Raw genomic sequence first — 72,089 nt, forward strand, 5'->3', positions numbered from 1 at the left:
TTTGCAGAAGTTATGGCAGTTTTGGTTTCCCGTGAAGTATACTTGTTTTCGTGGTAGTGGCTTTAGGATGGCGCCAGCGGTAGTACCGCGGTACCCAGCGGTAGTACCGCTTAGGAGTCACAGGCGGCAGTACCGCTCCACAGCGGTAGTACCGCCGGTGGGTCCTCAGCAGTAGTACCGCTGCGGTACCAGGCCCCTACCGCGTCGACTCGAGGGGTCATTTTTCGTGCCGGATTGTGCGGTACTCCGCAGCGACAGTAGAGCGGCAGTGTCGCTCATGAGCGGTAGTATCGCCCTACCATCGCGGCAGTACCGCTCGAGTCCGTATCTCTCCCGCCCTCCTAACTCCACGGTAGTACCGCTGCCTTATGCGGTAGTACCGCCCTCTGCGGGGCTGTTTTGAGGGTAACGGTTGGATTGTTCCCCCACTATAAAAGGGGGTCTTCTTCCCCAATGAACCTTATCCTTTGAGCTCGTGTTCTTCCCCCATTGTTGACCTTCTTCGAGCTTGCTAACTCTCAATCCCTCCATGGATTCTTGCTAGTTTTTGAGGGAAAAGAGAGAGGAGATCTAGATCCACATTTCCACCAATCACTTTCTCCTCTTTGTGAGGGGAACCCCTTGGATCTAGATCTTGGAGTTCTTGGTGTTCTCCTTCTTGTTCTTCCTCTCTTTTTCCTCCCTAGCATTAGTTGCTTCGGTGGGATTTGAGAGAGAAGGACTTGGGCACTCCGTGTGCCCTTGCCATTGCATTTGGTGCATCGGTTTGAGTTCTCCACGGTGATACGTGGAAGTTACAAGTTGAGAAGCTTATTACTCTTGGGTGCTTGGTGCCCTTGAGCTTGTTCCTCTTGGGTGCTTGGGCGCCCTAGACGGTTGGTGGTGTTCGGAGCTCAATCATTGTGGTGTAAAGCTCCGGGCAAGCGTCGGGGTCTCCAATTAGGTTGTGGAGATCGCCCCGAGCAATTTGACGGGTACCGGTGACCACCCCCAAGGGTTGCCAAAGTGTATGGGTTCGGTGACCGCCCCCAAGGGTTGCCATTTGTACGGGTTCGGTGACCACCCTCAAGGGTCCCTTAGTGGAATCACGGCATCTTGCATTGTGCGAGGGCGTGAGGAGATTACGGTGGCCCTAGTGGCTTCTTGGGGAGCATTGTGCCTCCACACTGCTCCAAACGGAGATTAGCATCCGCAAGGGTGTGAACTTCGGGATACATCGTCGTCTCCGCGTGCCTCGGTTATCTCTTACCCGAGCCCTTTACTTATGCACTTTACTTTGTGATAGCCATATTGTTTCTTGTCATATCTTGCTATCACCTAAGTAGGTTTTCTTGCTTAGCATAAGTTGTTGGTGCACATAGGTGAGCCTAGTTGTTGTAGGTTTTGTGCTTGACAAATTAACCGCTAGGTTTATTCCGCATTTGTTCAAGCCTAAACCGTAATTATTTTAAAGCGCCTATTCACCCCCCTCTAGGCGACATCCACGATCTTTTAGTGTGTTTGTTTACTTGTGTGTGTGTGTGTGCAAAGGGCGCCGGCGAGCGGCAGGGGGCTACCGGGGCGGTCGATCTTACAGCGGGGCGACGGCCGGCGATGCGACGACGGGGCGCGCGCGACGGGAGCGGCGCGCGCAGGGATGGGCGCGATGAAGCAGATGAACTAACTGAAATTTTCGTAAGTGTTGTTTATATAGGAGAGGCCTTTAGTACCGGTTGGAGCCACCAACCGGTACTAAAGGTCAAATTTGGCAGCCTAAGCGGCGGTAAGCGACCCCTCTTTAGTACCAGGTCGTGGCTCCACCCGGTACTAAAGACCCGCCTTTTAGTACCGGTTAGAGCCACGAACCGGTACTAAAGAGGGTGCGCTCCCATTCCGCGGTGCACAAAGTTTAGTCCCACCTAGTCGAGCGAAGGGCAGCCGCACTGGTTTATAAACCCAGCCGTGGCTGCTCCTCCGAGCACCTCTCTAAAGCAGGCTTCTGGGCCTAACTTTGCCGCGCTGCCCTATGAGCCTGCTTGGCCTTATGGGCCTGCATTACCACGCCCAGGGCCGAGTAGACCCACTGGGCAGCGCGCAAATATTTTTTTATATAATTTTTTTCTTTTCTGCTTCATATATTTTCTTCTATTTATTTCTGATTAGTTTATTGATAATGTGGCCTTGAATGGTGCATAATGAACGCACAAAAAGTCTAGAGTTGTAATAAGTTTAGAAAAATGAAATGCCTTTGTAACAGATGAGTTTTCGTCCGAAACACTGATACTTCGAAAGAGATTGTCCAGTTTGTACACGAAGTGCACCAGTTTTGCCGTAACCCTATCTACTTTTTTGCACATGCTATGAAGGTGAAATGATGGTACCATGCCAAGTTTCAGCCTTTTAAGAATTCGTTTGTTGAGCTTTTCAATTTCAGGGTCATTTAGCTCAAAACAAATCAGTAAATGCATGAAAAATAGAAAATGAAGGCAGAAAGGGTTGAAAATTGATGACGTGGTCTTGAATGGTGCATAATGAACGCACAAAAAGTCTAGAGTTGTAATAAGTTTAGAAAAATGAAATGCCATTGTAACAGATGAGTTTTCGTCCGGAACCCTGATACTTCAAAAGAGATTGTCCAGTTTGTACACGAAGTGCATCTAGTTTTTGCCGTAACCCTCTCTACTTTTTTGCACATGCTATGTGGGTGAAATGATGGTACCATGCCAAGTTTCAGCCTTTTTAAGATTTCATTTGTAGAGCTTTTCAATTTCAGGGTCATTTAGCTTAAAACAAATCAGTAAATGCATGAAAAATAGAAAATGAAGGCAGAAAGGGTTGGAAGTTGATGACGTGGCCTTGAATGGTGCATAATGAGCGCACAAAAAGTCTAGAGTTGTAATAAGTTTAGAAAAATGAAATGCCTTTATAACAGATGAGTTCTCGTCCGAAACTCTGATACTTCGAAAGAGATTGTCCAGTTTGTACATGAAGTGCATCTAGTTTTTGTCGTAACCCTCTCTATTTTTTTTGCACATGCTATGTGGGTGAAATGATGGTACCATGCCAAGTTTCAGCCTTTTAAGAGTTCATTTGTTGTGCTTTTCAATTTCATGGTCATTTAGCTCAAAACAAATCAGTAAATGCATGAAAAATAGAAAATGAAGGCAGAAAGGGTTGAAAATTGATGACGTGGTCTTGAATGGTGCATAATGAACGCACAAAAAGTCTAGACTTGTAATAAGTTTAGAAAAATGAAATGCCTTTGTAACAGATGAGTTTTCGTCCGAAACCCTGATACTTCAAAAGAGATTGTCCAGTTTGTACACGAAGTGCATCCAGTTTTTGCCGTAACCCCCTCTACTTTTTTGCACATGCTATGTGGGTGAAATGATGGTACCATACCAAGTTTCAGCCTTTTAAGAGTTCATTTGTAGTGCTTTTCAATTTCAGGGTCATTTAGTTCAAAACAAATCAATAAATGCATGAAAATAGAAAATGAAGGCAGAAAGGGTTGAAAGACGTGGCCTTGAATGGTGCATAATGAACGCACACAAAGTCTAGAGTTGTAATAAGTTTAGAAAAATGAAATGCCTTTGTAACAGATGAGTTTTTGTCCGAAACCCTGATACTCAAAAAAAAGATTGTCCAGTTTGTACACGAAGTGCATCCAATTTTTTTCTGAGACATAGCTCCATGCAGTCTACACCATTTCCTAAAGGCCTGAGAGGAGAGAGTGAGAGGGGCGGCCGGTGGGGGAGGACCGGCGCGGGGGGATTGAGAGGGGAGACCGAGTGAGTGTGAGTGGAGAGAGGAGAGAGTGAGGGGCGGCCGGTTGGGGAAGATAGAATGGCTTAGGAGTAGCGCTACTGCTATGTGTAAACATGTAAAAATATACATCAAAAATACATTGATCACCAATGATCTTTTTGCTTACAATCTGAATTGTCAATATGAGTCCTCACCAGTTTAGGAACTGGTGAAGACTCATATTGCGGCCACAAATTTTACACATAGAGTTCAAATGAAGACCAAGTGCTTGTGATAGTCTGAGAAGTAACATATTTAAGGTGGTAAAAACCTTATTAGCGGAGCGAGGTGGGACTAAAAAACTGCTGAAAACAGCCTACCGCAACCTCTTTAGTACCGGTTTGCGGCAAGAACCGGTACTAAAAGGGGTTGGTGGGGCCCCAGCCCGCCAACAGCCTGCCACATCCTCTTTAGTACCGGTTCGTGGCACGAACCGGTACTAAAGGTTCGCCATGAACCGGTACTAATGGGTTCCACCCGCCTAGCCGTTTGAACCGGCACTAATGATCACATTAATGCCGGTTCAGTTACAAACCGGGACTAATGTGCTTCACATTAGGCCCTTTTTCTACTAGTGTCAATTTACACAAAGGATACAATTCCACTTTGAAGCTATATGAAAGGAAACTTAAAGAAAACGTAACAATTTAAGCTTAAAATTACTTCTCAAATGCATAGGCATAACAGATGGATACATAGGGAAAATATATTCTTTATAGGAAATTGGTGACAATAGGACCTGAGATTAATACTTGATGAATTATATTGACAAATCTCTTAAGGATAATGACAAAACGTAGATGTGCACACCCTGCACACATTTAGTGTTTTCAAGAGTTACATACAATAGCATGCATTTTCGGAGGATAATATAATGTAGCTACAGCAGAGAGGAACCACTTCTTGGTTGGAGCTTAGAATACTACCAAGTACCAAATCAGCGTGAGATTTCTCATATGCATTCACATGAATCATAGGTAAACTATGAAAACTTGCCCAATTGCGTCACCAACATGAATTGCCATATTCCTGAGGAAAAGTAAAAGAATAACTTTGTAAGATGTAAAACACAACCAACAAAATCTTTGTGTAGTTTATATATAAGTTAAGTTCTGAAGGTTGTGAGGTTGATACTTGACCTGTTAATGGAGGACTGTAAACAGAGATTAAGGGCAAATGTGTACAATCAGCAAATTGAAATATTGAATAACTCAAGAAAAATCAATGGTCGCCAATCCAAGTAGTCAATTCAACTCGAAGTACATACCCCAATTTTTGCAAAATGGAACCAACAAAATGTCTCAGTAAGAGAGAGGGCGAGTGAGATAGGGAGGGAGGGAGGGAGAGAGAGCGCATAAGTATGATAATTCATCTTGATGAAGAAATAGAAAAATTGAGAGAGCACACCTTCGCGGGGGAAATCAACCTGGACGCACACACGTAGATTCAAAAGAACTAATAATGCAATACCCATACAGCATTAGTAGAAGGACCACGGCTGTCACCACTGCGAAAATATTAGATGTGGTACTAAATCCTATCTAACCAAATTTGTAGTGATGATACACACACACATAGATTCAAAAGAACTAATAATAATACAATACCCATACATCATGAGTAAAAGGACCACGACCGTCAGCATTGCCAAAAATTAGATACGGTACTATATCCCATCTAACCAAATTATTGGAGATGATTCTCTACTTAGAAAGAGCACCTTACCTACTCCAGGTCTGCTAAGTTAGATGAAATCTGCAATATAGGGAAAGTCTAGCGAACTTGAGATCAAGATCAGAGAGAACTGCGGATCTACAAAAAGAAACAACAACAAAATCGTAATGGTTTAATGCATGCATCATTCAACTGATCATATACAGCTGGGATGCTGCATAATTTGCATGCATAAGATGTTTTGTACTCACTTGATATTGAGATTATGTAGAACAAAGGATGTATGGTGGATCTAACGACTCTGACAGGACGTGGGTCAGCCCGTTCATGCGGAGCAACTAGCAACGGCTGACCGACAGTCGTTCCCGAAGGTTCCTGCAAGGAGCTACACATCATCATACAGTAGGCATCGAGTGTCCGGCTGATGGTGAATGGCTTGTTGAGGGTAGGAGGTGAAATTGGGACCTAGACCATTGTAGTTATACTCGTGTACGGGGAGGGGAATAGATGCCAAAACTTCTGGACTTCTGGACACATCTGTTGCGCTCCAAATTAATCTAGGATATAGAACGACAATGGGGCATTGTGGAAGGGGTAACGGCGGTAATAATAGAAACATCAAGAAGATGGACGAATAAACTGGAGTAAATGGACATCTGTCGTCCAGTGGAAGTGGAATCGTTCTGGCGATGGAAAGCCCAGCAACAGAGGTTGGCGCATGCGAGGACGATGATGCGAGGAGGGCCTGTGCAGCGGAACGTCGAGAGGCAGGGAGGTCGCCGGAAAACCAGCGGGTAGTTGGGCCAGCGGCCCTGCTGGAGGGGTGGCCCACCGCACGCAGAGTGGAGCTGGACCGACCGTCCACCGCGCCGAACGCAGAGGCTGCGGCTGCCTAGGGGCGTGAGAGGCGATCCTAGCCGCCATGCCGCACGGAAGGGGAGCTGGCCGGCGATCCTGGCGGAGGAGCGCCACGGCGCACCGCGCACGCAGAGGGGAGCTGGTCGGCGGCCCTTGCGGAGGAGGGCCGCGGCGCACGCAGCGGCTCATGCGATGGCCGCCGTCGCGCTTGATGCGATGGGGAAAGGGGCGACGTGTTGGGTCTGGGTCAGGAAGGAGATGTTCGTGGTCAACTTGTCGTGGTCCTACTGCTGGTAACTGAAGCAAACGTGGCTGTTCTCTACTATGCTGGGTCCGCATGTAAGCCTCTAACTAAACGCTAATGTGGCAGTATTGCTGATGTGGATAGGCTGCATGTCAAGAGAAATAACATAGTGGGGATGAACTATTTAGGTATTATAGATATGGGGCAACTGAAAATCGTTTATATAAATGCTTCCTACTCAATTTAATATGTGTAGGTACTATTATTGCAATCCATGTTCATCATTTTTTTTTGAAGGGTCAATCCATGTTCATCTTATGCCATGTACACCCCATATGTTAACCACACTAAATGTAACGTTAAGTTTAATCAACATTAGACCACCGTCCTTAATTGTTGCATTAATTTAACATGCCTTAACTATTGCATGTTGAATCCAATTTAACCTTACTCTATGTTGCATATCATCCATGCCATTTTGTGCATTTCATTCATGCTAATTTCTTCTAGAGTAGGCATTTTTCTTTTAAAAAATGGTCATTGTTCGACCTCAATCAAACAAATGTGAGGGCACTCGCTGGGAGTTCACTAAAATTCGGTGGTCCTATTTTATAAAAACAGGCCACACCAAATGACTAGAGGCAGGGGTGTATGTGCACTAAAATTCAGTGGTGCTTGTATTTTAATTAATGTTTTAGGGTTCAGGTTTTGTAAGCCCATATTCTGAGCCGTAGATTGTCCATTTTTTTTATTTTGTTTTCTATCAAATATATAATATATATAACAACCTAAAACAACATAGCTCAATTTCAACCGTATGAAGTTGCTTCCATTTAACTCTCTCCTGAAGACTAAAGTAACTAAATTCAGAAAAGAACAAAATAAAAACCAACGACAACTACCAAGTGAACCTGCAACGATCTACAATACTTGTATTTAATTAATCTTTTTAGGGTTTGGGTTTTGTAAGCCCATATTCTAAGTTGTAGATTGTCCTTTTTTGGATTTTGTTTTCTAACAAATATATAATATATAACGACCTAAAGCATCATAGCTCAATTTCAACTGTATGAAGTTGCTTCCATTTAACTCTTTCCTAAAGACTAAAGTAACTAAATTCAAAAAAGAACAAAATAAAAACCAACGACAACTACCAAGCGTACCTGCAACGATGCAACAAAGAGCTGGTAGTGCATGTATTTTAATTAATCTTCTTAGGGTTTGGGTTTTGTAAGCCCATATTCTGAGCTGTAGATTGTCTATTTCTCTTGGATTTTGTTTTCTATCAAATATATAATATATAACAACCTAAAAGCATCATAGCTCAATTTCAACTGTATGAAGTTGCTTCATTTAACTCTCCCCTAATAAAGGATTAAAGTAACTAAATTCAACGAAGGACAAAATAAAAACCAATGACAACTACCAAGCGAACCTGCAACGATGCAACAAAGAGCCGGCGACCGGATAAGAGCTATACGACCATTAATATACCATAGATGCGAATCGATCAATATTTTCCATGCACTTTTTGTCTGCATAAAAGAGATTATAATTCCCGGACTCCATTACCGAAAGGGTACACATATAAGTTCGTCACTACCTGCTTATGTTCATATAGTACTAAAGCCAAAAAGCACCTACCAACTGCTTGTGTTTCTAATCATTCAGCTTGTAGTACATGCCTCCGTTCTGACCAGTTCGCTTACTCCTGAAGGCATCCAAAAGGAACGAGACTGAAGCTCGCTTATACTCCCGAAGGCACCGAGAAATGGCCTTACTCGCGGGCATCTGTACGCATACTAGATGAGATGGATGATCAATGAACAGATTAATACATTTCACGCATAGTCTTTGGTTTGATAAATAGAAACGGACAACAACAATCACAAAATTTCATAAAGGAAAAAAATCAGTTCATTACTACTACCCGCCTTGTGCTCTTACTACTAGTGCCAAAGAAGAGGACATATATAGGGTGAAAGCATAATAACAATCCAGATTGCAAGCAATGTCCGGAGTTCACAATTGCTTCGCGAGAGAAAACGAAAAGATCCCGATGGATTACCACGCCGAGTGGATCCATCAATCATCGCGTCACCAGGCCTGGCACTATTTATATTCATAAAAATGTGAGGATATGGCGGAATTCATCTCTGTCAAGGTGTTGTTTTGCAATCACCCTCGTCTCATCGATGTAGTAATTGTCCCATTCATCAACACTAACAGGCTCGCTGAATGAATGGATATCATCGGTAAGTCTATTGGGATGTGCCACTGGATTTATTACCATACGTTCAAGCACAGTAGCATTCCCAAGGATGTAGAGTGCCAGCTCAATTAGCCCCAACACGTGACAAATTCCCGACATGTGGACACTTCTGAGGTGACGATGTAGAGGCCCCTGCACAGCTGTCACCATCTTCGGTTCAGGAAGCCAACATCTAGGACCATTCTTAATAATCTGCGTCCATATATCCATTCATTTCAATATACATATGTGTTCTAGTGGCAAGATCAAACATAATAGCAGAAAATGTTACTCCCTACTAAAGCTGCGAAAATTAATATGGATCGGAGGGAGCACCATAATGTTTGGCTCACTTACATGCAGTTCCATTTCTGCTAAGAGAGGTGTTAATTCCAAGAGATCAACCAGTCCCAAAACCCAACTAGTATCCTCTGGATCAAAATAGTGATCAAGAAGGTTCATGTTCAGATTCCTCAAGTTGCTGAACCTACTCTGGGCTTCAGTGAATCTTGGCACCTGGAACAGAAATAATGCACGGCCTCAACAATATAAATTAATTTGATGCCAATGCACGTGGCAAATCACCATGAGCCTGAATGTAATTATGGTGATGGCAAAATCAAAGGAAATACTATGAGATACTCCCTCCGTTCCTAAATATAAGTCTTTGGAGAGATTTCACTATGGACTACATACGGAGCAAAATGAGTGAATCATACTCTAAAATGCATCTATATACATCTGCATATGGTCTATAGTGAAATCTCTACAAAGACTTATATTTAGGAACGGATGGAGTACTTCTTTTCAGGAGCAAACCTGATCAACATTCAAAAGTAGGAATAGTCACATGAGGAAGGGCAGTTGGAAGGTCGGTGAAGGTGAACCTGAAACCATAGTCGTCAAATGAGTGCTCTCTCATGTTTGACACGAATGTTGCCTCTGACAACTTCAAACATTGAATGAGCACAATTTCCGTCAGAACCTCGTCAAGCTCAAATTTGGTAAGATTCGGAGCACACAACTCTATAATTTTCAGTTTGCAATGGCGCACACGCAGGTACTGCAACCGGCACAGCTCCTGTCGTATGCGTGAGGGGCAGTTTTAAACATACGTAGCCCAGATTAAGAGACTTGACACAAGAGCCGTTTTGACCACTGAATTTGCACAGAGGGAAAATATACATGTTCTTGCAACACGAAGAGTCGAAGTAAGTGAATTCTGTGAAATCTAGAGCAATGTGCTTAGCCCTTGACGCGGTGCCGAAGTTAACCCATCTATCAATATGATACTTGTCATTTCTGCGAAGACAAAATTCGATGACAAACTTATCCAGCGTAGTGGTACCTGTAGTAGAAGTAGACCACAGTGGGCGCAATAGATTGTTCACATTGGTGATGAATTCAGTAGTCTCAATTTTCTGGTTAGTAACAACTACAACCAAAACCTGGGTCCTGGCTAAGAAGGTGTCTAGGGTGAGCACCAGGTCTGGGTGGCATATCCTTAGCTGTCTCCATTCACGAGAGAGTATGCTCATCCTCACGACATCTCTGATAGATAACCGCGACAGTATATCATGCAGCACATCCTACAATAAGCGCGAGCAGCAACTTAAAAGTAGTCATGAATCAGTATTCATACTCCTTGTTGAAGTCAAGATTTAGCAGTGTGTGAAAACAGCGATCCTTACATGGGGCAGAAGGTGAAGCTCCACCGCCACCAATGATCTTGCCATCCTCTTGGAAGAACCGCATTTCCTTTTTACAGAGAATTCTTGACTGCTAGTAGATCCACTACTGCTTCGTTGGTCCATCAGGGTATCTGCATGTCAGGAGAGAGTACAGACTTGTAATGTTGGAAGAATCCATGTCCGCCGTACTTCTCATTTCATACTATTATTTTGCTGCGACGACAATGTTGTTTCAGCCTATCATGAAGCAATTCTGAATTGCCTAAATGTAGGACATATCAGTTCAGTACTCTACCTGCATCTGTTCATCACACCAAAGCTAAAAGAAAAGGCCACAGATTGCATGCGATGTGCGCGCACAAGTGAATTTTCGGTGCACTTACTACTAGTTAATCATTTGCCATGTACAGTTTGAGATCAATCGATGCAAATATCGTGAACACAGGCATCTTAATAATAATTTACTAGGCTGGATGAGAAAACCATAAGGCATAACCTACAAGTACAAGGATGTCGGCAACGAAATATACAATCTGGAAAGAAAGAAGGGCACGAGTCCATCAAATTTTGTTCCAACAGGGATTAGGAATGCCCCAACCTTGCCTTGCAATAAACCAATTCATCAAGTAGCAGATCGCAAGGTACCTTCGGATCTCGGGAGGACGGAGTGGCCTCCGGAGAGGAGCGTTGGGGCTGAACAGGATTGCCGGACGGAGAGTGCAGATTAGGAAGGACGAGACGCGCCGTAATCCTGGGTCGCCGCCGCGGAAATCATCGCCTTGGAACGGAGCTCGCCGCCGCCGTAACCACTGGTGGCTCCACGGACTAGCATCGGTTGCTCGGGGAGAAACACAAGGAGAGCAGGGATTGCTATCTGGACCGCAATTTCAAATCCAACGGACAGGTTTCTGTGGGTATTTTCTAGAAGTACATACGCATTAACTAGTATTTCGCTATTTTTTTCTCATGATGACAGGTGGGCCCCACAAACATGTGCTGCATAATTCACTCATCCTGGCCTTTTCTGTTTGGATACGGTCTCAAGGTAAAAAAGATCGGGATTGAAGAAGTCAGGGTATCAATTTCAGGGATTCGGATGTCAAGGTTCGTTCACGACATGCTCTACAGACACAGGGTTTAAAATAGACTTTACTCCGCTCAAACCGGCGACACGGCGAGCACAACGACCTGCCTATATCATCCGACCTAGGACGGACGTTACAGAAGGCGCCGCGCTGGGCCTCGCTCACGACTGCGCCCGACACCCCACAATAACGGTGGCCCCGTGCAGGCAAGTTGTCCACCCGTCTATGGCCCACCTAGCCGGGTCGCATGGCGTCGGGACATATCAGACAGCTCGCATCACCCAACATGGCTCCACCGGACCAGACCGCCTCGGCCCAAAGGCACCACCAGGCAGGTCCGCTGGATAGTCACGTGTGGGGCAACACGCTAAACGGCTCTAGCAGGCGTCGGAAGCCGCCCAATGACGGTGGCCTCGGGCGGGCACGCGGGCCACCTACCATGGACCACCCAGACGTGGCGCCACAGTCTGAGCTATCCATAGAACCCCGTTCCCCCATCGTCTCCATCATTGGTAGGTGCCTGCCGCACAAAAATACATCAACGGCTGAAGCAAAAAACGTTAGCGGTTGCAACAAAAAAAGCCACTGACCATAAATGATCCAGCAAAAAACATTCACCAGTCCCCGCACAAATCATCGTTGGTTCCAGTAAAAATCACCCCTTATAGCATTGGTCCCGTCCCTGGACGCGAAAAAAGAAGCGGCGACGCCTCCTCCACCGCAGCCAACGACCACCAACACACCCACTCGCAGCTGGTTCCAGCTTCTCCATAGCCAGTTGCCACTCCGTATGCTGACGGTTATAGCGAAAACAACTATTAGTTTTCAGCTTCACTATCAGTTGCAGCAAAACGAGATGCTGGTTCGAGGTCCTGCTTCACCAGGTGCAACAAAACCGGCTGGTGGTTCCAGCATCGTCGTTCGCTCACCAGGCTGCAGCCGCCATCATGGTCACCCTCCATCCCGTCCTTTGTAGCATGCATGCGCACCCGACACGGCCTCAGCACCTCTGTCGCGGGTGCAGACCTAGGGCACTCTTCTCACAACGCAAGCGGTGGCTGCACCTTGGTGGGGAGCTGTAGCAGCACGAGCGGGTGGATTGATGGGAGACGGGAGTCGACTTGTTGCCGTGGGAAGGGAAAGAGGCCGAGGAAAAAGGGGATCGGGAGGTGGGAGATGATGGTCCGGGTTGTTTTCGAGTAGAGATAAGGGTAGATGAGATAAAGCAGTGGTGGGGCCGACGTGTGTGTGTGAGGCAGCCGGCCCAAATCTTAGCCAGCCTGCCGGCACCAAACATATACCTCTGTCGAAACAATATCCTGTATGAGAAACTCGAAAACGCATTAACATATGGGTTTGCTACACGCCGCCCGACGATCCGCCGCCTCGCAAGCCATCAGTTCTGACACCTCTACTTGCAAAGGTCTTGTTGCGAAAAGAATTGCAACATAGGATCATGTTGTGTTTTTTTTGGCAACATTGGTTGTGTTGCGGTTTCTTTTATGAAACATAGGTTGTCTTGAAGATTTATTTTTAGATCAACAAGGGACTAGTTGTAGAAACCCTTTCAAAAACAATGGACCACTTGCAGAATGTGAGATTACCTCCGGGCCGTTTCACTAGCCCATCCGACGGACATGGAGGCCGCTGACGCTCGCACAAGATCAATCGGTTAATGTATACTCCCTCTGTCCCAAAATAAGTGCCTTAAGTTTAGTACAACTTTGTGCTAAAGTTAATATAAAGTTGAGACACTTATTTTGGGATGGAAGGAGTAGCAAACAATATTAGAATTGTTTAGCAAGGACAGATATTAGACCAATTGGCGGAACAACATTTCTTCTTCTTTACGCCCATAACATCAAGATTAGTTGTTAATCGGCTTGCATCAACATATATAGCAAATTAACACAAGCCAAAACATATTTAGTCTTAAGCATCAGGAGCGTGGATGTATTGCTGGATTGATATGTATCCTAGCCTACGTAACGTGAGTACTAGTGATCAAGATTGCAGCTACTCCCAGCACCACGAGTTCTCCCTACGGACCTCCTCCTCCTCGTCGGCGGTGTAGTCATTGTGGATGTAGAAGTGCGTGCGGATCTCGTCGGTGGTCTTGCCCAGCATCTGGTCCGCCACCGTCCGGCATGTGAGGTCCAGGAGCCCCTGCATCTCCAGATAGTTGGCCGCCGCCATGAGGTCGAAGAGCGTGTCCTGGTCCACCTGCACAAACTGGTCGTCGAAGCGCCGCAGGGGGTCGTCGGCGGTGGGGGCGTCGCGGTACAGGGCGCCGTCCTCGTCGGAGTGCCGGTTGACGTACTCGAGCACGCGCGAGAGGATGGGGCCGGTGACGGGCAGCGGGATCACCTTGTTGGTGGCCACCATCGAGTCCTCCTCCTCCTCCAGCATGCCCTTGATGATCGCCGACGCGCCGCCGATGGCCTCCTCCGCCACCTCGAACTCCTCGCCGTCCGACGAGTGGAGGCGGACCATCTTCCTGTTCTTATTAGTGGACGACGACATCGTAATTGTTGGATGGATCTCTCCTCTTCCGATCTTCGAGGTTGGGGTGGGTTTTGCGACGGATCGCTGCGTGTTTGTAGGACTTGATTAATCGGAGTCGGTTCAGAACGGACCGCGGCCGACTCCAATTGTTTGTACTTTGTACTCTTCATCACCGACATTAAAACAAACTTTTTATATATTGGAAAAACTGTTGTCACGTACGTAGAGCGTTTTATGTACACATCTGCGACACAACTACGTGCAAACCAAACCTATGGCTAGATGGTTAGAGGGACAGTGGTATCCTATGGTTAGAGGGACAATGGTATCCCAGCCTACCAGGGTTCAAGTCCTGGTGTTCCGCATTATTCCTGGATTTACTTTAGGATTTCCGGCGATACGCTTTCAGTGGGAGGAGACGACGAGGCGCCTACGGTGACTTCGTAAATTTCAAGATGACATGCCGGCTCAATCTCTCGAAGGTGCTCATAGGGGTAGGGTGTACGTGTGTGCGTTTATAGGTGTGAGTGTATGCACGTATGTATGAGCGCTTGCGTCTGTACTGATGTTCAAAAAAACTGAACAATACGTTTTTCATTTGATGGTATACTATGATAGTAATACGTGCCGGCATCAATCCAACCAACAAAACAAAAAATCAATAGATTCTGGCCAACATGGAACCAAAATTGTATTTTCGCAAAAGAAAAAGGAATGAAAATTCCCTCCATGGGCGGAACTAAGCATATTTTAGATGATTATATAGGTTTCTTGTGGTGCAAGAAACCACAACACTAGTAGAAAAAGAGGCTTCCATACGCCCCATTAGTCCCCAAAATAATCGAACCGCGACCAAAGGGGTCTTTAGTCGCGGTTCGGGAGGAGACCCGCGACCAACTATCTGGGCCCAGCGCGCTCGGTCGACAGCTGGCGGACGGGAGGGGCTTTAGTCCCGGTTGGCCTGGCCAACCGGGACTAAAGGTCCTCAGGCTGGCCCGAAGGCCTTTAGTCGCGGTTGGCCAGACCAACCGGGACTGAAGGTTAGTCCTTTAGTCGCGGTTGGCCAGACCAACCGGTACTAAAGGGCCCATCAAACTCTACCCCACCCCCCTGACCGCCTTTTCAGTTTTAGAAAAACCAAAAGAAAATCATGAAAATGTCAAAAAAATAAAATAAAATAAGTTTCTCATGTGATATGTGGTCTAGTTGTTGGGAAAATTAACAAATATGAATTTTGACTTTATTTGCAAAATCTCTCTGCAATTTCTTAAAATGGGCATAACTTTTGCATACGAACTCGGATGAAAAAGTTTTTTATATGAAAAATCATCTACTCGAAAAGTTACATCCGAATTTAACCGGGGGAACCCCGTTAAACATTTTCAAAATCCTCAAAAACCTAACAGAAAAAAAGATACGGAGCTTTTAAGATCTGGAGAGGCAAAAAAATTCAAAAAATTTCAAATTGTGGTCAAACTGTGGTCAAACAATGGTCAAACTAATTATTCTAGAATATTAGTGTTATTAAATAATTATTTCAGTTTTTTTTTAAATTTTGGTCAAATCTGGTCAAACTGTGGTCAAACAGTGGTCAAACAATGGTCAAACTAATTATTCCAGAAATATTAGTGTTACTAAATAATTATTGTTTTTTAAAACAATAGTTTCAAACTCAAACAGTGAAATGTGTCACTTCATGCTCAAGCTAAATTCCTGAGGGTTAATAGAATTGACATCCTACTATTGTCAGGAAAACAACAAGTGCAGACTTGGAAACGAGGGAGAATAAAACCCGGAAGTTAAGCGTGCTCAGGCTGGAGTAGTGAGAGGATGGGTGACCGTCCGGGAAGTTAGACGATTTGGAATGATGAGGGGTGATTAGAGAATAAATTGAGCAGTGATGAGGGGTGGTGATTAGAGATTAGAGGTTAAAATAATTCAGAAATTTGAAAATAAAAAAAATAAAAAAAATTCGCAAAAAAACCCTAAACCTACGGAGGAGGCCTTTAGTCCCGGTTAGCCACGAGAACCGGGACTAAAGGTCCTCCGCCCCGACGGCCCCCTGGCGCCCACATGGACAGGCCTTTAGTCGCGGTTCGTAAGAGGCGCGACTAAAGGGGGGCCTTTAGTCGCGCATATTTAGTCCCGGTTGCACAGCCGGGACTAAAGGCCTTTGCGAACCGGGACTAAAGGCCCATTTTCTACCAGTGCAAGTCCTAAACTTGCCCCGGGTGTGAATATTTTCTGCATTTATTTTAGTGTTTCCGACGCTATTTTTCCAGTGGAACTGTTGCTGCCATTCTCATGACAGCTTCCACTTATCTTGTGAATTTACGAAGATTAACATTGAGCATTGCTATGGAGAGGCAAACGTGTAGCAGCACACGAATTAACCAGTATGGCTATAAGGACTATATGCAGTGCATGGATGGAAGAAGCACATGCGCGCGGAGCTTCTCGCCCTTTTGATTAATGATGTAACCATTATCCCAAGTTAATAAAAGCGGGTTTTCTTGGAGTTGCTCACGTTGACCTCTCGGAGCAGGACCACATGTTTACAGAGGAGGTTTGGGCAGTCATCAAGGACTTACCCTCGGACAAGGCACCGGGACCGGACGGGTTCATTGGTTTGTTATTTCAAAAAGCTTGGGAGGTTATCAAGGCAGATCTCATTGCTGCAATTCATAAGCTTTTCCTTAGGAATGGTAGGGGTTTTGGGCGGCTAAACCAAGCTTTGATCACTCTCCTGCCGAAGTCTCCAGATGCGTGTTCGGTCTTTGATTTCCGGCCGATTAGCCTTGTGCACAGCATGCCCAAGATTGCATCTAAGCTTCTTACAATGAGACTTAGATCGCGCATGGGGGAACTTGTCCAGGTGAACCAGTCAGCATTCATCAAGGGGAGATGCTTGCATGATAATTTCCTTCTAGTGAGGCAAATGGCACGTTCGATGCATAGAAGGAAAGCAAAAGGAGTGTTGCTCAAGCTCGACATCACTAAAGCTTTTGACTCCTTGGCGTGGCCGTTCTTGTTTGAAGTGTTAAGAGCCAAAGGTTTTTCGGAGCGGTGGATTTCTTGGGTCGCAACTCTTCTTACTATAGCTAGCTCCAGAGTGATCGTTAATGATTGTGCAGGCGACAAGTTTATGCATGCTAAAGGACTGAGGCAAGGGGACTCGATCTCACCTTTATTCTTCGTTATTGCCATGGATGTCCTTACGCATATCATTATCAAGGCACGGCACATGAGGCTGGAGTGATGAGTACCATCAATGGATGTAGCCCAGTGCAGCGACTGTCCCTGTATGCTGACGATGTGGTTCTTTTCATCAAACCCACACGGCCGGATCTCCTGTTTGTCAAAGAAACACTTACCATCTTTGGAGTAGCATCTGGGCTTAAAGTGAATTTTGCCAAATCTGCGGCTATCATGATTCAGGCGGAGCCTGAGGACGAGGAGATTGTGAAGTCGGCGTTGCCCTGGAAAATTGCCACCTTCCCATGCAAATATCTAGGATTGCAGCTAAGCATTTGGCAGCTGAAAAGATCGGAGTGGCAGCCGATGGTGGATGCTGCCCTTCACATCTTGCCGGGATGGCAAATGGGTTTGGTGACTAGACCCGGCAGGCTGGTTCTTGTCAACCAAGTCATGAGAGCGCGGGCTACTCACCACCTCATGATTGCGGAGGCGCCAAAATGGGCTCTTGAAAGAGTGGACAAAGGCTGTCGGGCTTTCTTTTGGGGCGGGACTGAGGAAGCTAAGGGAGGCAAATGTGTAGTATCTTGGGCGAGAGTGTGTAGGCCAAAGCACATGGGAGGACTTGACGTCATTGATCTACACAAGCATGTCATTGCCCTAAGATTGAGATGGGAATGGCTTAGACGCACGGATGCCTCCAGGCCGTGGCAAGGGCTCAGCTTGACCGCGGACAAACCGGTTGTTCAAGCTTTTGGAAGCTTGGTAAAATGGAAGGTTGGAGCGGGAGATAAAATTTTGTTTTGGAAAGATAGGTGGCTTCATGGCACAACCATCGCGGAAATTGCCCCTCTGGTCACGATGTCAGTTCATACGCAAGTTGCTAACAGGAGGCTTGTCCGCGATGCTTTGTGTATGCACTCTTGGATGAATGATGTGGTGGGTAACTTGTGCACGGAAGGCTTAACCCAGTTTATAGGCCTTTGGGAGATCTTAGAGGAGGTGCAACTGGATGCTCGGACCGAGGACAGCCCCATTTGGGCTTGGAATGCGTCAGGAACGTACTCTGCATCTTCTGCCTATAAGATGCTTTGTGAGGGAGGAGTTAGATTCCACTCCTTTGGAGCCATTTGGAAGTGCTGGGCACCTCTGGCGTGCAAAATTTTCATGTGGCTGGCTGTGCAATATCGTTTATGGACATCGGACAGAAGGACTAGACACGGTCTGCAAGATCAAACATCAAAATGCTTCCTATGTGACCAAGTGGAGGACACGGTAGATCACATTCTGCAGCAATGTGTTCTCTCGAGGCAAGTGTGGTTTAGTTGCATTGCTAGGATGGGGTTGACGATGGAGATTTGCCCAACCAATGACTCAAGGTTGGTGCAATGGTGGTCGGATGCCAGAAAGCGAATTCATAAGCAATCTCGGAAAGGTTTTGACACTTTCGTAATGCTTATCTGCTGGGCGTTATGGAAGTAGAGGAACACGAGGGTGTTTGGATCGGGCCAGATCAAGAACGAGCATGACATGGTGGATATGATCTTCGACGATATGAGGACTTGGGCCACGGTAGGAGCGTTTGGAGATCAACGTATGTCAGAGTAGTAGAGTAGCGTGTGAGTGGAGTGGAGGCTCGGTAAGGTCGGTTGTGGCCTAACCGGCAAATTTGTAATCTCTTGTACATATTTTCTCCCTTCTATAAAGCTAAGGTACGCCTTTGGCGTACCCTCAAAATAAAATAAAACAAAAGCGGGTTTTATGTTAAAAATAATAATAAGAAGAACGACACACTTCGTGGCGTGCACAAGTCAGTTTTTTTGCAACCAACATGAGAGCTGCCTTTTCATTTAGAAGACCCTACGCACACACACAAAAAAATATCTAAAATGCGTACCAATGACTCCTGAATATGTGGTACTCTTGCTCGAAAGGCCATGGCCCTTTGCGAGATACTATGGAAGGTGAGGTGTGCCACCTTTGACGTCAGTCATTCTCATACCGTTGAAGATGTGTGTGTGTGTGTGTGTGTGTGTGAGAGAGAGAGAGAGAGAGAGAGAGAGAGAGAGGGAGCGAGGGAGAGAGAGAGGGAGGGAGAGAGGAGAGAGGAGGGAGAGAGGGAGAGACTCATGCTGGTATGGGGAACTGGTCTTCTACCTAGGAAAGAGGTGCATATGAATCGCACTAGTGAAGGGGCAATCCTTGCAAAGATGAGAGGCAGTCTTGGGGGCTCTTAAGCATAGTTGGCAGGACCGGGTCGTGCAGCTATCCCTGCAGTTCCAGCCAGCCAGTCGTAAGGCTTATATTGTCGAGGACGATAGTCAAATTTGTGATTAATTCCAGCAAATAATTTATGACTAGAACAGTAATCAACATGCATAGCTCTAGCATACTAGCTGAACAAAACATCAACATCGCACATGCAACAACAACCATAATTAGAGACATGATCCGACCATGACAAACATATTGTTCATTTGTAGCCGTGGCTGTTGCAGAAGCGATGTTTCTGGTGAAGATGTTGGTGAAGACAGGTAGAAGCGGGCGATGTTGCAGACATTGGTATGCAACGTCGCCTGACTTGGATGGGAGACGACCCCCCCCCCCCCCCAAACCTAATTCGTCCTCTCATGTTGCAGGATCACAAATTCGAGAGATTCCGGAGACCTTCTGTCCCACTCGCCGGCATTCAGGATGGATTATACTACGATGGCGGCGTAATAGGGATGGAGAATACTATGGTGGAAGTGCAAGTAGCGAGAGGAGGCAAAACCCTAACTCGTTTCGGTGTGCCTGTGGTCGTGGTCGGTAAGTTCTATATATAGGAGATCCACACGGTATCAGGTCGCAACCACCAAGTGACTTTGTTTCCAAGTCGTAAACTTACCTGACAAGAAAACAATCAACTTATCCGCCAAGAAACCAAATTAACCAAACCACGAAAGAAAGTTGTGCTCCTGCAAGGCCATGTAACGGTGTCCCAGATTGGGGGTCACTCATCACGTCGTCACCCGACCAATGGGCCGGGCCGAGGACCCTGCCGGTGCGAAATACCGCCTGATCCCTCGATAGGGGTCCAAGCGCAGCTGAAAGTCTTAGATCGAAGATCACACGAAGGTTTTACCCAGGTTCGGGCCTCCGGAGAGTGATACCCTACATCATGTTTGTTTTGGTTATTAATGGTGGAGGAATACCTCGTGTGAGGGGTTACAATGGTGTATGATATTGCTACTTAGAGTTTCTATCTAGGAATAGATGCTCATGGAGGTTATGCCGGTTCTTCGCTGTTTTGATGCTACTCGTCGTCTTGTATCCAACAAGCTTGAGTTTGCTCAATTCGGAGCTCATTTGCAGAAGTTATGGCAGTTTTGGTTTCCCGTGAAGTATACTTGTTTTCGTGGTAGTGGCTTTAGGATGGCGCCAGCGGTAGTACCGCGGTACCCAGCGGTAGTACCGCTTAGGAGTCACAGGCGGCAGTACCGCTCCACAGCGGTAGTACCGCCGGTGGGTCCTCAGCAGTAGTACCGCTGCGGTACCAGGCCCCTACCGCGTCGACTCGAGGGGTCATTTTTCGTGCCGGATTGTGCGGTACTCCGCAGCGACAGTAGAGCGGCAGTGTCGCTCATGAGCGGTAGTATCGCCCTACCATCGCGGCAGTACCGCTCGAGTCCGTATCTCTCCCGCCCTCCTAACTCCACGGTAGTACCGCTGCCTTATGCGGTAGTACCGCCCTCTGCGGGGCTGTTTTGAGGGTAACGGTTGGATTGTTCCCCCACTATAAAAGGGGGTCTTCTTCCCCAATGAACCTTATCCTTTGAGCTCGTGTTCTTCCCCCATTGTTGACCTTCTTCGAGCTTGCTAACTCTCAATCCCTCCATGGATTCTTGCTAGTTTTTGAGGGAAAAGAGAGAGGAGATCTAGATCCACATTTCCACCAATCACTTTCTCCTCTTTGTGAGGGGAACCCCTTGGATCTAGATCTTGGAGTTCTTGGTGTTCTCCTTCTTGTTCTTCCTCTCTTTTTCCTCCCTAGCATTAGTTGCTTCGGTGGGATTTGAGAGAGAAGGACTTGGGCACTCCGTGTGCCCTTGCCATTGCATTTGGTGCATCGGTTTGAGTTCTCCACGGTGATACGTGGAAGTTACAAGTTGAGAAGCTTATTACTCTTGGGTGCTTGGTGCCCTTGAGCTTGTTCCTCTTGGGTGCTTGGGCGCCCTAGACGGTTGGTGGTGTTCGGAGCTCAATCATTGTGGTGTAAAGCTCCGGGCAAGCGTCGGGGTCTCCAATTAGGTTGTGGAGATCGCCCCGAGCAATTTGACGGGTACCGGTGACCACCCCCAAGGGTTGCCAAAGTGTATGGGTTCGGTGACCGCCCCCAAGGGTTGCCATTTGTACGGGTTCGGTGACCACCCTCAAGGGTCCCTTAGTGGAATCACGGCATCTTGCATTGTGCGAGGGCGTGAGGAGATTACGGTGGCCCTAGTGGCTTCTTGGGGAGCATTGTGCCTCCACACTGCTCCAAACGGAGATTAGCATCCGCAAGGGTGTGAACTTCGGGATACATCGTCGTCTCCGCGTGCCTCGGTTATCTCTTACCCGAGCCCTTTACTTATGCACTTTACTTTGTGATAGCCATATTGTTTCTTGTCATATCTTGCTATCACCTAAGTAGGTTTTCTTGCTTAGCATAAGTTGTTGGTGCACATAGGTGAGCCTAGTTGTTGTAGGTTTTGTGCTTGACAAATTAACCGCTAGGTTTATTCCGCATTTGTTCAAGCCTAAACCGTAATTATTTTAAAGCGCCTATTCACCCCCCTCTAGGCGACATCCACGATCTTTTAGTGTGTTTGTTTACTTGTGTGTGTGTGTGTGCAAAGGGCGCCGGCGAGCGGCAGGGGGCTACCGGGGCGGTCGATCTTACAGCGGGGCGACGGCCGGCGATGCGACGACGGGGCGCGCGCGACGGGAGCGGCGCGCGCAGGGATGGGCGCGATGAAGCAGATGAACTAACTGAAATTTTCGTAAGTGTTGTTTATATAGGAGAGGCCTTTAGTACCGGTTGGAGCCACCAACCGGTACTAAAGGTCAAATTTGGCAGCCTAAGCGGCGGTAAGCGACCCCTCTTTAGTACCAGGTCGTGGCTCCACCCGGTACTAAAGACCCGCCTTTTAGTACCGGTTAGAGCCACGAACCGGTACTAAAGAGGGTGCGCTCCCATTCCGCGGTGCACAAAGTTTAGTCCCACCTAGTCGAGCGAAGGGCAGCCGCACTGGTTTATAAACCCAGCCGTGGCTGCTCCTCCGAGCACCTCTCTAAAGCAGGCTTCTGGGCCTAACTTTGCCGCGCTGCCCTATGAGCCTGCTTGGCCTTATGGGCCTGCATTACCACGCCCAGGGCCGAGTAGACCCACTGGGCAGCGCGCAAATATTTTTTTATATAATTTTTTTCTTTTCTGCTTCATATATTTTCTTCTATTTATTTCTGATTAGTTTATTGATAATGTGGCCTTGAATGGTGCATAATGAACGCACAAAAAGTCTAGAGTTGTAATAAGTTTAGAAAAATGAAATGCCTTTGTAACAGATGAGTTTTCGTCCGAAACACTGATACTTCGAAAGAGATTGTCCAGTTTGTACACGAAGTGCACCAGTTTTGCCGTAACCCTATCTACTTTTTTGCACATGCTATGAAGGTGAAATGATGGTACCATGCCAAGTTTCAGCCTTTTAAGAATTCGTTTGTTGAGCTTTTCAATTTCAGGGTCATTTAGCTCAAAACAAATCAGTAAATGCATGAAAAATAGAAAATGAAGGCAGAAAGGGTTGAAAATTGATGACGTGGTCTTGAATGGTGCATAATGAACGCACAAAAAGTCTAGAGTTGTAATAAGTTTAGAAAAATGAAATGCCATTGTAACAGATGAGTTTTCGTCCGGAACCCTGATACTTCAAAAGAGATTGTCCAGTTTGTACACGAAGTGCATCTAGTTTTTGCCGTAACCCTCTCTACTTTTTTGCACATGCTATGTGGGTGAAATGATGGTACCATGCCAAGTTTCAGCCTTTTTAAGATTTCATTTGTAGAGCTTTTCAATTTCAGGGTCATTTAGCTTAAAACAAATCAGTAAATGCATGAAAAATAGAAAATGAAGGCAGAAAGGGTTGGAAGTTGATGACGTGGCCTTGAATGGTGCATAATGAGCGCACAAAAAGTCTAGAGTTGTAATAAGTTTAGAAAAATGAAATGCCTTTATAACAGATGAGTTCTCGTCCGAAACTCTGATACTTCGAAAGAGATTGTCCAGTTTGTACATGAAGTGCATCTAGTTTTTGTCGTAACCCTCTCTATTTTTTTTGCACATGCTATGTGGGTGAAATGATGGTACCATGCCAAGTTTCAGCCTTTTAAGAGTTCATTTGTTGTGCTTTTCAATTTCATGGTCATTTAGCTCAAAACAAATCAGTAAATGCATGAAAAATAGAAAATGAAGGCAGAAAGGGTTGAAAATTGATGACGTGGTCTTGAATGGTGCATAATGAACGCACAAAAAGTCTAGACTTGTAATAAGTTTAGAAAAATGAAATGCCTTTGTAACAGATGAGTTTTCGTCCGAAACCCTGATACTTCAAAAGAGATTGTCCAGTTTGTACACGAAGTGCATCCAGTTTTTGCCGTAACCCCCTCTACTTTTTTGCACATGCTATGTGGGTGAAATGATGGTACCATGCCAAGTTTCAGCCTTTTAAGAGTTCATTTGTAGTGCTTTTCAATTTCAGGGTCATTTAGTTCAAAACAAATCAATAAATGCATGAAAATAGAAAATGAAGGCAGAAAGGGTTGAAAGACGTGGCCTTGAATGGTGCATAATGAACGCACACAAAGTCTAGAGTTGTAATAAGTTTAGAAAAATGAAATGCCTTTGTAACAGATGAGTTTTTGTCCGAAACCCTGATACTCAAAAAAAAGATTGTCCAGTTTGTACACGAAGTGCATCCAATTTTTTTCTGAGACATAGCTCCATGCAGTCTACACCATTTCCTAAAGGCCTGAGAGGAGAGAGTGAGAGGGGCGGCCGGTGGGGGAGGACCGGCGCGGGGGGATTGAGAGGGGAGACCGAGTGAGTGTGAGTGGAGAGAGGAGAGAGTGAGGGGCGGCCGGTTGGGGAAGATAGAATGGCTTAGGAGTAGCGCTACTGCTATGTGTAAACATGTAAAAATATACATCAAAAATACATTGATCACCAATGATCTTTTTGCTTACAATCTGAATTGTCAATATGAGTCCTCACCAGTTTAGGAACTGGTGAAGACTCATATTGCGGCCACAAATTTTACACATAGAGTTCAAATGAAGACCAAGTGCTTGTGATAGTCTGAGAAGTAACATATTTAAGGTGGTAAAAACCTTATTAGCGGAGCGAGGTGGGACTAAAAAACTGCTGAAAACAGCCTACCGCAACCTCTTTAGTACCGGTTTGCGGCAAGAACCGGTACTAAAAGGGGTTGGTGGGGCCCCAGCCCGCCAACAGCCTGCCACATCCTCTTTAGTACCGGTTCGTGGCACGAACCGGTACTAAAGGTTCGCCATGAACCGGTACTAATGGGTTCCACCCGCCTAGCCGTTTGAACCGGCACTAATGATCACATTAATGCCGGTTCAGTTACAAACCGGGACTAATGTGCTTCACATTAGGCCCTTTTTCTACTAGTGTCAATTTACACAAAGGATACAATTCCACTTTGAAGCTATATGAAAGGAAACTTAAAGAAAACGTAACAATTTAAGCTTAAAATTACTTCTCAAATGCATAGGCATAACAGATGGATACATAGGGAAAATATATTCTTTATAGGAAATTGGTGACAATAGGACCTGAGATTAATACTTGATGAATTATATTGACAAATCTCTTAAGGATAATGACAAAACGTAGATGTGCACACCCTGCACACATTTAGTGTTTTCAAGAGTTACATACAATAGCATGCATTTTCGGAGGATAATATAATGTAGCTACAGCAGAGAGGAACCACTTCTTGGTTGGAGCTTAGAATACTACCAAGTACCAAATCAGCGTGAGATTTCTCATATGCATTCACATGAATCATAGGTAAACTATGAAAACTTGCCCAATTGCGTCACCAACATGAATTGCCATATTCCTGAGGAAAAGTAAAAGAATAACTTTGTAAGATGTAAAACACAACCAACAAAATCTTTGTGTAGTTTATATATAAGTTAAGTTCTGAAGGTTGTGAGGTTGATACTTGACCTGTTAATGGAGGACTGTAAACAGAGATTAAGGGCAAATGTGTACAATCAGCAAATTGAAATATTGAATAACTCAAGAAAAATCAATGGTCGCCAATCCAAGTAGTCAATTCAACTCGAAGTACATACCCCAATTTTTGCAAAATGGAACCAACAAAATGTCTCAGTAAGAGAGAGGGCGAGTGAGATAGGGAGGGAGGGAGGGAGAGAGAGCGCATAAGTATGATAATTCATCTTGATGAAGAAATAGAAAAATTGAGAGAGCACACCTTCGCGGGGGAAATCAACCTGGACGCACACACGTAGATTCAAAAGAACTAATAATGCAATACCCATACAGCATTAGTAGAAGGACCACGGCTGTCACCACTGCGAAAATATTAGATGTGGTACTAAATCCTATCTAACCAAATTTGTAGTGATGATACACACACACATAGATTCAAAAGAACTAATAATAATACAATACCCATACATCATGAGTAAAAGGACCACGACCGTCAGCATTGCCAAAAATTAGATACGGTACTATATCCCATCTAACCAAATTATTGGAGATGATTCTCTACTTAGAAAGAGCACCTTACCTACTCCAGGTCTGCTAAGTTAGATGAAATCTGCAATATAGGGAAAGTCTAGCGAACTTGAGATCAAGATCAGAGAGAACTGCGGATCTACAAAAAGAAACAACAACAAAATCGTAATGGTTTAATGCATGCATCATTCAACTGATCATATACAGCTGGGATGCTGCATAATTTGCATGCATAAGATGTTTTGTACTCACTTGATATTGAGATTATGTAGAACAAAGGATGTATGGTGGATCTAACGACTCTGACAGGACGTGGGTCAGCCCGTTCATGCGGAGCAACTAGCAACGGCTGACCGACAGTCGTTCCCGAAGGTTCCTGCAAGGAGCTACACATCATCATACAGTAGGCATCGAGTGTCCGGCTGATGGTGAATGGCTTGTTGAGGGTAGGAGGTGAAATTGGGACCTAGACCATTGTAGTTATACTCGTGTACGGGGAGGGGAATAGATGCCAAAACTTCTGGACTTCTGGACACATCTGTTGCGCTCCAAATTAATCTAGGATATAGAACGACAATGGGGCATTGTGGAAGGGGTAACGGCGGTAATAATAGAAACATCAAGAAGATGGACGAATAAACTGGAGTAAATGGACATCTGTCGTCCAGTGGAAGTGGAATCGTTCTGGCGATGGAAAGCCCAGCAACAGAGGTTGGCGCATGCGAGGACGATGATGCGAGGAGGGCCTGTGCAGCGGAACGTCGAGAGGCAGGGAGGTCGCCGGAAAACCAGCGGGTAGTTGGGCCAGCGGCCCTGCTGGAGGGGTGGCCCACCGCACGCAGAGTGGAGCTGGACCGACCGTCCACCGCGCCGAACGCAGAGGCTGCGGCTGCCTAGGGGCGTGAGAGGCGATCCTAGCCGCCATGCCGCACGGAAGGGGAGCTGGCCGGCGATCCTGGCGGAGGAGCGCCACGGCGCACCGCGCACGCAGAGGGGAGCTGGTCGGCGGCCCTTGCGGAGGAGGGCCGCGGCGCACGCAGCGGCTCATGCGATGGCCGCCGTCGCGCTTGATGCGATGGGGAAAGGGGCGACGTGTTGGGTCTGGGTCAGGAAGGAGATGTTCGTGGTCAACTTGTCGTGGTCCTACTGCTGGTAACTGAAGCAAACGTGGCTGTTCTCTACTATGCTGGGTCCGCATGTAAGCCTCTAACTAAACGCTAATGTGGCAGTATTGCTGATGTGGATAGGCTGCATGTCAAGAGAAATAACATAGTGGGGATGAACTATTTAGGTATTATAGATATGGGGCAACTGAAAATCGTTTATATAAATGCTTCCTACTCAATTTAATATGTGTAGGTACTATTATTGCAATCCATGTTCATCATTTTTTTTTGAAGGGTCAATCCATGTTCATCTTATGCCATGTACACCCCATATGTTAACCACACTAAATGTAACGTTAAGTTTAATCAACATTAGACCACCGTCCTTAATTGTTGCATTAATTTAACATGCCTTAACTATTGCATGTTGAATCCAATTTAACCTTACTCTATGTTGCATATCATCCATGCCATTTTGTGCATTTCATTCATGCTAATTTCTTCTAGAGTAGGCATTTTTCTTTTAAAAAATGGTCATTGTTCGACCTCAATCAAACAAATGTGAGGGCACTCGCTGGGAGTTCACTAAAATTCGGTGGTCCTATTTTATAAAAACAGGCCACACCAAATGACTAGAGGCAGGGGTGTATGTGCACTAAAATTCAGTGGTGCTTGTATTTTAATTAATGTTTTAGGGTTCAGGTTTTGTAAGCCCATATTCTGAGCCGTAGATTGTCCATTTTTTTTATTTTGTTTTCTATCAAATATATAATATATATAACAACCTAAAACAACATAGCTCAATTTCAACCGTATGAAGTTGCTTCCATTTAACTCTCTCCTGAAGACTAAAGTAACTAAATTCAGAAAAGAACAAAATAAAAACCAACGACAACTACCAAGTGAACCTGCAACGATCTACAATACTTGTATTTAATTAATCTTTTTAGGGTTTGGGTTTTGTAAGCCCATATTCTAAGTTGTAGATTGTCCTTTTTTGGATTTTGTTTTCTAACAAATATATAATATATAACGACCTAAAGCATCATAGCTCAATTTCAACTGTATGAAGTTGCTTCCATTTAACTCTTTCCTAAAGACTAAAGTAACTAAATTCAAAAAAGAACAAAATAAAAACCAACGACAACTACCAAGCGTACCTGCAACGATGCAACAAAGAGCTGGTAGTGCATGTATTTTAATTAATCTTCTTAGGGTTTGGGTTTTGTAAGCCCATATTCTGAGCTGTAGATTGTCTATTTCTCTTGGATTTTGTTTTCTATCAAATATATAATATATAACAACCTAAAAGCATCATAGCTCAATTTCAACTGTATGAAGTTGCTTCATTTAACTCTCCCCTAATAAAGGATTAAAGTAACTAAATTCAACGAAGGACAAAATAAAAACCAATGACAACTACCAAGCGAACCTGCAACGATGCAACAAAGAGCCGGCGACCGGATAAGAGCTATACGACCATTAATATACCATAGATGCGAATCGATCAATATTTTCCATGCACTTTTTGTCTGCATAAAAGAGATTATAATTCCCGGACTCCATTACCGAAAGGGTACACATATAAGTTCGTCACTACCTGCTTATGTTCATATAGTACTAAAGCCAAAAAGCACCTACCAACTGCTTGTGTTTCTAATCATTCAGCTTGTAGTACATGCCTCCGTTCTGACCAGTTCGCTTACTCCTGAAGGCATCCAAAAGGAACGAGACTGAAGCTCGCTTATACTCCCGAAGGCACCGAGAAATGGCCTTACTCGCGGGCATCTGTACGCATACTAGATGAGATGGATGATCAATGAACAGATTAATACATTTCACGCATAGTCTTTGGTTTGATAAATAGAAACGGACAACAACAATCACAAAATTTCATAAAGGAAAAAAATCAGTTCATTACTACTACCCGCCTTGTGCTCTTACTACTAGTGCCAAAGAAGAGGACATATATAGGGTGAAAGCATAATAACAATCCAGATTGCAAGCAATGTCCGGAGTTCACAATTGCTTCGCGAGAGAAAACGAAAAAATCCCGATGGATTACCACGCCGAGTGGATCCATCAATCATCGCGTCACCAGGCCTGGCACTATTTATATTCATAAAAATGTGAGGATATGGCGGAATTCATCTCTGTCAAGGTGTTGTTTTGCAATCACCCTCGTCTCATCGATGTAGTAATTGTCCCATTCATCAACACTAACAGGCTCGCTGAATGAATGGATATCATCGGTAAGTCTATTGGGATGTGCCACTGGATTTATTACCATACGTTCAAGCACAGTAGCATTCCCAAGGATGTAGAGTGCCAGCTCAATTAGCCCCAACACGTGACAAATTCCCGACATGTGGACACTTCTGAGGTGACGATGTAGAGGCCCCTGCACAGCTGTCACCATCTTCGGTTCAGGAAGCCAACATCTAGGACCATTCTTAATAATCTGCGTCCATATATCCATTCATTTCAATATACATATGTGTTCTAGTGGCAAGATCAAACATAATAGCAGAAAATGTTACTCCCTACTAAAGCTGCGAAAATTAATATGGATCGGAGGGAGCACCATAATGTTTGGCTCACTTACATGCAGTTCCATTTCTGCTAAGAGAGGTGTTAATTCCAAGAGATCAACCAGTCCCAAAACCCAACTAGTATCCTCTGGATCAAAATAGTGATCAAGAAGGTTCATGTTCAGATTCCTCAAGTTGCTGAACCTACTCTGGGCTTCAGTGAATCTTGGCACCTGGAACAGAAATAATGCACGGCCTCAACAATATAAATTAATTTGATGCCAATGCACGTGGCAAATCACCATGAGCCTGAATGTAATTATGGTGATGGCAAAATCAAAGGAAATACTATGAGATACTCCCTCCGTTCCTAAATATAAGTCTTTGGAGAGATTTCACTATGGACTACATACGGAGCAAAATGAGTGAATCATACTCTAAAATGCATCTATATACATCTGCATATGGTCTATAGTGAAATCTCTACAAAGACTTATATTTAGGAACGGATGGAGTACTTCTTTTCAGGAGCAAACCTGATCAACATTCAAAAGTAGGAATAGTCACATGAGGAAGGGCAGTTGGAAGGTCGGTGAAGGTGAACCTGAAACCATAGTCGTCAAATGAGTGCTCTCTCATGTTTGACACGAATGTTGCCTCTGACAACTTCAAACATTGAATGAGCACAATTTCCGTCAGAACCTCGTCAAGCTCAAATTTGGTAAGATTCGGAGCACACAACTCTATAATTTTCAGTTTGCAATGGCGCACACGCAGGTACTGCAACCGGCACAGCTCCTGTCGTATGCGTGAGGGGCAGTTTTAAACATACGTAGCCCAGATTAAGAGACTTGACACAAGAGCCGTTTTGACCACTGAATTTGCACAGAGGGAAAATATACATGTTCTTGCAACACGAAGAGTCGAAGTAAGTGAATTCTGTGAAATCTAGAGCAATGTGCTTAGCCCTTGACGCGGTGCCGAAGTTAACCCATCTATCAATATGATACTTGTCATTTCTGCGAAGACAAAATTCGATGACAAACTTATCCAGCGTAGTGGTACCTGTAGTAGAAGTAGACCACAGTGGGCGCAATAGATTGTTCACATTGGTGATGAATTCAGTAGTCTCAATTTTCTGGTTAGTAACAACTACAACCAAAACCTGGGTCCTGGCTAAGAAGGTGTCTAGGGTGAGCACCAGGTCTGGGTGGCATATCCTTAGCTGTCTCCATTCACGAGAGAGTATGCTCATCCTCACGACATCTCTGATAGATAACCGCGACAGTATATCATGCAGCACATCCTACAATAAGCGCGAGCAGCAACTTAAAAGTAGTCATGAATCAGTATTCATACTCCTTGTTGAAGTCAAGATTTAGCAGTGTGTGAAAACAGCGATCCTTACATGGGGCAGAAGGTGAAGCTCCACCGCCACCAATGATCTTGCCATCCTCTTGGAAGAACCGCATTTCCTTTTTACAGAGAATTCTTGACTGCTAGTAGATCCACTACTGCTTCGTTGGTCCATCAGGGTATCTGCATGTCAGGAGAGAGTACAGACTTGTAATGTTGGAAGAATCCATGTCCGCCGTACTTCTCATTTCATACTATTATTTTGCTGCGACGACAATGTTGTTTCAGCCTATCATGAAGCAATTCTGAATTGCCTAAATGTAGGACATATCAGTTCAGTACTCTACCTGCATCTGTTCATCACACCAAAGCTAAAAGAAAAGGCCACAGATTGCATGCGATGTGCGCGCACAAGTGAATTTTCGGTGCACTTACTACTAGTTAATCATTTGCCATGTACAGTTTGAGATCAATCGATGCAAATATCGTGAACACAGGCATCTTAATAATAATTTACTAGGCTGGATGAGAAAACCATAAGGCATAACCTACAAGTACAAGGATGTCGGCAACGAAATATACAATCTGGAAAGAAAGAAGGGCACGAGTCCATCAAATTTTGTTCCAACAGGGATTAGGAATGCCCCAACCTTGCCTTGCAATAAACCAATTCATCAAGTAGCAGATCGCAAGGTACCTTCGGATCTCGGGAGGACGGAGTGGCCTCCGGAGAGGAGCGTTGGGGCTGAACAGGATTGCCGGACGGAGAGTGCAGATTAGGAAGGACGAGACGCGCCGTAATCCTGGGTCGCCGCCGCGGAAATCATCGCCTTGGAACGGAGCTCGCCGCCGCCGTAACCACTGGTGGCTCCACGGACTAGCATCGGTTGCTCGGGGAGAAACACAAGGAGAGCAGGGATTGCTATCTGGACCGCAATTTCAAATCCAACGGACAGGTTTCTGTGGGTATTTTCTAGAAGTACATACGCATTAACTAGTATTTCGCTATTTTTTTCTCATGATGACAGGTGGGCCCCACAAACATGTGCTGCATAATTCACTCATCCTGGCCTTTTCTGTTTGGATACGGTCTCAAGGTAAAAAAGATCGGGATTGAAGAAGTCAGGGTATCAATTTCAGGGATTCGGATGTCAAGGTTCGTTCACGACATGCTCTACAGACACAGGGTTTAAAATAGACTTTACTCCGCTCAAACCGGCGACACGGCGAGCACAACGACCTGCCTATATCATCCGACCTAGGACGGACGTTACAGAAGGCGCCGCGCTGGGCCTCGCTCACGACTGCGCCCGACACCCCACAATAACGGTGGCCCCGTGCAGGCAAGTTGTCCACCCGTCTATGGCCCACCTAGCCGGGTCGCATGGCGTCGGGACATATCAGACAGCTCGCATCACCCAACATGGCTCCACCGGACCAGACCGCCTCGGCCCAAAGGCACCACCAGGCAGGTCCGCTGGATAGTCACGTGTGGGGCAACACGCTAAACGGCTCTAGCAGGCGTCGGAAGCCGCCCAATGACGGTGGCCTCGGGCGGGCACGCGGGCCACCTACCATGGACCACCCAGACGTGGCGCCACAGTCTGAGCTATCCATAGAACCCCGTTCCCCCATCGTCTCCATCATTGGTAGGTGCCTGCCGCACAAAAATACATCAACGGCTGAAGCAAAAAACGTTAGCGGTTGCAACAAAAAAAGCCACTGACCATAAATGATCCAGCAAAAAACATTCACCAGTCCCCGCACAAATCATCGTTGGTTCCAGTAAAAATCACCCCTTATAGCATTGGTCCCGTCCCTGGACGCGAAAAAAGAAGCGGCGACGCCTCCTCCACCGCAGCCAACGACCACCAACACACCCACTCGCAGCTGGTTCCAGCTTCTCCATAGCCAGTTGCCACTCCGTATGCTGACGGTTATAGCGAAAACAACTATTAGTTTTCAGCTTCACTATCAGTTGCAGCAAAACGAGATGCTGGTTCGAGGTCCTGCTTCACCAGGTGCAACAAAACCGGCTGGTGGTTCCAGCATCGTCGTTCGCTCACCAGGCTGCAGCCGCCATCATGGTCACCCTCCATCCCGTCCTTTGTAGCATGCATGCGCACCCGACACGGCCTCAGCACCTCTGTCGCGGGTGCAGACCTAGGGCACTCTTCTCACAACGCAAGCGGTGGCTGCACCTTGGTGGGGAGCTGTAGCAGCACGAGCGGGTGGATTGATGGGAGACGGGAGTCGACTTGTTGCCGTGGGAAGGGAAAGAGGCCGAGGAAAAAGGGGATCGGGAGGTGGGAGATGATGGTCCGGGTTGTTTTCGAGTAGAGATAAGGGTAGATGAGATAAAGCAGTGGTGGGGCCGACGTGTGTGTGTGAGGCAGCCGGCCCAAATCTTAGCCAGCCTGCCGGCACCAAACATATACCTCTGTCGAAACAATATCCTGTATGAGAAACTCGAAAACGCATTAACATATGGGTTTGCTACACGCCGCCCGACGATCCGCCGCCTCGCAAGCCATCAGTTCTGACACCTCTACTTGCAAAGGTCTTGTTGCGAAAAGAATTGCAACATAGGATCATGTTGTGTTTTTTTTGGCAACATTGGTTGTGTTGCGGTTTCTTTTATGAAACATAGGTTGTCTTGAAGATTTATTTTTAGATCAACAAGGGACTAGTTGTAGAAACCCTTTCAAAAACAATGGACCACTTGCAGAATGTGAGATTACCTCCGGGCCGTTTCACTAGCCCATCCGACGGACATGGAGGCCGCTGACGCTCGCACAAGATCAATCGGTTAATGTATACTCCCTCTGTCCCAAAATAAGTGCCTTAAGTTTAGTACAACTTTGTGCTAAAGTTAATATAAAGTTGAGACACTTATTTTGGGATGGAAGGAGTAGCAAACAATATTAGAATTGTTTAGCAAGGACAGATATTAGACCAATTGGCGGAACAACATTTCTTCTTCTTTACGCCCATAACATCAAGATTAGTTGTTAATCGGCTTGCATCAACATATATAGCAAATTAACACAAGCCAAAACATATTTAGTCTTAAGCATCAGGAGCGTGGATGTATTGCTGGATTGATATGTATCCTAGCCTACGTAACGTGAGTACTAGTGATCAAGATTGCAGCTACTCCCAGCACCACGAGTTCTCCCTACGGACCTCCTCCTCCTCGTCGGCGGTGTAGTCATTGTGGATGTAGAAGTGCGTGCGGATCTCGTCGGTGGTCTTGCCCAGCATCTGGTCCGCCACCGTCCGGCATGTGAGGTCCAGGAGCCCCTGCATCTCCAGATAGTTGGCCGCCGCCATGAGGTCGAAGAGCGTGTCCTGGTCCACCTGCACAAACTGGTCGTCGAAGCGCCGCAGGGGGTCGTCGGCGGTGGGGGCGTCGCGGTACAGGGCGCCGTCCTCGTCGGAGTGCCGGTTGACGTACTCGAGCACGCGCGAGAGGATGGGGCCGGTGACGGGCAGCGGGATCACCTTGTTGGTGGCCACCATCGAGTCCTCCTCCTCCTCCAGCATGCCCTTGATGATCGCCGACGCGCCGCCGATGGCCTCCTCCGCCACCTCGAACTCCTCGCCGTCCGACGAGTGGAGGCGGACCATCTTCCTGTTCTTATTAGTGGACGACGACATCGTAATTGTTGGATGGATCTCTCCTCTTCCGATCTTCGAGGTTGGGGTGGGTTTTGCGACGGATCGCTGCGTGTTTGTAGGACTTGATTAATCGGAGTCGGTTCAGAACGGACCGCGGCCGACTCCAATTGTTTGTACTTTGTACTCTTCATCACCGACATTAAAACAAACTTTTTATATATTGGAAAAACTGTTGTCACGTACGTAGAGCGTTTTATGTACACATCTGCGACACAACTACGTGCAAACCAAACCTATGGCTAGATGGTTAGAGGGACAGTGGTATCCTATGGTTAGAGGGACAATGGTATCCCAGCCTACCAGGGTTCAAGTCCTGGTGTTCCGCATTATTCCTGGATTTACTTTAGGATTTCCGGCGATACGCTTTCAGTGGGAGGAGACGACGAGGCGCCTACGGTGACTTCGTAAATTTCAAGATGACATGCCGGCTCAATCTCTCGAAGGTGCTCATAGGGGTAGGGTGTACGTGTGTGCGTTTATAGGTGTGAGTGTATGCACGTATGTATGAGCGCTTGCGTCTGTACTGATGTTCAAAAAAACTGAACAATACGTTTTTCATTTGATGGTATACTATGATAGTAATACGTGCCGGCATCAATCCAACCAACAAAACAAAAAATCAATAGATTCTGGCCAACATGGAACCAAAATTGTATTTTCGCAAAAGAAAAAGGAATGAAAATTCCCTCCATGGGCGGAACTAAGCATATTTTAGATGATTATATAGGTTTCTTGTGGTGCAAGAAACCACAACACTAGTAGAAAAAGAGGCTTCCATACGCCCCATTAGTCCCCAAAATAATCGAACCGCGACCAAAGGGGTCTTTAGTCGCGGTTCGGGAGGAGACCCGCGACCAACTATCTGGGCCCAGCGCGCTCGGTCGACAGCTGGCGGACGGGAGGGGCTTTAGTCCCGGTTGGCCTGGCCAACCGGGACTAAAGGTCCTCAGGCTGGCCCGAAGGCCTTTAGTCGCGGTTGGCCAGACCAACCGGGACTGAAGGTTAGTCCTTTAGTCGCGGTTGGCCAGACCAACCGGTACTAAAGGGCCCATCAAACTCTACCCCACCCCCCTGACCGCCTTTTCAGTTTTAGAAAAACCAAAAGAAAATCATGAAAATGTCAAAAAAATAAAATAAAATAAGTTTCTCATGTGATATGTGGTCTAGTTGTTGGGAAAATTAACAAATATGAATTTTGACTTTATTTGCAAAATCTCTCTGCAATTTCTTAAAATGGGCATAACTTTTGCATACGAACTCGGATGAAAAAGTTTTTTATATGAAAAATCATCTACTCGAAAAGTTACATCCGAATTTAACCGGGGGAACCCCGTTAAACATTTTCAAAATCCTCAAAAACCTAACAGAAAAAAAGATACGGAGCTTTTAAGATCTGGAGAGGCAAAAAAATTCAAAAAATTTCAAATTGTGGTCAAACTGTGGTCAAACAATGGTCAAACTAATTATTCTAGAATATTAGTGTTATTAAATAATTATTTCAGTTTTTTTTTAAATTTTGGTCAAATCTGGTCAAACTGTGGTCAAACAGTGGTCAAACAATGGTCAAACTAATTATTCCAGAAATATTAGTGTTACTAAATAATTATTGTTTTTTAAAACAATAGTTTCAAACTCAAACAGTGAAATGTGTCACTTCATGCTCAAGCTAAATTCCTGAGGGTTAATAGAATTGACATCCTACTATTGTCAGGAAAACAACAAGTGCAGACTTGGAAACGAGGGAGAATAAAACCCGGAAGTTAAGCGTGCTCAGGCTGGAGTAGTGAGAGGATGGGTGACCGTCCGGGAAGTTAGACGATTTGGAATGATGAGGGGTGATTAGAGAATAAATTGAGCAGTGATGAGGGGTGGTGATTAGAGATTAGAGGTTAAAATAATTCAGAAATTTGAAAATAAAAAAAATAAAAAAAATTCGCAAAAAAACCCTAAACCTACGGAGGAGGCCTTTAGTCCCGGTTAGCCACGAGAACCGGGACTAAAGGTCCTCCGCCCCGACGGCCCCCTGGCGCCCACATGGACGGGCCTTTAGTCGCGGTTCGTAAGAGGCGCGACTAAAGGGGGGCCTTTAGTCGCGCATATTTAGTCCCGGTTGCACAGCCGGGACTAAAGGCCTTTGCGAACCGGGACTAAAGGCCCATTTTCTACCAGTGCAAGTCCTAAACTTGCCCCGGGTGTGAATATTTTCTGCATTTATTTTAGTGTTTCCGACGCTATTTTTCCAGTGGAACTGTTGCTGCCATTCTCATGACAGCTTCCACTTATCTTGTGAATTTACGAAGATTAACATTGAGCATTGCTATGGAGAGGCAAACGTGTAGCAGCACACGAATTAACCAGTATGGCTATAAGGACTATATGCAGTGCATGGATGGAAGAAGCACATGCGCGCGGAGCTTCTCGCCCTTTTGATTAATGATGTAACCATTATCCCAAGTTAATAAAAGCGGGTTTTCTTGGAGTTGCTCACGTTGACCTCTCGGAGCAGGACCACATGTTTACAGAGGAGGTTTGGGCAGTCATCAAGGACTTACCCTCGGACAAGGCACCGGGACCGGACGGGTTCATTGGTTTGTTATTTCAAAAAGCTTGGGAGGTTATCAAGGCAGATCTCATTGCTGCAATTCATAAGCTTTTCCTTAGGAATGGTAGGGGTTTTGGGCGGCTAAACCAAGCTTTGATCACTCTCCTGCCGAAGTCTCCAGATGCGTGTTCGGTCTTTGATTTCCGGCCGATTAGCCTTGTGCACAGCATGCCCAAGATTGCATCTAAGCTTCTTACAATGAGACTTAGATCGCGCATGGGGGAACTTGTCCAGGTGAACCAGTCAGCATTCATCAAGGGGAGATGCTTGCATGATAATTTCCTTCTAGTGAGGCAAATGGCACGTTCGATGCATAGAAGGAAAGCAAAAGGAGTGTTGCTCAAGCTCGACATCACTAAAGCTTTTGACTCCTTGGCGTGGCCGTTCTTGTTTGAAGTGTTAAGAGCCAAAGGTTTTTCGGAGCGGTGGATTTCTTGGGTCGCAACTCTTCTTACTATAGCTAGCTCCAGAGTGATCGTTAATGATTGTGCAGGCGACAAGTTTATGCATGCTAAAGGACTGAGGCAAGGGGACTCGATCTCACCTTTATTCTTCGTTATTGCCATGGATGTCCTTACGCATATCATTATCAAGGCACGGCACATGAGGCTGGAGTGATGAGTACCATCAATGGATGTAGCCCAGTGCAGCGACTGTCCCTGTATGCTGACGATGTGGTTCTTTTCATCAAACCCACACGGCCGGATCTCCTGTTTGTCAAAGAAACACTTACCATCTTTGGAGTAGCATCTGGGCTTAAAGTGAATTTTGCCAAATCTGCGGCTATCATGATTCAGGCGGAGCCTGAGGACGAGGAGATTGTGAAGTCGGCGTTGCCCTGGAAAATTGCCACCTTCCCATGCAAATATCTAGGATTGCAGCTAAGCATTTGGCAGCTGAAAAGATCGGAGTGGCAGCCGATGGTGGATGCTGCCCTTCACATCTTGCCGGGATGGCAAATGGGTTTGGTGACTAGACCCGGCAGGCTGGTTCTTGTCAACCAAGTCATGAGAGCGCGGGCTACTCACCACCTCATGATTGCGGAGGCGCCAAAATGGGCTCTTGAAAGAGTGGACAAAGGCTGTCGGGCTTTCTTTTGGGGCGGGACTGAGGAAGCTAAGGGAGGCAAATGTGTAGTATCTTGGGCGAGAGTGTGTAGGCCAAAGCACATGGGAGGACTTGACGTCATTGATCTACACAAGCATGTCATTGCCCTAAGATTGAGATGGGAATGGCTTAGACGCACGGATGCCTCCAGGCCGTGGCAAGGGCTCAGCTTGACCGCGGACAAACCGGTTGTTCAAGCTTTTGGAAGCTTGGTAAAATGGAAGGTTGGAGCGGGAGATAAAATTTTGTTTTGGAAAGATAGGTGGCTTCATGGCACAACCATCGCGGAAATTGCCCCTCTGGTCACGATGTCAGTTCATACGCAAGTTGCTAACAGGAGGCTTGTCCGCGATGCTTTGTGTATGCACTCTTGGATGAATGATGTGGTGGGTAACTTGTGCACGGAAGGCTTAACCCAGTTTATAGGCCTTTGGGAGATCTTAGAGGAGGTGCAACTGGATGCTCGGACCGAGGACAGCCCCATTTGGGCTTGGAATGCGTCAGGAACGTACTCTGCATCTTCTGCCTATAAGATGCTTTGTGAGGGAGGAGTTAGATTCCACTCCTTTGGAGCCATTTGGAAGTGCTGGGCACCTCTGGCGTGCAAAATTTTCATGTGGCTGGCTGTGCAATATCGTTTATGGACATCGGACAGAAGGACTAGACACGGTCTGCAAGATCAAACATCAAAATGCTTCCTATGTGACCAAGTGGAGGACACGGTAGATCACATTCTGCAGCAATGTGTTCTCTCGAGGCAAGTGTGGTTTAGTTGCATTGCTAGGATGGGGTTGACGATGGAGATTTGCCCAACCAATGACTCAAGGTTGGTGCAATGGTGGTCGGATGCCAGAAAGCGAATTCATAAGCAATCTCGGAAAGGTTTTGACACTTTCGTAATGCTTATCTGCTGGGCGTTATGGAAGTAGAGGAACACGAGGGTGTTTGGATCGGGCCAGATCAAGAACGAGCATGACATGGTGGATATGATCTTCGACGATATGAGGACTTGGGCCACGGTAGGAGCGTTTGGAGATCAACGTATGTCAGAGTAGTAGAGTAGCGTGTGAGTGGAGTGGAGGCTCGGTAAGGTCGGTTGTGGCCTAACCGGCAAATTTGTAATCTCTTGTACATATTTTCTCCCTTCTATAAAGCTAAGGTACGCCTTTGGCGTACCCTCAAAATAAAATAAAACAAAAGCGGGTTTTATGTTAAAAATAATAATAAGAAGAACGACACACTTCGTGGCGTGCACAAGTCAGTTTTTTTGCAACCAACATGAGAGCTGCCTTTTCATTTAGAAGACCCTACGCACACACACAAAAAAATATCTAAAATGCGTACCAATGACTCCTGAATATGTGGTACTCTTGCTCGAAAGGCCATGGCCCTTTGCGAGATACTATGGAAGGTGAGGTGTGCCACCTTTGACGTCAGTCATTCTCATACCGTTGAAGATGTGTGTGTGTGTGTGTGTGTGTGTGAGAGAGAGAGAGAGAGAGAGAGAGAGAGAGAGAGGGAGCGAGGGAGAGAGAGAGGGAGGGAGAGAGGAGAGAGGAGGGAGAGAGGGAGAGACTCATGCTGGTATGGGGAACTGGTCTTCTACCTAGGAAAGAGGTGCATATGAATCGCACTAGTGAAGGGGCAATCCTTGCAAAGATGAGAGGCAGTCTTGGGGGCTCTTAAGCATAGTTGGCAGGACCGGGTCGTGCAGCTATCCCTGCAGTTCCAGCCAGCCAGTCGTAAGGCTTATATTGTCGAGGACGATAGTCAAATTTGTGATTAATTCCAGCAAATAATTTATGACTAGAACAGTAATCAACATGCATAGCTCTAGCATACTAGCTGAACAAAACATCAACATCGCACATGCAACAACAACCATAATTAGAGACATGATCCGACCATGACAAACATATTGTTCATTTGTAGCCGTGGCTGTTGCAGAAGCGATGTTTCTGGTGAAGATGTTGGTGAAGACAGGTAGAAGCGGGCGATGTTGCAGACATTGGTATGCAACGTCGCCTGACTTGGATGGGAGACGACCCCCCCCCCCCAAACCTAATTCGTCCTCTCATGTTGCAGGATCACAAATTCGAGAGATTCCGGAGACCTTCTGTCCCACTCGCCGGCATTCAGGATGGATTATACTACGATGGCGGCGCAATAGGGATGGAGAATACTATGGTGGAAGTGCAAGTAGCGAGAGGAGGCAAAACCCTAACTCGTTTCGGTGTGCCTGTGGTCGTGGTCGGTAAGTTCTATATATAGGAGATCCACACGGTATCAGGTCGCAACCACCAAGTGACTTTGTTTCCAAGTCGTAAACTTACCTGACAAGAAAACAATCAACTTATCCGCCAAGAAACCAAATTAACCAAACCACGAAAGAAAGTTGTGCTCCTGCAAGGCCATGTAACGGTGTCCCAGATTGGGGGTCACTCATCACGTCGTCACCCGACCAATGGGCCGGGCCGAGGACCCTGCCGGTGCGAAATACCGCCTGATCCCTCGATAGGGGTCCAAGCGCAGCTGAAAGTCTTAGATCGAAGATCACACGAAGGTTTTACCCAGGTTCGGGCCTCCGGAGAGTGATACCCTACATCATGTTTGTTTTGGTTATTAATGGTGGAGGAATACCTCGTGTGAGGGGTTACAATGGTGTATGATATTGCTACTTAGAGTTTCTATCTAGGAATAGATGCTCATGGAGGTCCGTGGCCTTCCCTTATATAGATGGTGGAGTTCTAGGGTTTAGGAGAGGTTTGCGAGATACTATTAACATGACATGCGGTGGGTCCCATAGAGGGGAAAATGAGTCAAAGCACCTAAAAAAGGAAGGCATACTGACAGCGAAAGTCAAATGCACCTTCTCCTCACTATGGTTGACATGGCAAAGCGGTGTGTCCAATGTGCAAGGAAACAACGAAAGTTGACGACAAAAGAACGGCAATTGGCGCAGATGGCATGGAGTGGCATGAACCTAAATTTTTTTCGTGGGCGTTAGTCATAGACCAAAATATGCAAGTTTGAGTGGCAGAATTCAAATATGCAACTTTGGTAGTGGCACATACCGACCTTTTCCAATTTTTAAACGTGTGTTTTTTTGAACGGTACAAACATTTAAAAAAATTCCCGAACAAACATTGTACAACGCATGAACATTTTTCAAATGCCCAATTAATAGTTTTATAGTTTAAGTAAAAGAGTTATTCATTTCAAAAATATAAATAAACGTAAGAACATAATTTAGAGGATTTCTGAAATATATACAAACACAAACAGAAAACAAAAATATAGAAATTCGTACATACTAGATGGACGTCTGCCTCGCAATAAGTGAGACATAGATGCTCCACGGGGGATGTATCTGGTGCACCGGGGCAATCGGTCCTACCAGTGCACCGGTCCCCTGTTGCACATTCAAAAATGTTTGAAAAAATCTGAGAAAAAAATTAGTGCATGCACCCCCTGCAGGGGCGTTGGTCCCGCCTGTCATCTGCCCAGCTCCCCAGGTGGGCTCTGTTGTGCCTCCAGACCCGCCCGCCCGCCTGCCGCCTGCGACTCTGCTCGATGGACCGCTGATGCCTTCCGACGCGTCTGCTTTCACTATGTTCATGCCACCCATAGATGACTCTGCTGCCCCCCTACCTTCACTTTTTCTGCTGGCGAATCGTCACATGCAAATGGTAACCGCCCAACCTCTCCTACGCTCAATCCATCAAATCTTGTACCCTCTGCTACCAATGCACTGACCTCTGTCGACATGGATGCAACTCTTCCTCTCCAGGACCTGGACACCCATGAGTGCACCATTCACAAGGAGCGCCGCAAGTCGGCTCGTGACCGCTCCTACTCCAAGGAAAAGCTGCGCCGTAGCGCGCGGCTTGCTGGCAAGGAGGCCAAGTACTCCCCCATGCTCGCCAAGGCCGTCAAGGCCAAGGCCGGTCGCCTCTCTGCTGCGGACGTGGGCACTGCCATTGATCGTGCCATCGAGGATGCCCGCCTTGACGTTGCCGATGCCCCTCCTGCGTCTGTTGAAGACCTGGCTGCCATTGCGCTGCTCTGTGGCGCCGCCGCCAACCATCTTTGACGCCATCCTTGGATCCGAGGCTTCTGCCTCGGGTGATGATGATGCTCCCTGATCTACATTCCATGCATTCACGGCCCGTCTGAGCGCTTCCGGCTGCTCCCGTCCGTCTCCGTTCAACTGCATGTTCTGATGTGTCGATGTACTTTTGGTTGCTGTACCCGCTGTCGTTAGTCTCAATACTGCCTTTGTACCCCTCGGTAACTTTTGCGTCTGTAGACCAGTTGTACCCCGGCTCAGCCCCCTGGTGTTTGAACTCTTTTAGTGAGTAATGCCGCATTCTCCATTTGTTCCTGGAATGTACGTGGTTTAGGCGATGATGCCAAATGCTCTGACGTCTTCTCTGAATTGGTTGCGATCAAACCTCACATTGCCCTCTTGCAAGAATCAAAACTAGATAGTTTCTCCGACCCCAAACTAAGATCCTTTTTGCCACGACAACTCGACCAAGTTTTTTCATTACTGGCCGTGGGCACTGCGGGTGACACTATCTCTGCTGTCAACACAACCTCTTTCCAAGTTGTCTCTTTCACACACCTCACCTTCTCCTCCACCCTGATTTTGCAATCAACAGCATGCGTCCGCAACATTGTCATCACTAATATCTACGCCCTGTCGTCACGTGCGCTCAAACAAGCTTTCTTAAATGAGCTCCTATCTCACAACCAGACGATTCCCCTTGGCTTATTGCTGGAGACTTCAACCTCATTCGCTTCCCCTCTGACAAAAACAATCTTGCCTTCCGTCAGGCTGAGGCCAATGCTTTCAACCAAACCTTAGACGACCTAGCCCTCATAGACTTGCCGCTTCTCGATCGTCAGTTCACCTGGTCGAACAATAGAGATACGCCCACCTTAGAACGGATCGATCGCGCTTTCTTTAACTTAGCTTGGGCTGACGCCTTCCCTAACACATCATTATCTCCACTCACGCGTTTTACGTCCGATCACGTCCCCCTTCTCATACACGTCACCACCCGATTCCTTGGTCCAATTACTTTAAATTCGAGGCTGGTTGGGCCAACTTCCGGCCTTGTGGAGACATTATCAGGAGAATCTGGGCCTCACCTCAGCCCACATCGCCACTCAACTCTGCCGCTGCTCTTGCCTCCACGCTCAAAAAATCTCGGACCGATCTCAAAAAATGGGCACGTTCATGCATCCCCGCTCCCCTTCGCGAATCTCGTTGCAAAGCTGCAATCGCTGCATTAGACCTCGCTGAAGAATCTAGGGCTCTGTCCCATCCAGAAATTCTCACTCGCAAAATTATTGTCTCGCTCCTCAAATGCACAATCCAAGAGAAAATGGCTTACTGGAGATGGCGTGCTAAAGTGTCACGTGCCATCCACGGCGGGGAGAACACAAAATTCTTCCACATGTCTGCCTCCCAACGCCTTAGGAAAAATAAAATCTTTACCCTCACACGTGATGGTACTGATTTCACCGCTCACTATCACAAAGCGGAGATCCTAAGGGATTTCTTCATCTCCCTTATTGGTACTCCAGCCCCTACGACATGGGCATTTGATCTAAATGCTATATATCCACAGCCTGTGCCCGGCCTCCATGTCCTCGATGAGCCATTCACCGAAGAAGAAATCAAACTTGCTTTCTTCAAAATGAATCCCCAAGCCAGCCCTAGGCCGGACGGATTCGGACCCTCCGTTTATAGAGCTTACTGGCCTATAGTCAAACACGTAGTCCTGCCTTTCTTCTCCTAATTTCACCAAGGTGTAGCGGACACAGAACGCTTAAACCGTGCTCACATCGTCCTCCTTCCTAAGAAGGACACGCCAACCTCACCCGACGCTTTCAGGCCAATCTCTCTGCAGAACTGCCCAATCAAAGCTGTTGCTAAAGTCCTCACATCTCGTCTCAAACCGCTCATTCCTATGTTAGTCCATGGCAATCAGACTGGGTTCATCTCAGGCAGGAGCATCGCCGAGAACTACGTTTTTGCAGCCGATCTCATTAGCTCTTGCCACTCTCGCAAAAGACCAACCATGGTTTTTAAGCTCGATTTCCGAAAAGCTTTCGACTTCGTGGCTTGGCCTGTTGGGCAACGCGGTAATTTCAAAAAAATTCCTACGCACATGCAAGATCATGGTGATGCATAGCAACGAGAGGGAAGAGTGTACTTCACGTACCCTCATAGACCGTAAGAGGAAGCGTTATGACAACGCGGTTGATGTAGTCGTACGTCTTCACGATCCCACTGATCCTAGTACCGAAAGTACGGCACCTCCGCGATCTGCACACGTTCGGCTCGGTGACGTCCCGCAAACTCTCGATCCAGCTGAGTGTCGAGGGAGATCTTCGTTAGCACGACGACGTGATGACGGTGATGATGAAGCTACCGGCGCAGGGCTTTGCCTAAGCACTGCAACGATATGACCGAGGTGGATTATAGTGGAGGGGGGCACCGCACACGGCTAAGAGATCAATGATCAACTTGTGTGTTCTAGGGTGCCCCCTGCCCCCATATAAAAAGGAGAAAGGGGGAGGCCGGCCGGCCCTAGGGCATGCCAAGGAGGGGAGGAGTCTTCCTCCTAGTAGGAGTAGGACTCCCCCTTTCCTAGTCCAACTAGGAGGGGGGGAGGGGGAAGGAAGGAGAGGGAGAGAGGGAGAGAAAGAGGGGGCGCCGCCCCACTCCTTGTCCAATTCGGACTCCTGAAGGGGGGGGGGGCGGCCAGCCCTAAGGCCCCTCCTCTCTCTCTCATAAGGCCCATGTTGGTCCATTAGTTCCCCCGGGGGTTCCGATAACCCTCCGACACTCCGATAATTATCCGGTGACCCCCGGAACTCATCCGGTGTCCGAATATAGTAATCCAATATATCAATATTTATGTCTTGACCATTTCGAGACTCCTCGTCATGTCCATGATCACATCCGGGACTCCGAACTATCTTCGGTACATCAAAACAGATAAACTCATAATACCGATCGCCACGAAACGTTAAGCATGCGGACCCTACGGGTTCGAGAACTATGTAGACATGACCGAGACTCATCTCCAGTCAATAACCAATAGCGGAACCTGGATGCTCATATTGGTTCCTACATATTCTACAAAGATCTTTATCGGTCAAACCGCATAACAACATACGTTGTTCCCTTTGTCATCGGTATGTTACTTGCCCGAGATTCGATCGTCGGTATCTCAATACCTAGTTCAATCTCGTTACTGGCAAGTCTCTTTACTCGTTCCGTAATGCATCATCCCGCAACTAACTCATTAGTCACAATGCTTGCAAGGCTTATAGTGATGTGCATTACGGAGAGGGCCCAAAGATACCTCTCAGATACACGGAGTGACAAATCCTAATCTCGATCTATGCAAACTCAACAAACACCATCGGAGACACCTGTAGAGCATCTTTATAATCACCTAGTTACGTTGTGACGTTTGATAGCACACAAGGTGTTCCTCCGGTATTCGGGAGTTGCATAATCTCATAGTCTGAGGAACATGTATAAGTCATGAAGAAAGCAGTAGCAACATACTAAACGATCAAGTGCTAAGCTAACGGAATGTGTCAAGTCAATCACATCATTCTCTAATGGTGTGATCCCGTTAATCAAATGACAACACATGTCTATGGCTAGGAAACTTAACCATGTTTGATTAATGAGCTAGTCAAGTAGAGGCATACTAGTGACACTCTGTTTGTCTATGTATTCACACATGTACTAAGTTTCCGGTTAATACAATTCTAGCATGAATAATAAACATTTATCATGAAATAAGTAATAAATAATAACTTTATTATTGCCTCTAGGGCATATTTCCTTCAGTCTCCCACTTGCACTAGAGTCAATAATCTAGTTCACATCGCCATGTGATTTAACACCAATAGTTCACATCACCATGTGATTAACACCCATAGTTCACATCGTCATGTGACCAACACCCAAAGGGTTTACTAGAGTCAATAATCTAGTTCACATCGCTATGTGATTAACACCCAAAGAGTACTTAAGGTGTGATCATGTTTTGCTTGTGAGAGAAGTTTAGTCAACGGGTCTGCCACATTCAGAGGCGCCCCAAGGGGGGAATCCTACTCCTACTAGGAGTAGGTTCCCCCTTTCCTAGTCCAACTAGGAGGGGAAGGAAAGAGGAGGAGGGGAGTAGGAAAGAGGGGGCCGGCCCCCAAAGCCCTAAACAAATTCGGTTTGGGCCTCACAAGGCGATCTGAATTTGGCAGACCTGTTGACTAAACTTCTCTCACAAGCAAAACATGATCACACCTTAGTACTCTTTGGGTGTTAATCACATGAAGATGTGAACTAGATTACTGACTCTAGTAAACCCTTTGAATGTTGGTCACATGGCGATGTGAACTATGGGTGTTAATCACATGGTGATGTGAACTATTGATGTTAAATCACATGGCGATGTGAACTGGATTATTGACCCTAGTGCAAGTGGGAGACTGAAGGAAATATGCCCTAGAGGCAATAATAAAGTTATTATTTATTTCCTTATTTTATGATAAATATTTATTATTCATGCTAGAATTGTATTAACCGGAAACTTAGTACATGTGTGAATACATAGACAAACAGAGTGTCCCTAGTATGCCTCTACTTGACTAGCTCGTTAATCAAAGATGGTTAAGTTTCCTAGCCATAGACATGTGTTGTCATTTGATGAACGGGATCACATCATTAGAGAATGATGTGATGGACAAGACCCATCCGTTAGCTTAGCACTATGATCGTTTAGTTTATTGCTATTGCTTTCTTCATGACTTATACATGTTCCTACGACTATGAGATTATGCAACTCTCGAATACCGGAGGAACACTTAGTGTGCTATCAAACGTCAGAACGTAACTGGGTGATTATAAAGATGCTCTACAGGTGTCTCCGATGGTGTTTGTTGAGTTGGCATAGATCAAGATTAGGATTTGTCACTCCGATTGTCGGAGAGGTATCTCTGGGCCCTTTTGGTAATGCACATCACTATAAGCCTTGCAAGCAATGTGACTAATGAGTTAGTTGCGGGATGATGCATTATGGAATGAGTAAAGAGGCTTGCCGGTAACGAGATTGAACTAGGTATTGAGATACCGACGATCGAATCTCGGGCAAGTAACATACCGATGACAAAGGGAACAAAGTATGTTGTTATGCATTTTGACCGATAAAGATCTTCGTAGAATATGTAGGAACCAATATGAGCATCCAGGTTCCGCTATTGGTTATTGACCGGAGATGAGTCTCGGTCATGTCTACATAGTTCTCGAACCCGTAGGGTCCGCATGCTTAACGTTTGGTGACGATCTGTATTATGAGTTTATGTGATTTGATGTACAGAAGGTTGTTCGGAGTCCTGGATGAGATCACGGACATGACGAGGAGTCTCATAATGGTCGAGACGTAAAGATCGATATATTGGAAGGCTATATTCGGACATCGGAAAGGTTCCGAGTGATTCGGGTATTTTTCGGAGTACCGGGGAGTTATGGGAATTCGCCGGGGGGGGGGGGGGGGTCAATGGGCCTTAGTGGAAATAGAGGGCAGCAAGGAAGTGTGGCGTGCGCCCCCCTAGGCCCAAACCGAATTGGTTTAGGGCTTTCGGGGCGGGCCCCTTCTTTTCTTCTCCCCTCCTCCTCTTTCCTTCCCCTCCTAGTTGGACTAGAAAAGGGGGAACCTACTCCTAGTAGGAGTAGGATTCCCCCCTTGGTGCGCACCCTATGAGGCCGCCGGCCCCCTCCCCTTGCTCCTTTATATACGTGGCCAGGGGGCACCCCAAAGACACACAAGTTGATCATTGATCTCTTAGCCGTGTTCGGTGCCCCCCTCCACCATAATCCACCTCGGTCATATCGTTGCAGTGCTTAGGCGAAGCCCTGCGCCGGTAGCTTCATCATCACCGTCATCACGCCGTCGTGCTAATGAAGCTCTCCCTCGACACTTAGCTGGATCGAGAGTTCGTGGGACGTCACCGAGCCGAACGTGTATAGATCGCGGAGGTGCCGTACTTTCGGTACTAGGATCGGTCGGATCGTGAAGACGTACGACTACATCAACCGCGTTGTCATAACGCTTCCGCTTACGGTCTACGAGGGTACGTGGACTACACTCTCCCCTCTCGTTGCTATGCATCACCATGATCTTGCGTGTGCGTACGATTTTTTTTGAAATTACTGCGTTCCCCAACAGTGGCATCAGAGCCAGGTTTATGCGTAGATGTTATATGCACGAGTAGAACACAAGTGAGTTGTGGGCGATAATAGTCATACTGCTTACCAGCATGTCATACTTTGATTTGGCGGTATTGTTGGATGAAGCGGCCCGGGCCGACATTACGCATATGCTTACGTGAGACTGGTTCTACCGACGTGCTTCGCACACAGATGACTGGCGGGTGTCAGTTTCTCCAACTTTAGTTGAATCGAGTGTGCGTAGGAATTTTTTTTGAAATTACTGCGTTCCCCAACACCTACCAATGCCTTCGCTCCGTTGATAGAACGATCTCGAAAACTCCTGACAGGCTGCCGTGCGAAACTACTTGACAAGGGCGATCGGCTCATCCTCAACTCCGCAGTTCTCGACTCAATCCTTACATATTTCATGTCGGTGTTTCGCATTCCCAAGAAAACACTCAAAGCAATCGACTCTTTGAGAAGGGCTTTTTTTTGGGCAGGGGGCGATGCTTTCTCAGGAGCTCAATGCCTTATTGCATGGAAAAATGGTTGCTTACCAAAAAATTCGGTGGTTTAGGGCTTAAAAACCTGCAGATCCAAAATAATTGTCTTCTCATGAAATTTGCAGCCAAAGCTCTCTCCTCTGCACAGGCACCTTGGCTAGAGTGGCTATACCTTCAACACCCCAACGCTCTAGTCTCCTCATGTCCTCAAACCTTCTTTCTTTGCCGCACGATTACACAGCAAATCCCTGCCCTACAGGCTATCTCATTTGTGCTAAGAAACAACGGCTCACATACATAATTTTTGCTTGACACCTGGTTGACCCCAAAACCCCTAGCTACCACCTTTCCCCACCTATTCTCACACTCCAACCTAGAGCTGGTTAAAGTGGCTAATATTCTGCGTTTCGGTCTCGAAGCTAACCTCCGTAATCGTCTCTCTCTTACGGCAGAACAAGAGCTTGTTTCGCTTGTGGCTATTTTGCGGGACTTCATGCCCTTGGCGGAGGAAGACCAAAGGTTCCTACACCAAGGCCATGGCTTCTCCACCAAGCATGCGTACGGCGCCCTCATGGCTCGGCCAGATAACGATCTCATTGCCCCTCTCATCTGGAGCACCAAGGCTCCTCGCAAGCTAAAAATCTTCGCGTGGCTACTCTTCAAGGACCGCCTCAAATACCAGGGTCAACCTTGCCCATAAGCATATAATCTCCTCGGATATATGCCCCCGGTGTGCTAGGTTACCCGAAGACTCCATGCACCTCTTCATCACATGCCCACTTGCCAACAGGATTTGGCAACGAATTGGGAAACCGATGATATCGCTGAGCTTTGGGACACCACTCTGCCTCATCACCTCCCTACCAAGGCATGGTCCTTGGTCCTCATGGCAATACTATGGAAGATATGGGCGGCACGTAATGACATATTGTTTAGGAGTGTTGATCAATGTTCTCTGATAACCCTTAGGAACCTTATTTCTGATTTAGACCTTTGGTCTCACCGTCTCGTGGAAACACGAGACAAGGAGGACGTCTTCTCATGGCGCTCCTACCTCTCTGCACGTTGCACCACGCCTATGTAATTCTGCACTTGCTGCCCCGGCAGCCCTTTGAGTAATATATTCAGGTGGGGGAGCTCCCCCCCCCCCCCCCCCCCCGTGACTCTAAAAAAAACATCAATATATGTTGTCACAATAATGTAAAACAAAATCCGAAACATTGCTCGAGATACAAAAATGACAAAGTTGACACTGAATAGTACATAACACAAGTTGGGCTTCAGTTTTGGCTCATTACCACATAGATGTCAAATATTTCATTATTGTATCTCGAGTAATGTTTTGAATTTTAACATGAATTTTTGTGACAATATACATTGATGTCGTGTCAATGCACTAACAAAATTCCAATTTTTTTGCACACTTTTGAATGTGCAATAGGGTCCGGTGCACGGGTAGCACCAATTGCCCCGGTGCAGCAGATACGATCTCCCGCTCCACAACAGGAGCAGTTATGTCACGCACATTTATCTAGAAAAACTTATGACATGCACACTGCCTCAAGAAGGCAAAGATTTGCATAGGCGCGCCCTACTAGGCCGTCCCATTGTAGTCAGGCAGCGGTAGAGCATTGTAGTGATCCGGATCACTGTAACAAGCGGGTTTATCGCATCGAACATGCACCGTATCTAACCAATTATTAGTTGTTCTTTTCTACAAAATTTGAACATTTTTAAAACATAAAAGTTTTTGTAAAAGGAGTTTTTTAAATTCCAAGAATTGTTTTGAATTTTATGAACAAATTATGAAAGCTTGAACGATTTTGTAATGTCCCAAATAATTTTGAATTTGTTCACAATTATTGAAAGCAAGGGCATTTTAAAGATTACACACAATTTTGGAGGAAAAAACGAACATATTCCGAATTTTTGAAGATCTTTTGTCTTTGTGAACAAATTTTGAAAATTGAAATATTTTTGGAAACTCCCAATAATATTTGACAACACAAAACTTTTCAAATTCGGAACAACTTTTGAAAATTCCAAAACATTTTTTGAAGTTTTTTACAAGGAAATAAAAGAAAAGAAAAGGAAAGCTGGTAAAATGAAACTGCAGGAAAAAAAAGGAAAGCAGTAACAACCTTACGGAAGGTTCCTAAAATCAGAGAATAAATATACAGCTTAATTGACGGCCTTCTTCGGTTGGTCGTTGGGCTCATGTGCGTTCGGCCGAATGAACATTATTTTGGACAGAATGAACATTATTGAGAACTTCCGATTTTGTAAAAAAATGTTTATTGCCATTAAAACAGTGCAAAAGAATGTAAACAGTGAAAACCAAAAAGGGAAAAAAAATACCAAGAAGAACAAAAAACTTAAACCCAAAGTAAGAAAAAGAAATAAAGAAAGGAAAGGAAAAGACCAGTGAAAATTGAGAAAGAAATAAAGAACCAAAGAAATCATTCAAAAACAAACAAAAATGATGCAAGGAAACTAAAAAAAGAAACCCACAAAAATCAAAGAAAAACCCCGAAGAAAACTACTACGAAAGAAAGGAAAATTATGAAAACCGAGAAAGAAATAAATAAAACAAAGAAACCAATGAAATACATGAAAGAAACGAAGAAAACGAAGAAAAAAGAAAAAAATCCAGTGAAAACCGATAAAGAATAACGAAGAAACCCGGCGGGAAAACAACGAAAACAAGAGAAAATAGAGAAAACCAAGGGAAAAAACCAGAAAAAAAAACCTAAAACATGCAGCGCGAGGAGAGCGACGTGTTCAATGTGAGTTGTGTGCCCAAAGCCGAGGGCAGCGTTGTACATATAGATGGTCGTGGGAGACGCGACCGTCACTAGCATCTAATGTGAAGCCGCATGCACAGACCGACGTGACTGGATTCAATTTCTCGGGTTTTTTTTTTGTTACCTGAATCCCTCTCGATGTCTCCACTCAATCTTAAAAGCTTCATCCACACAAAACTCAAAAGAACTCGTGAGATAGATTAGTACACATGAAAATAAATCACCCAATTATGTACTGTCAAGAAAAGTTGCATAATTAATTTCAAGCATTAGCTACTATATAATATCATTTCCACAATTTATAGTCTTCAATATAAGTCATGAAAACTCCAGAACAAGCAGATAACAAAACTATAACAACAATCTATCAAAATCAGAATAGTTTGTAGTTATCTACTTAAGATGCCTACTTTTGTAACTCAAACAATTTTGACAAATTAGGACGTAATAGAAAATTTCTAATTCAGTACTGTGTAAAATTACCAGGAATTGATCACGTTCCAGTACAGATAAGAAAGTCAAATACTTGAGGCAAAATATTATGTTTATGCACAACACTTAACAAACATGCAATTGTAACATCCTAAAGGCAAGCCTTGGCACTTTCATTTTTATGGCACAGTGGTATATGCAAGGGGATAATTATTTTTGATGAGAAACTCTAGTGAAAAGATTTACATTGTTTCCATGAGCACGAACACAAGTGTTCAAGGTCGACCCTCACATCTTCAATGCACAAGTTTTCAATCACTTCTCCTTTTAAAAAAGTTTAAGTTTCCCCACTTTATTTTTTGTTTTTGAAAAGTTTAAAGGCACGTGAAAGAAGAAAAAGACTCTCTAAAACTTCCAGGTTGTCTCACAGGCAGTGGTTTCTTTAAAGCCATTAAGTAGGCATAAAGGTGCAAGTAATTTTTCTTTGCATCTTTAGTAAAAAAGAAATTTACCCACAACTAAAGAAAGAAAACAACAAGATTAAAAACTACTTAGTGATAAAAGCAAACATGTATATAGGAAAATGCCCACACTACGCTATTGCTCCCTGGCAACGGCGCCAAAAAAGAGCGTGATAATCTCCAAGTAAAAGGAATTGTCGTGACACTTCTCAATGATGGATGTGGTAAATATGGAGTGTCGAACCCTCGAGGTGGTATCCGTGTTTTGTGAAAGTTAATGGCCAGACCGGTAGCGAGGACGAACTTGTGGAGGATATCATTGAGGTTAGCCGCGGTGTTGAGAGAGGCATGGGCCGTAATTAGGGTGTCGTCAGCGTATTGGAGCATCGTAGGGAGTTGATCTGGATAGATCGGGTGGCAGAGCTGGTTGGGTGAGAAAACATGGATGATTAAGCATTGAAGCAAGTCGGTGACAATTATTAAAATGTAGGGAGATAGGGGGTCACCCTGCCGAAGACCATTACATGTTTTATTTTAGCAAAGAAGGGTTTCTCCCTCCGATTTCCACTAAGGGAAACCAAAAGCGAGCTACAAGAACCAGTCCACCACATCCAAGTTCAGCACAACAGCTAAAGAGACTAGATCTACCACCTAGGAAGACCATTAGAGCAACTCCAATGGGGCGACCCATTTCGTCCGTTTGGGTCATCCGGACACAAAAGTTGGCCCAACGAGCGACCCAAACGGACACAGCGTCCGCCTGCTATCCGTTTTGTATCCGTCCCGACCCAAACTGGGCGCAAAAATGGGCAACAAATGGGTCCGCGGCGGACAAAACTGGGCGCTCCTGTCGTTCGCTCTCGTCCGCTCCTCCCCTCACGTGTCCGGCCTGGACCCACTAGGAAGCGACCCGCACTTCCTGCAATATGAGGACTCGAGATGCAGGCCACGGCGGCAGAGGATTGCGGCGGGCGGCGCGAGAAGAACGCGGTGGCTGCGGCGGCTGGCCGGCCGGTGGTGCAGGCCATGGCGGCGGAGGGGCGCAGCGGGCGGGCGGCGGCCGGCCGGTGGGCCGGTGGCGGAGACCGCGGCGGTGGCTGCGGCGGGCGGAGGAGCGCGGCGCGAGGAGGAGGAGCGGAGGCGGGCGGAGGCCGCGGTGGCGTTCTGCCGAGGAAGGCTTCGTGGGCGCCCACGACGTCGTCCAGCGGGAGCGGGAGCACGCGCTCGCTGTCGATGGTGGTGGCCATGGCGGCCGCGTCGGGCACGGAGGAGATGGATATGAGGAGTGTATGCTCTCGACGACCTCGCCGCACAGCCGGCGCACCTCCACAGTGAGAACACGCGCGAGCGCGCGACCCCATGCTCTCGACGACCTCGCCGCGCTCGCCTTGCCGCGCCGGCACGCTCGCGCTGCCCTACCAAGCTCGCGGCCTCTCTCCACGCAACGGCAACAGCTCGTCGCAGGCACCGATCGCCATGGCCGCGATCGCGGAGACGTACTCGACGACGGCCGCGTCGCATGCTAGCTAGCTAGTTGTGGATGCCGCATGCCGCGTGCACAGCTGCGTGCGTGCGCGCATGCTCGCCGTGGTAGCTCGCGCGATGGAGCTCGCACGCCCAGCCGCCTCCCGGCCCGACCTCGTCCCCTACACCACTTGATGTGGAGTGGAACTCCATACGGCCGATCTTTCACGAAAGGAGCGGATCCCAACTAAGAACACGATGAACACACAGGGAAACACAAGGGAAAACACAAGAGGAATTCTCAAACCAATAAGATATAGTCACACATATGCTAGATCCCCGAAACACGAGAGGAGATACAAGATCCAAAGTCAACAAGGGACGATACAAAGGTAACCGGTTCTTCTCCGTGAGGAGGTCTTGATGGGGCCACCCAAGAGGGGGTCTTGAATCCAACGTGGATCGTCTCCGTAGAAGGGCCGCGGTCTCTCTCGTGGAGTAGATCTGCATGGATGAGCAAAGCTCTATCTCAACTATGAGCTAAACCAATGCTAACCTTAACTAGGAGGAGGAGGAGGTCTATTTATAGTCTTAGTGCAAATGGGGGCGAAGTGAAGGGGTACATGGGCCTCAGGCCGGAACACTGTGCGCACACAGTGACCGGACGTCCGGTGGTTTCCGGACTTCCGCTACTTCTGTTCTGTGAAGGTGGCGCCGGACGTCCGATGACCTTGGACTTCCGCTAATTTTGGCTCGGGTGAGTTGACACCGGATGTCCGGTCCTGGTCGGATGTCCGCTCGCTGGAGGGTGTGGCCGGTCGTCCGGTCCGGGCCGGACGTCCGCTCGCTGTAGCCTGTGTTGGCTGGGACTCAGGCATGTTGAGCTCCAGGTGTCGGACGTCCGGTCCCGACCGGTCCTCCGGTGGCTGTAGTTTCTTCGGCAGTCCTTCTTCTTGTCCTTCGTACTTGGTGTCCTCGCCGTCTTGTCCATTGGATGTAGATGTTCCATGGCTGTCCTCCAAGTACCTAAGCACACATAGTGTTTCCGTTTGAGGTAGTAGCCATGTCTCATGTGTCGAAAGTAGTAGTTCGGAAAGGAGCGAGTTCACCTTATCTTCAATAGCCTTTGCTCGAGCTCTTGTCATTGGTCCAAGAGGTGTCGTGGGAGACGTAGGTAGGTCCATGGGGACGACCTTGGGATGCTCCGCATCATCTCCCCTCCCTTGGGAAAGATCTGACCTCGGATCAAATTCTTCATCACCATGGTAGGGCGAAAGATCCTTGACGTTGAAGATGTCGCTCACGTTGTACTTGTCGTGTGGTAGGTCGATCTTGTAAGCGTTGTTGTTGTAGCGTGCTAGCACCTTGAAGGGTCCATCCGCTCGTGGTAGAAGTTTAGACTTGCGTTCGTTGGGGAAGCGGTCCTTGCGAAGGTGTAGCCACACAAGATCGCCAATTTTGAAGATCATGGGTTGCTTGTTGACGTTGAGCTTGGTCGCGAGGCGTTCCTTGTATCTTCATGCATCTTCTTGAGATAGTTTACTCGGGTACTCGCGTCCATGTTGATGCGCTCTTGTAGTGGTAGAGGGAGAATGTCTAATGGGGACAACGGGTTGAAGCCGTAGACGACCTCGAAGGGGGACTTGCCGGTAGTTGAATGTCTTGCGCGATTGTAGGCGTACTCAGTGATGGGTAAGCACTCCTCCCACTCCTTGATGTTTCTCTTGATCAAGACGCGTAGTAGAGTGGAGAGTGTTCGGTTCGTCACCTCCGTTTGGCCGTCGGTTTGTGGATGGTATGCCGTGGAGAATAGTAGCTTGATTTCGAGCTTGGCGCATAAGGTCTTCCAAAAGTAACTCAAGAACTTGACGTCGCGGTCCGAGACAATCGTCTTTGGCACTCCATGAAGTCGTAAGATTTCCCTACAAAAGAGATCGGCAACATGTGAAGCATCGTCTATCTTGTTGCAAGGAATGAAATGAGCCATTTTGGAGAATTGGTCCACAACAACAAAAATGGAATCCTTGCCATTTCTAGTTCTAGGAAAACCAAGCACAAAATCCATGCTAATATGTTCCCATGGTTGGTACGGAATTGGAAGAGGCATATAGAGTCCATGAGCTTGAGCTTTATACTTAGCTTTGCGACATGTAGAACATCGGTTGGTGAAGCGGTTGACGTCGCGAAACATCTTGGGCCAAAAGTAGTTCTTGGAGAGTGTAGCAAATGTCTTGTTGCGTCCAAAGTGTCCCATTAGTCCTCCTCCATGAGATTCTTGCAAAAGCAACAAACGAAGAGAATACTCGGGGATGCATAGTTTGTTAGCTCTCATAAGATAACCATCTTTGATGTAATAGCGTTCCCAAGATGTATGCGTCAAACATTTGGCATAAGGAGTTGCAAAAGTAGGATCATGCCCATACAAGTCTTTTATGTGCTCAAAACCAATGACATTCAATTCAAGTTGAGTAACAAGCATGCATATACAAGAAAGGGCATCCGCCACAACATTTTCCTTACCTTTAATATACTTGATGACATAAGGAAAAGACTCTATGAATTCACTCCACTTAGCATGATGCTTGTTCAACTTAGTTTGACCCTTAATATATTTAAGCGTTTCATGATCAGTGTGAAGAATGAACTCATGGGGACGGAGGTAATGTTCCCATTCATGCAAAACTCGCACTAAAGCATATAGCTCTTTGTCATAGACGGGGTAATTGAGTTGCGCGCCGGAAAGTTTCTCACTAAAGTATGCTACGGGGCGCTTCTCTTGCATTAACACGCCTCCTATGCCATAACCACTAGCATCGCAATGGATCTCAAAAGGTTCATCAAAGTTTGGTAGGGCAAGCACGGGAGCGTGAGTAAGCAAATTCTTAAGTTCATTGAAAGCGGTGTCTTGGGATGTCCCCCAAACAAACGGTGCATTTTTCTTACTCAAAGCATGCAAAGGTGAAGCAATGGTGCTAAAGTCCTTCACGAATCTACGGTAGAAACCGGCTAAACCAAGAAAACTACGCACTTGTTGCAAATTAGTTGGTTGGGGCCAAGTTTTAATAGCATTGATCTTAGATTCATCTACATGAACACCCTTAGAAGATACTACAAAACCCAAGAAAACAAGCTTATCAACACCAAAGAGACATTTTTCCATATTAGCATAAAGTTGCTATTTTCGAAGAGTTTGTAGCACAGTTCGAAGGTGGGTGACATGCTCTTTGAGAGATTTGCTAAAAACAAGGATATCATCGAAGTAGACAACAACAAATTCACCAATATAAGGGCGAAACACATAATGCATAAGACGCATGAAAGTACCGGGTGCTTCCGATAAACCCATAGGCATGACTAACCACTCATACAAACCAAACTTTGTTTTGAAAGCAGTTTTCCATTCATCACCCTCTTGTATGCGGATTTGATAGTAACCACTTTTAAGATCAATTTTGGAAAAGATAGTGGCACCACTAAGTTCATCAAGCATATCATCAAGGCGTGGAATGGGGTGCCTATATCGAACGGTGATAGCATTCATAGGTCTACAATCGGAACACATGCGAAAGCTACCGTCTCTTATTGGCACAAGAATGACCGAAATGGCACAAGGGCTCAAACTTTCACGCACATGTCCATGGTCTATGAGGTGTTGTACTTGCCTTTGTATTTCTTTGGTTTCTTCGGGGTTGATGTGGTATGGGGCCTTGTTTGGAATAGGTGCTCCGGGGATGAGGTCGACTCGGTGCTCAATGCCTCGTAGTGGAGGTAGACCCGGAGGTAGCTCGTCGAGGAAAACATCTTAGAATTCCTGCAAGAGAGAAGATAACACCAAAGGTAGATTGTGAGAGGTGTTAGTTTGTGGTGCCTCGTCCTTGCACAATAGGACATAGTGTAGGACACTTGATGGGTTCTCACACACTTCTCTCATCTCACGTTTGGTTGCAAATAGGACTAAGTTTTTCTTGTCGCTCATTGTGGAGTCACTCAATTTGGGCTTGTGGCGCTCACTCTCTTTTTGGTGGTTCGCTCTCTCACTATTCTGTCCACGATGGGTGGCTTGCTTTTCGGTGATCACTTGGCTTGGAGACATAGGACCTAGCACAAACTCCTTGCCTTTCATCTTGAAGCTATAGTGGTTTGTACGACCATTGTGGATGACACCTCGGTCATATTGCCATGGCCGTCCTAGAAGGAGGTGGCAAACGGTCATCGGAATGACATCACACTCCAAAGTGTCTTCGTAAGCTCCGATCTTGAAGGAGACTTGTACCCTATGCTCGACTTGGATGGTGCCGTTGTCGTTTAGCCATTGAACCTTGTAGGGGTGCGGTGTTGTAACACCCCGCAAGTAACTTGCCATATTTGTAACTCCGACTCTTGCCATTTCCGGCTATGTGATATGTTTTTCCCTCCGTTGTCGAGTTTTGTCTTTTGTTTTGTATTTTGTCATGTCATGCATTTTCATATCATGTCATCATGTGCATTGCATTCGCATACGCGTTCGTCTCATGCATCCGAGCATTTTTCCCGTTGTCCGTTTTTCAATCCGGCGCTCCTATCTCCTCCGGTGCACCCCTTTTGTTTTCTTTCGTGTGCGTGTGTCAAACTTTCTCGGAATGGACCGAGGCTTGTCAAGTGGTCTTCTTACACCACCCGGAGACTACCAGTCAAGTTTCGTTCCATTCGGAGGTCGTTTGGTACTCCAACGGTTAACCGGGCATCCGCAAAGTCCATTTGAGTGTCCAGCAAAAACACCCTCCAACACCAGCCCAAAACCCACCAAACTCTCTTCCATGCTTTAGGTCGTTCGATCACGATCGTGTGGGCGAAAACCGCACCTCATTTGGAGTCTCCTAGCTCCCTCTACCTATTTATATGTGGGCATCCCGAAAAACGCAACTGCAGACGAACCCTAAATTTTTTCCTCCGCGCCGCCGGACGCGTCCGCCGTCGGCCGGACACGTCCGCCGCCGCAACCGACGAATCGCAGCGCGCCACGTCGCCGCCGGGTCCTCCCGCCGCCGCCGGCCCGCAGGCCCGTCCCCGGCCCCCTCGGCCCGCTCCGCTGTGCCCGCGCCCCGTCCGCCGCCTCCCCGCGCGCCCGCCGCCGCCGGCCATCGCCGCCTCGCCGCCGCGGCTGCGCCGCCCGTGCCCGCGTCGCCGGCGAGCTCGCCAACCGCCGCCGCCGCGCTCCGGCGCCGCCACTCCCCCGCGCCCCTCCTCCGGCCTCCGGCCCCCTCGCCGCGCCGGGCCCCGCCGGCCCCTGCCTCGCCGTCGTCGGCCGGAGTCCCGAGCGCCATCGCCAGCCCCGATGTGGATTCGTTCGGTAGCCCCTCGTTGACTTTCTCTCGAACACCTCCCTCAAATATTTTCCAAGTCCTGTTATTTCATCAGCATGTGCTCCTGTTCGAGATGCGATAACTTCTTGCATGTAGCTCCGATTCGCGTGTGTAATATGTCAAATTGTTTGTCTCGTGATGCTCTTAATTTTGTTCAATTGTACCATGTTAATTAGAGGTCATCTTGGTGCCCAAATCTCTGTTGCAAGAGGGCTAGTTGCTGTTAATGTCTGGTTCTTAGCAGAACTTGGAGATTTGTCATTTTTGTATCATTAAATGTGTGCATCTTTTGAGCATGAGCTCTACATGTGTTTTGTAGTATGCCATGCCATATTTCCAGTGGTATAGTCCATGTAGTTTTGTGATCTCTGTGGTGACTAGCACAAGCATGCAAAGTAGGCCCCGTAATATTTCTGATTTCAGGGACTTGGTGATTTTTCTAAGTTTTTGTCTGCTGTAATTTTGTTGCCATGTAAAGTTGATGCTACAGAGAGATCCATGCATATTTTGGTGATGTTCAGTAAGGATGTTTTGTAGCTATAGTTGTAATTGATACATGCCTGCAATTGTTTGCAATTATGGAGTGACATAGCATCACGCAATCTTGCTCTACTTTTGCTATAAAATATTTCTGCCAGATTCTTAACATGACATGCATTTTTGCCAAGCTTATTGTAGTTGATCCATACATGCTATGCTATTGTTCTTGCCATGGTTAGACTCATAAACATTCCATATTGCTGTAGGTATGCATGGTTTGTCATGCATTGCTCTGTAGTGAGTGCATCAAGCTCACAAAGAGGCCTACATATTAATATTTCTGCCATTCTCTGTTTTCTGCTAAGTCTGAAACCTGATAACGAAACTTGCTATGTTAACATGCTTGCCATCATATCTTCTGGTCCTTTTTGGCTTATGCTCAGTAAGGGACTTTTGTCATGTGCATTTAGTAGAACACTGCCATGCCTTGTTTTGCTATGTTAAGGTCCTGTAGGATATTGATTTCTTGCTCTGAACATTGCTACCTGATGCTGTTTACTGCCATGTCCAGTTTTTCACAAAGTCTGTGAACCTGTAATCTTTTGCACTTTTGCCATGCTTGTTTGAGCTTGATATGTTGTGAACTAGATGTAGCTCAGTGTTCATCTTTTGTCAAGCATCTCCTGTAGATTACTGCTATGTGCTTTGTTGCTATGTTGGGGTGCTGTAGCATTGTTACTTGTTGTATTTTAAGTGCTATCTTCCTGTTTATCGCAGATTAGTGTCATTCTTGTTTTGCTTGCCATTTGAAAACCGTGCATCCGATTCCGGTGATCTTTATATCGATTTCGACCGAAATCATCTCATCTTTCCAGTGGCATGCTTGGTTTGCCAAGTTACTGCCATGTTCATCATTTCCCTTCCGGAGCACGCATATGCATCGCATATCATATCTTGCATATCATAGATGTTTTGCATCATGTTGCTTGCGCATTTCTCGTTGTTGATTGTGATTCCGTTTGTTTGTGTTCTTGTCTTGGGTAGAGCCGGGAGACGAGTTCGTGAACGAGGAACCTGTCGAGTACGCTTACGAGGATCAAGCTTTCGACAACTCTGAGAATCTTGCAGGCAAGATGACCACCCCTCGAAATCACTTCTATCCTTGCTTTGCTAGTTGTTCGCTCTATTGCCATGCTCCGCTACCTATCACTTGCTATATCATGCCTCCTATTTTAGCCATGTCAGCCTCTAACCATCCTCTCCTAGCAAACCGTTGTTTGGCTATGTTACCGTTTTTGCTCAGCCCCTCTTATAGCGTTGCTAGTTGCAGGTGAAGTTGAAGTTTGTTCCATGTCGGAACATGGATATGTTGGGATATCACAATATCTCTTATTTAATTAATGCATCTATATATTTGGTAAAGGGTGGAAGGCTCGGCCTTATGCCTGGTGTTTTGTTCCACTCTTGCCGCCCTAGTTACTGTTATACCGGGATTATGTTCCTTGAGTTTGCGTTCCTTACACGGTCGGGTGATTTATGGGACCCCCTTGACAGTTCGCCTTGAATAAAACTCCTCCAGCAAGGCCCAACCTTGGTTTTACTATTTGCTACCTAAGCCTTTTCCCCCGGGTTTTCGCGAGCCCGAGGGTCATCTTATTTTAACCCCCCCCCCCCCCCCCGGGCCAGTGCTCCTTCGAGTGTTGGTCCGAACTGAGCAGACTGCGGGGCCCCCTCCTGAAAACTCGAGGTCTGGTTTTACTTTAGGATGTCTCATCCGGTGTGCCCCGAGAACGAGATATGTGCAGCTCCTATCGGGATTTGTCGGCACATTCGGGTGGCTTTGCTGGTTTTGTTTTACCATTGTCGAGATGTCTTGTAAACCGGGATTCCGAGACTGATCGGGTCTTTCCGGGAGAAGGTTTATCCTTCGTTGACCGTGAGAGCTTATGATGGGCTAAGTTGGGACACCCCTGCAGGGTATTATCTTTCGAAAGCCGTGCCCGCGGTTATGAGGCAGACGGGAATTTGTTAATGTCCGGTTGTAGATAACTTGTCACTTGACCCAATTAAAAATACATCAACTGCGTGAGTAGCCGTGATGGTCTCTTCTCGGCGGAGTCCGGGAAGTGAACACGGTCTGTGTTATGTATGACGTAAGTAGGTGTTCAGGACCTCTTCTTGGTCATTGCTAGATGGCGTCCGTTCCGTTGCTTCTCTTCTCGCTCTCATTTGCGCAAGTTAGCCACCATATATGCTTTTGCCGCTGCAGCTCCACCTCTTTGCGCCTCCTTGTCCTATAAGCTTAATTAGTCTTGATCTCGCGGGTGTGAGATTGCTGAGTCCCCGTGACTCACAGATACTTCCAAACAGTTGCAGGTGCCGACGATGCCAGTGCAGACGATGGCATCGATCTCAAGTGGGAGTTCGACGAGGAACGTGGTCGTTACTATGTGTCTTTTCCTGATGATCAGTAGTGGAGCCCAGTTGGGACGATCGGGGATCTAGCATATGGGGTTGTCTTATTTTCATCTGGATTTTGACCGTAGTCGGTCTATATGTTTGTATTTTGGATGATGTATGAATGATATTTATGTATTGTGTGAAGTGGCGATTGTAAGCCAACTCTTTATCCCATTCTTGTTCATTACATGGGATTGTGTGAAGATGACCCTTCTTGCGACAAAACCACTATGCGGTTATGCCTCTAAGTCGTGCCTCGACACGTGGGAGATATAGCCGCATCGTGGGCGTTACATGCGGGTGCTTCTTCTTGGCCAATTGGAGTTTGGAGCAAAGTTCTTCACTTGCTAAGTTATGGCAACTCTCTCCATCGATGATGACCTTGACGGACCTTCCATTGATGCCGGCTTTGGTGTGGAAGATATGGCATCTTTGGTCTTCGTCTTGTTGATGTTGAAGAGTTAAGACCTTGGAGACAACAAGAGCGGGGCTCGAACCTTCGTCACAAAAGACTTGATCATCTTCATCTTCATTGTTCACTTGCCAGTGCATGGCCACTTGCTCAAGGGCTTCCATTTTGCCTTCACTCATTGAGTCATAGGTGTCATCGTTCTTGAGGATCATGGTGCGCTTGTTTGTGCACTTGAAGGACTTGTGGCCTCGGCCGCCGCATGTGAAGCATTTGAAGGAACTTGTCTTCACGGTCTCATCGTTGGGGGTTGATGATGAAGAAGCTCTCGGCTTGAAGTTGGTTGTAGTAGGAGGATGACTTGAGGTTGTCGAAGCTTTCTTGTAACTTGAATTGTCGCTGTTACTTGTAGATGGCTTGGTTGAGGTAGAAGGTGTTGGAGTCGTTGAAGCTTGATTGTTGGAGAAACCATAGGACTTGGATGAGAACTTGGCATACTTGAGGTCATCTTGCACTTGGCGTTCCGCTTTGGTAGCTTGATGCACTAGCTCGATAAGGTTCGAGTACGGTTGGAAGTCGGCGATCTTCTTGATAGGGTGATTGAGTCCATTCAAGAAACGTGCCATAGTTTGCTCATATCTTCCGTGACATTGGCTCGTATCATGGCAATCTCCATTTCCTTGTAGTACTCTTCAATGCTCTTGGTTCCTTGCTTGAGTAGTTGGAGTTTCTTGAAGAGGTCGCGGTTGTAGTAGTTTGGCACGAAGCATGCTCTCATGACATCCTTCATTTGTGCCCATGTAGTGATGGGTGGTTCACCTCTTGCCTCTGGGCACTCAATGACTTGTTCCCACCAAATGAGGACGTAGTCTTGAAACTCAAGGGATGCCATCGCGATCTTCTTCTCTTCTTCATAGTTGTGCAAGCGGAAGATTTTGTCAACCTTCAATGCCCATGATATGTACTCTTCGGGGTCATTGCTTCCGGTGAACTTGGGCATGATGAACTTTAGCTTGCCGTATCGTTGCTCTTCATTGTGTTGGGGTCGGGGATGATGACGCCCATGTCGTTGAGGATTGACAAACTCATGTTGCTCTTGGCGAGGAGGGTTGTCGACCTCATGTTGCTCTTGTCTTTGAGGATTTCCATTGTCTTCAAGCTCTCGATGAACTTGATGCTCTTGTCTATCTTGAGGAGGTGCTTGTCGATCTTGACAAGCAACTTGACGATGCACACATTCTTGATAAATCCTTTCTTGAACTTCATCGTGAAGCGCTTCTTGTTGTAGGCGAGCTTGTCGGCCTCGGTTGGCTACAGCTCGACTTGAATCTCGAAGGGCACGTTGCGCCTCAAGTGCTTGAGCTTCACGGAGTTGTTATTCTTGACGTTGTGCCTCGGCGTCTTGTGCATCTTGATGTTGTCGCGCTCGCTCCTCTTGTTCTCGTTGGCGTTGACGTTGTCGTTCTTGTGCTTGCGCCAATGTAGCTTGGTTTTGATGATGTCGATGCTCTTGAGAGTTGGTGTCGTGTAGAGGATTGCGGTTGTCTTGACGATCTTGACGCGCGGCATGACGAAGAGTATTTGATGTCGGTGTACTTGAACCGGAGATGGTGTCGTCGGAGTGTCGACTCGAGCGGCTCCTTCTGGAGTAGGACGAAGTGGTAGAAGAGTGGTTGACCAACAAGGCACGAATCTCGTCCATTCTTGCGTCATTCTCGTGCTTGTGTGCGTCGAGCTTGTTGTCGAAGTAGTCTCTTGTTCGTTGCTCGGAGAGTCGCAAGTCGGTGGCGAGGTTGTCGATGCGGTCGGTCATTGCTAGTTGCTCTTCATGCAAGGCTTGTTGTGTACCAAAGAGGTGTAGCTTGGTAACGTAGTTGTTCGGATCTTCGTCTTGCTCAAGGAAGAGTGGGTTGGTAGAAGTACTTGGCTTATCCATCATTTCAAACAAAGATATGTGAGCTGGAGAAAAAGAAGAACCAATTCCAAATGTACCTTGACCGATGTTGAAGATGGATCACTCCAATGTGTAACAAGGAAATAGCACAATTGGTACCAATTCTTGTCGGTTTCTCACACCTACACAAGTAAAAGCTTATGGTGGGGCTCGGTTAGGATGGTGGCACAAAATTTGATGCAATTGTAAGTGAGACTCAATAATGTTGGAAAAGATTCACAAATGTGCAAATGCAACAAGTAGACCAATAGTAAGATATGGTACACGGAAACACACACGCAAATAGATAAGTGGGATTGTGCAACCAAGGGATGAGCCAAAATGTGGAATCCACGAAAATGCTCTTGTTGCACAATACTAGAGAGACGCTAGCACGATTGCACAATAGGCTGATACGAACTTGTGCACAACCTACTAAGCAAAAATGCAACGACTTCTATCCCAAATATGCTATATGTATATGATGTTCCGATGGTATGATCCAAGATGATCAAGTATGACAATCTTAATGTTATATGATGCTATGGTTCTTGCTTATAAGCTCTTTGCTTATCTTTCCCTTTTGCTTAAAAGCTTGTTTGGCTCTTTGTTGTTTGAGCTCTTTTCTCATGCAATGCTTTACGAACCAAGATAGCAATTGTGTATGCGATGACAACTTTGTGACACAAGAGATGATACCAAGATATGCACCACGATGATATGGTATGTATGCTATGTGAAGTATGATCACTAATGTGCACAAGTCACGTTGCCGGCAATACTCAAAGGATAGTCTCGATGGGTAAGGTACGCAAAAGTAAGGCTATGTGTTTATCAATGCAATTGCGAGAATGTATGATGATATCACGATACCAAGATGATACCAAAGTGAGGTTGATACCAAAATGATGTAGCCGTTCGTAGTAGTCCGAGGCGAAGATGAGCGGTGGTGATGTTGATGTCGAACCATACCTAGATAGCCGAAACACAATAGGACACGGGGAACCACAACTCAAATTCAAAAAGCAAAATGGGTCAAAATTGTCGGAGGTGGTAGCGGGAAGGCTGGTGGTGTTATGCGGAAGTGGTGGTTGTATAGGAAAGTATATGCGGAGGTGGAAGTGGAGAAAAGGTGGTGGCCGAACTGAACTTTTTCAGTTTTGTCAGGGAACAACGGAAGTTCGGTGGTTGCGGTCGTCCGGTCGTCGGATGTCCGGTGCCTGGGCGAAAACTCGGGCACGGGATGAACTTCTAGGGTTCGTCGAGGAAGTGGCAAAATTGGTCAAATCCGGGCGATTTTGTGGATGGAGACGGTGGAGATGATGGGGGGAAGCTAGATCCACTCGTGGCAAAGCAAATCCATGGATAAAATCCAACAAAACTTCATCACACCAACAAATCACAAAAAAAATTGGGGCTATTTTTGGTGGGGATTTTTGGATTAGGACGAAAAACAACAAAATCAAGCTAGAAAACAAAGAGAGGGGGCTCCGAAATCGTGATCAACGTGGCTCATGATACCAAGATGATGTGGAGTGGAACTCCATACGGCCGATCTTTCACGAAAGGAGCGGATCCCAAGTAATAACACGATGAACACACGGGGAAACACAAGGGAAAACACAAGAGGAACTCTCAAACCAACAAGATATAGTCACACATATGCAAGATCCTCGAAGCACGAGAGGAGATACAAGATCCAAAGTCAATAAGGGACGATACAAAGGTAACTGGTTCTTCTCCGTGAGGTGGTCTTGATGGGGCCACCCAAGAGGGGGTCTTGAATCCAACGTGGATCGTCTCCGTAGAGGGGCCGCGGTCTCTCTCGTGGAGTAGATCCATATGGATGAGCAAAGCTCTATCTCAACTATGAGCTAAACCAATGCTAACCTTAACTAGGAGGAGGAGGAGGTCTATTTATAGTCTTAGTGCAAATGGAGGCGAAGTGAAGGGGTACATGGGCCTCAGGCCGGAACACTATGCGCACACAGTGATCGGACGTCCGCTGGGGACCGGTCGTCCGGTGGTTCGCGGGCTTCCGGACGTCCGATGGTTTCCGGACTTCAGCTACTTCTGTTCTGTGAAGGTGGCGCCGGACGTCCGGTGACCTCGGACTTCCGCTAATTTTGCCTCGGGTGAGTTGACGCCGGATGTCCGGTCCTGGTCGGATGTCCGCTCGCTGCAGGGTGTGGCCGGTCGTCCGGTCCGGGCCGAACGTCCGCTCGCTGTTGCCTGTGTTGGCTGAGACTCGGGCATGTTGAGCTCCAGGCGTCGGACGTCCGGTCCCGACCGGTCGTCCGGTGGCTGTAGTTTCTTCGGCAGTCCTTCTTCTTGTCCTTCGTACTTGGTGTCCTCGCCGTCTTGTCCATTGGATGTAGATGTTCCATGGCTGTCCTTCAAGTACCTAAGCACACATAGTGTTTCCGTTTGAGGTAGTAGCCATGTCTCATGTGTCGAAAGTAGTAGTTCGGAAAGGAGCGAGTTCACCTTATCTTCAATAGCCTTTGCTCGAGCTCTTGTCATTGGTCCAAGTGGTGTCGTGGGAGACGTAGGTAGGTCCATGGGATGACCTTGGGATGCTCCGCATCACCACTGCTGGTCGCCACCCCCACCACCACCACCGTCCCCGCGCCGCCCCGCCGCTCCTGGTCGCGCGCCCGGCCGCGCCTGCGCCAGGCCTCGCCTCGCCTCCGCCGCCACCATCGGGCCCCGTCCCGCCGGCCTACGAGACAGCTGCCACATGTGCGTCCCGGCAACATGGTGGTCTTGTTACGGCTGCAACCGCTCCCGCTCCCGCATCGCTGACCCCTCGTGCTGGAAGCGATCCCGCTATCAATCATAAGGAAGGATCCCATCTAGGTATCCGGAAGAATCACAGCGCCATGAGTGCAGGCCTCCAGGTGGATACCATCCATTACTCCTGCAATCCACATGATTGATCGAGCTGATGTCTTCATCGAAGTTCGCCAGTAGGTGCTCATGAAAGCTCGATGGATGGTGGGGCCGAACATGGGGCTCCCCTAGCGGATGCTGCCCACCCGAAGCCCTTTTGGCTGCGAACCTGGATGTGCATGCAATCGTGGCGGACCGGAGGACACCACCGGAATGCCCTACGGCGCAGGAGGTAACTGGACCAGATGATTTCATGGAAGATGAGGATGTGGAGGAAGAGGAAGCACTCGCTGAAAATCGATCTGGAGGAAGGAGTGATCCAGGAACAGGTGAAGCCGTGGACCATTCTTATGCTCCTGTACTCTCTGAAGAAACCAACACCACGTACTCTGTTTGATGAGCTAGAAGATGCTTGGAGGCTAAGGACAAAGAGGATCTGACATTCACGTTTTTGGGAGGTAATAAGTACTTTAATTTGTGCACTTTGGCTGTGGATATGGGTACACATTCTTGATGTCTCGATGAATTGGAGAACAGATGTGGTGGTACGTGCTCTATGCAAGGACATGAGAACAATCCTCCAAATTGAACTACATGATGGGAGAGTATTTACGAAACTTTGTTCGTGTACGGGTTGCTTTTCCTGTATATACAGGGCGCTGGAAACTTCAGTTGCGATGATAGCATGGATCAAGAAAAAGAAAACAAGGGTGGGGCTTAAAATTCAGTACGAGCGCTTGCCGTGGTTCTGCTATGCATGTGGCTGCTTCGGGCATCAGGTCATGTCCTGTGCACGTATGTTCAGGTGGTGAACCTGTATGCGGACGACTGCGATGCTTCCCACCGAGGAAGTTCGTGCAGCAAGCAGGAAGTAAGACCTGAAATTAACTAGATGACCCACAATATCTAGCAACTCAAACCATTGTGTCACATTAGAGTAATTTTTAATACAGTCATATAGCTATCTCCTGACATGCCGTATTATTATTTACATTGGAGGTTAATTAAGTATTTTTTTCCAGGCACCTTGGACAAATTCTGGAAAGAGGGGCATGACTCGGAGGTATGAGCCCCGGCAAGGGCCATCACAGCGGCGCTGACAAGCGAGTGTAAGTTGGTGATGGTGCCGCAGTGTCAGAGTTCGGAGACTACCCTTGGGAGCACAAATTGGACAAAGTGCCTTGTGTCACTGGTGTTTGCAACAATGTGATTTTGCTCTATAGTTTGCAGTACATTAGACAATCTTGTATGCTATTCAGTAATTAATGCTAAAGTTTTTTCCTACAGCTTGTACATGAACAAGTCCCTGTTTACCGACGGCGAAAACTCATCCTTGATCCAGCTTACTCATGCAAATGTTGACCAACAGACAATTCTCTTCATGCCTTATTCATAACATCAAATTTCCCAACCTGATGGTGTCTGTCAAGGATCTCTAAAGCCGATGGATTAAACTTGTGTTTTTCTCGTGTGTTCAGTATACATGGTTATCTTCATAGGCTAATTTCACTTTTGATGAACTGATGATAAAGCGACAATGGAATCAGAAGGTGAGCTAAAAATAATCTTGTTATCTATTGTTGTTGCATTTTCCAGTATGCGTGTGTCTGTATCATAAAAAAGGAAGCAAGTATATACCATGATTATAATGTCCTACTGATGTGCTTATTGTCTCGATGAAACAACTCGAATGTATTTCTTTTTACTAATCTAATTACTTGGATTCTTTTTTTCTTTTGTTTTATATTTTACATTAAAGTTTGCTTTTCTATCTTTTCTGTTCACAAATTACGGTCATGCCAATGGAAATGATGAATACACTCCTATAGTTGGTCGTAAAACCCGTCGAGCATCTGGCCAAACCCATTTGCGACGCAGGCCCAAAAAACTTTATCACTCGTTCTGGAAGCTGCCTAAAGAAAAAACAGCACCACTGAAACATACAGTATGACTTAAAGGTAGCAATAAAAATCCGTCTCTAGTTCATTAATTGGTTTGGATAATCAAATTATTCAATTGAAACATGTGAGAAATTGTTATAAAAAGAATCGATGCATCATATTGAAAGTGGAATACGGGCAGCGGCATCGATCCTTCGTAATGACCATTTGCTGGAAGGCGATGCGGTTGGCGAGAATTTGCTTAGCTATTTCGCTGACGCCGCATGGGCATTCGTGAATTCTGAGTAAGCCACGACCCGGTTTGACAAGGTGAGGGATGCGGGAGCGGTCGACAATGAGGTGGCCCTGTCTAAGGGCACCCAGTAGACTGAGAGAGGAACATTGTTCCTGTAACACAATGATATTCAGACTTTCAGAGCACCCCCTGCACTACGTGAGATTTAGAAGGTATTCAGATTAGTGTTTGTTGATTTCGGCAAATTCCGTTTGTGTGAGTTTTATATTTTTCTATCCCTGTCAATGTACTAATCCACTGTTCTTTGATGTGCAGGTGGTACTGCCGGTGGATGCATCCATGTGTTAATCTTCTGGCACCAAGCGGACGGAGCCGAATGAGTTGGGGCCACCAGCTGGCTGACAGTGCACACATGGGCGAGCATGAGCAACGTGGAGTTAGGGAGTAAGCTGGGAGCGGATGGACTGGGCGTGAGGTAGAACGCGGGTGGGGAGCGGGCGGACCATGGATAGAAGAGAACAACACCGGGTTTGTTAATTACTAACAAGTCATAGATTGATCTTTCTTTTTTTTTGATTGGTTTGGAGTGGCTTATCAGGCTTGCCGCGCGATCACGAGGAGCTTCTCAGTGTTGTACATGTAGAGTGTGGATAATATAAATAAAATCTATTTGTTCATTCCTCTACTGTACCTCCGATTCGCCCCCCACGGTTCAGTAGAGTTCAGTTATGTGCTTAAGTATTAGGAAGCCATCATCTTCTAAAACATATTGTTACCTACTCAACATATCTTCTTCCTATGTGTTTCTGATAAATTATTTGTAAAAACACGCGTAAAATATAAGCTGCAGAACCTCCATTGGACCGTGCTCATTTCCTCTGTCCATTTTTCTAAAGAAATAATAATTTCCAGATTCCTACGCATTCAGAATTATGACTTAGTGTGCTATTACATTTCCCGGAATCGGACGCTATATTTTCTTTGGGAATTTATTGGCACAGTTCCTTATAATAGTTGTATCTTCGAAATGGACAAACTGCTTTATGTAATTCTATCTATAATTAGATTTTGTGGTGAACTTAGACTTTGTGTAAGGAGAGCCATTCTGTTTCCTTGAACTTAACAGCTCTCTATGTCCTTATTTATCTACAAAGCTTTCAGATGATACTCACACCATCTGACTCCTTGAAACATATAAATGTTTTTTCAGGTCTGTTACAATCCAAGGTTTGTTAATTAATCATATTATTTGTATTCATAAGTAGTATAAAGTTACCCCAAAATTGTTAATATGATTTCAGATTATATATTATGATGCTGAAAAGGACGTTATTGGTGCCCATTAAAATAACAATATGAAATAACCCTGCATATATTTGTTGGTTTTTAATTTAAGTCTTTCAACTCAACTGAAATTATTATTTGTATACAACATTTACTGACTTTTACCTCCTGTTGGCTATCTGGAACGATTGTGGGTATTAATGAAGAAGTCCTCGTTAGGTGGACTAGCTCAAAATGGAGAAGCATGCTGGTATTTTCGGTTGATTGTTTTAAGCATTTAAGCTTGTAGCAGCTTGTAACGTTGATATCTTCGGGATGCCTTGCAATATTTTAGAAAACTGTATTTTTTCCAGCGTGATCTGATCCGTCCTGATCTAGCGTGCCGCCCGGAGATGTCCTGACCCCATTCCTCCTTACATATGGCTTGGGTTTTCGGATAGCCTAGACACATGGAGACAATTTGGAGATCCGAATCTCTCTCTCCCTCCCTCTCTCTCGCTAATAGAATAATGAACAATCGGTAAGACTAATGTTATAGACCTCCTTCTCCTCAATCCTACCATGTATTATTCGACTTTTGTGTTACTATAGAAAAAAAAATGTTGTAAACTTGTGAGTTGTGAGCAATATTCTCTGGGCAAGTTTACCGAAAAAGGGGTTTCCCCCCGCTTTGTATTCCAAAGCAACGAACACCATACACATAGCATTGTTGGGGCGAGCAGCACATCAAGACCAAAAGAAAAAAAGAAATAAATGCCAACAACGGCA

The 72,089-nt window shown here is 46.3% G+C and overlaps 2 protein-coding genes across 2 annotated transcripts; both read right to left on the reverse strand.

The window, feature by feature from the left end:
- Positions 1–8,684: 8,684 nt before the first annotated feature.
- LOC141042151 (uncharacterized) lies at positions 8,685–14,112 on the reverse strand. The gene is made up of 6 exons (XM_073509701.1): positions 13,639–14,112; positions 12,333–12,382; positions 12,028–12,109; positions 9,929–10,402; positions 9,171–9,329; positions 8,685–9,026 (listed from the first exon to the last, which is right to left on the reverse strand). The coding sequence occupies exons 1-6, from the start codon at positions 14,110–14,112 to the stop codon at positions 8,685–8,687; spliced, it is 1,581 nt and encodes a 526-aa protein (XP_073365802.1).
- Positions 14,113–29,320: 15,208 nt separating this feature from the next.
- LOC109739276 (uncharacterized) lies at positions 29,321–34,748 on the reverse strand. The gene is made up of 6 exons (XM_020298360.2): positions 34,275–34,748; positions 32,969–33,018; positions 32,664–32,745; positions 30,565–31,038; positions 29,807–29,965; positions 29,321–29,662 (listed from the first exon to the last, which is right to left on the reverse strand). Exons 1-6 carry the CDS (start codon positions 34,746–34,748, stop codon positions 29,321–29,323), a joined length of 1,581 nt encoding a protein of 526 aa, XP_020153949.2.
- Positions 34,749–72,089: the final 37,341 nt, after the last annotated feature.

Source organism: Aegilops tauschii, chromosome 2 (assembly GCF_002575655.3).
Source record: "Aegilops tauschii subsp. strangulata cultivar AL8/78 chromosome 2, Aet v6.0, whole genome shotgun sequence".
Lineage (NCBI taxonomy): Eukaryota > Viridiplantae > Streptophyta > Magnoliopsida > Poales > Poaceae > Aegilops > Aegilops tauschii.

Excerpts from the sequence above, each read along its gene's own strand:
- LOC109739276 (XM_020298360.2), bottom strand. The coding sequence starts at position 34,748 with ATGTCGTCGTCCACTAATAAGAACAGGAAGATGGTCCGCCTCCACTCG. Across the intron at positions 29,966-30,564 it reads AGTCTCTTAATCTGGGCTAC|GTGCCAAGATTCACTGAAGC; the intron begins GTATGTTTAAAA and ends TTTCTGTTCCAG. Across the intron at positions 29,663-29,806 it reads TAGCAGAAATGGAACTGCAT|ATTATTAAGAATGGTCCTAG; the intron begins GTAAGTGAGCCA and ends ATATGGACGCAG.
- LOC141042151 (XM_073509701.1), bottom strand. The coding sequence starts at position 14,112 with ATGTCGTCGTCCACTAATAAGAACAGGAAGATGGTCCGCCTCCACTCG. Across the intron at positions 12,110-12,332 it reads CTGGAACCAGCTGCGAGTGG|GCACCTACCAATGATGGAGA; the intron begins GTGTGTTGGTGG and ends TTTGTGCGGCAG. Across the intron at positions 9,027-9,170 it reads TAGCAGAAATGGAACTGCAT|ATTATTAAGAATGGTCCTAG; the intron begins GTAAGTGAGCCA and ends ATATGGACGCAG.